The sequence below is a fragment of the Chrysemys picta genome, chromosome 2 (genome assembly GCF_011386835.1).
Source record: "Chrysemys picta bellii isolate R12L10 chromosome 2, ASM1138683v2, whole genome shotgun sequence".
Lineage (NCBI taxonomy): Eukaryota > Metazoa > Chordata > Testudines > Emydidae > Chrysemys > Chrysemys picta.
In genome coordinates this window covers 109,931,374-110,003,462 of record NC_088792.1, presented here as the reverse complement: position 1 = coordinate 110,003,462, position 72,089 = coordinate 109,931,374, and the positions used below count along the sequence as shown (strand labels likewise).

At 42.5% G+C, this 72,089-nt stretch overlaps 1 protein-coding gene and 1 long non-coding RNA gene across 3 annotated transcripts; both read left to right on the top strand.

The window, feature by feature from the left end:
* The first annotated feature begins 11,476 nt into the window (after positions 1 to 11,476).
* LOC135981112 (uncharacterized) lies at positions 11,477 to 35,181 on the top strand. 2 transcript variants are annotated; one of them, XR_010598075.1, is made up of 3 exons: positions 11,477 to 11,560; positions 24,552 to 24,624; positions 35,042 to 35,181. It is a non-coding gene; the product is annotated as an uncharacterized LOC135981112 (long non-coding RNA). The 2 variants fall into 2 exon arrangements; XR_010598076.1 differs by lacking the exon at positions 35,042 to 35,181 and adding an exon at positions 25,229 to 25,824.
* Positions 35,182 to 54,699: 19,518 nt separating this feature from the next.
* LOC135981434 (uncharacterized) lies at positions 54,700 to 57,242 on the top strand. The gene is made up of 2 exons (XM_065583973.1): positions 54,700 to 55,678; positions 56,673 to 57,242. The coding sequence occupies exons 1-2, from the start codon at positions 55,102 to 55,104 to the stop codon at positions 57,146 to 57,148; spliced, it is 1,053 nt and encodes a 350-aa protein (XP_065440045.1). The 5' UTR covers positions 54,700 to 55,101; the 3' UTR covers positions 57,149 to 57,242.
* The last annotated feature ends 14,847 nt before the right edge of the window (positions 57,243 to 72,089 follow it).

Below are 72,089 nucleotides of genomic sequence, written 5' to 3'. Positions count from 1 at the left end.
GTCTGCTGTGCTTACAACTGTCATGATTTTATTGACTCTTGTGGTATTTGGTGTTTTCTGAAGGCCCCAGTTTGTGCAGTCAAACTGATTATGAGAAAATCTCATCTTTCATTTACCCCATTCTTCCTCCTTCTCTCCCCCCCTCCCGAAAAAATAAATTAAGGTTTTTAAGCCCTCATGATTGAAGATGAAAGCTTAAAAATGTGATCTGCGTGTACTGTTGAGGCTGAAAAACCAGCAGGCAAATAAAAAGAACCCAATATATATTATTTTAAAAAATATTTTTAAGCCAATCTCACAATTTTTGAACACTTGGGCTTTGCAATGCTGGGTCTGATAATGGCAAAATCTTTCTTAAAATGCTGTTAAAAGGCTGGAATATCAGACTGTTACTCTCTGAAAACAGTTAGTCTACCTAATGATGCCTTGCAGTAATAGTCTAGTATGAAAGAACTTAAGCCTTGATAAACTGGGCTGACTGGTGTGCAAAGCCATGGAGAGGGAGTGTTCCACTGAAGTTTCCATGCCATGTTATCTGATTTCAAGAGGCCCCATTAAGTACACACACACAAAGTTTCTTATGGGCCAGACAGCTTTCTTGATAGCATTGCATAGAGACCTATTTGAAGGCTTTTTGTGGCTATATATTCTGGAAAACAATGAACCCTATGTTTCCTCAACAGAATACTAAGGGTCCATTCCTGCTTTCTGACATGGGGTTTTGATTGTCATAAGAAATCAGACTACGTGTTTTCCTGTGCAAGTGTGGTAGCTTGTGAAGACACCATGTTTTGAGGACACGATGTGCCCTAAGGGGCTGATTCAAAGGCCAATGAAGTCGTTGAGAAGTCTCCCTTAATTTTAATGATCTTCGGATCTAGCTCTTTATAACACTTTATTTATAACCATTATTTATTTGCTAATTGCAAACTATTCATACATTAAACAGTGAAGAATTCTAGGGAGGTAAAGTTACTGATGGCATTTGCTTGTTGTTGCCCTGCCCCTCATGTTAATAAGTCAGTGAAGGCTTATAAACCTATCACACCAGGAGGAACTGATGTTACTGCTGATCAGATATGTCATCCCCTCACACTTTAGCACTGATTTGTAGAAAGTTCCTAAAGTCCCCTGATCACCAGGGTGGGGCTGTTGTTTGGACTTTTTAATTCCTAACTTTTCTGGGGAAGTGAGAATTTAACCCTGCCTCATACTTCCCTAACTAGTGACATAAAGATTTTTATAGTTTTTACAGCTTACTTATTTGTATGTATAATTTTGTAGTTCTGACACTTTACAAGGTATGCAATTGATAAATATTGTTCATTATTTTGGACTGCTGATAGTTTTAGATTTATTTTTAAGTTCCCTATTTTTTTATTAGGATGTATCTGAATGAGGACTTTTTATTCTACTTTACTTCATCAATATCCTCCAAGGGGAATTTGAAGTAGGACAAAGGATAAAGAAAAGATATTAGTGTGATGAAGTGGGACTGTTCTTAATGTGTTCTTTGAATACTGAGTGGGGAGTATTGGCCTGGGAAGGTTGCAGGGGAGTTTTGCTGGGGCTGTCTGCATGGGGGATGGGAGACTTTCACTGAGGGAGGATACCTGAACATGTAACATGAGAACCCAGGAAGGGGGTTGGAGGTCAGGTGACACCTCTGCCCAGGAAACTGGACAAAGGCTGGGGGGAGGAGCCGGGGGGAAGCTAAGTAAGACGGCTGGAGGGAGTTGCAGTTTGGAGCTGGCTGGGGAAATGGAGAGGAGCCCAGATGGGCTCTGGTCTCCCAATGGGGCTCTGGCCTCCTGTCCCTCCCCCCCTCCCCCCGATGGACCTAACTGAGGGGGTCCTGTTGTCTGTACCTGCAAGACTTGTCTTGGACTGTGTTCCTGTCGTCTAAATAAACCTTCTGTTTTACTGGCTGGCTGAGAGTCATGGTGAATTGCAGGAAGCCGGGGGTGTAGGGCCTTGTCCTCCGCGACACTCCGTGACAATTAGTTCTTGATACCTGAAGGTGACGGAGTTAAATAAAAAAGATTTCCCTCATAAGCTAATCATTACCACAATTCCCTTTATTCACTGCTACCTTGTCATCTGTTCATAATATACACAGGTTGTTCTATGATCAGTTTAGTCCCTCATCTTCCAATGTAGTGTTAGGTTTAATTTTATCAGATGCTTGGGATTTCTATTCTCTCTTTGATCTTTAAAACAACTTATTTTTGAAGACGGTGATAAAATTAATGAATTGCAAATCACCTTTGATAGTTTTAATATTCTCTTTGCTATATTAGCAAAGGATAACACAATATTCCACAAGACGTTAGAGGTTTTTGAAAACTGCTGTAAAGCTTCTTACATCAGAATAATAGGTTTACAGAAGATTTGTCTCTCGTCCATTACTTTTGGGAATAGTATTGGGAGAGACATTTCTGACATTGTTGCATTTCAAGTACCTTGAGTTCATCTTTGATTTTTAAATTCATCATTATGTCAAACATTTAGATTAACACCTGGTAAGGATAATGTGAAAAATATGGGATCACTGAAAGTTTGCAAATGACACAAATTGTAGGAGCGGTACATAATGAAGACAACAGGTCACTGATTCCATATGATCTGGATCCCTTGGTAAACTGGGAGCAAGCAAACTACATGTTTTCCTATGGCTAAACAAAAAAATATACGTCATGCTGTCTAGTATGTCTCATGACCCTGAGCGCTAATCTGAAGGCAGACTGCCAAGAAGCAGGGCAGAGACCCCGAACTGGTGGTGCATTCTAGAATTAGATTTCACCAACCCAATAACAAGTGTGAACTCCTAAAGACTATAATGGTCTTACTATGGAGTCACAGACAGTCCCCTCGGGTATCCTAGTATATCTTGTCCCCAAGCAAGCTGCACTTGGTTATAGAGGTTGCTATACATCAAAGATCTAAAAATATTCAGGTTGCCCCCAGTCTGAAGAGACCAGTCACGTACCCCAGTGTGTACCTTAGACCAGTGGTTCTCAAAGCTGGTCCGCGGCTTGTTCAGGGAAAGCCCCAGGTGTGCTGGGCCAGTTTGTTTACCTGACACGTCTACAGGTTCAGCCGATCACGGCTCCCACTGGTCACGGTTCGCTGCTCCAGGCCAATGGGGGCTGCCAGCACATCCCTCGGCCCACGCCGCTTCCCACAACCCCCATTGGCCTGAAGCGGCGAACCGTGGCCAGTGGGAGTCGCGATCGGCTGAACCTGCGGATGCGGCAGGTAAACAAACCGGCCCGGCCCGGCAGGGGCTTTTCCTGAACAAGCAGCAGACTGGCTTTGAGAACCACTGCCTTAGATCGCATACCTCAGTCTTGCATCTGAAGAAGTGAGGTTCTTACCCACAAAAGCTTATGCTCCCAATACACCACAGGAGGGCAGACTAGATGATCACAATGGTGCTGTCAGGGCTTGGAATCTATGAATCACAAAGGTAGCCTGTCCAATTTAGGAGATTTTATTTTATTTTGAAACATGTTACTAAAGCTACATAGAATCAGAGGGGAAAAATGTTGACATTACAGAATGAGGCTGCAGTCCCAAAATAAGTCCCATATTGGTGAGGACCCTAGAAGTCAGTGGGGCTCTGGGACACTTTTCAGGGTGGCCCAAGGTGTCCAGGATGAATCACTACCACCTGCTCATAGTGGGAGAGGTGTCCACAAGCAAAAACCTTTCCCAACTACTGGCTGCAGGTAAGGCAAGTGCACCACTCTGGATGTTGTAGTAATCTGTCCCCATTTTCTCTCTCTGAAGGCTAACAATTCACACACCCCACTATGTTACACATAGGTGCCAGTCCCTTATCTTCTGTATACTCACAATGTACACTGATTTGCTGCCTCCGTAGAATCACTGTACCCCAGTTCATTGACTCTACCTCAGTTCAACACTCTCCTTAGCGCAAGACATGTAGGCAGATTTATAGTAAAACCAAACTGAAGTTTATTTAACAGAGCTTGATATAAAGATTCAAATAAAAGTAAGTATAAGATTTGGAAACATAAAGTGACAGGTAAAAGAAAAACTTGAGATGTAAACTGTAGCCTAGGCTTATTATTAAGTTAAATTTGTCTAATCTCTCTCTCACCCAAAGGTCAGTCCTTGCAGCATTGGTCTAGTTCAAAGAGCTGGTATCCACCTTTCATGAGACACCCATGATGGCAGAGTTTCTCCTCTGTGTTGGATTAAATCTTGTGGCTGTTCCTCTTCACTTATAGAGTTGCAGACTATTGTCTCTTACCATAGGGGGTCCCCTATTCAGAGACTTTTCTTGAAGTTCTTATGTTTTTGTAAATTCTCTAGCTTGCATCTGGTCTGGACAGTAAACATAGACTGTCTCAATGGATGTTGATTGTTCCCAGTGTTGACTTAGATACCTCTGAGACCCTGCCTCACCACAGGTGACAGGTTTCACTTCAACAATTTTGAAACCCAATATTCAACATTTTACATAAATTATTTTCTGTGCAAACATCTCACAGTAACCATCAGCTAATTCTTAGCCTTCAACAGAGACCCTACACAACCTTTTTGAGTGAAACAATGAGAAGATTGTCAGGCACATGGGTAATACACATGTCTCGGCATGTCTGTTCTGCCCTCAAGTATGAGATGGCAGGATAAGGAACTTGAGTGTCCATCTATTGCTCTGGTTTGTCCTAGTGAGACTTAACGTGGTTCCAGGCAGAAAGATTTATTTTTCTTATGATTATGTGAAAATATTTTTCATATTTGACCAGAATCCTGAAGCAGATAAGTATAACGATGATCCTCTACTCTAGGTAGACCAGAGGACAAAGCTAAGATAGATTCTATACTTCCAGATTTCAAAGAGTACACTTGACTTTTCTGAACTATTTCACTTTATATTAACTAAACAATTTTGTCCTCTTATGTTTTTTGTTCATAAAATCCTTTAACTGTAGTATATTTTAAGTGTTCTAGAGTAGCCCAAAGTATTGTTAAGATTTGTCTGGACAAATGGGTGTATAATTTGCTATATTTTTCTTTTTTATATTTTGTTAATTGATGCCTTGATTCAGAAATGTTCTTAAGCATGTTCATAAATTTGGGCACATGAGTAGTCCCACAGGATCTGCTTTAAAGCCCACTGAAGTCAATAGGAAGACAGCCATTGACTTCAATAGGCTTTGAACCAGACCCAAAATGCTTAAAGTTGCGATTAAATAGCTTCATAAAGGCCTTTGCCTTTGTTATTTGGATGTTAAATCAATACATTAATTTTGATGGATTGTTCTGATAATTCTAAATGAAATATCTAGAAATGTTAAGAGCTCATTGAATCAGAGTGCATCTAATACATTGATTCAATTAAATATCTGATTTATCTTTAACTGCTAGTTGTATTTTCATTAGATCCTCATGATATATTTTCAAATTGGGAAACAATCTGCTGCTGATAAAAGGCATATCACACTTATCTAAATCAGGATTCTTTAATAAATGGTGATTTTACTCCAAGTTCTGGGTTCTACTCTGCAATCTCTCCACATGTGAAAAAAAAAATTATGTCCCGGAAAGTCCTTCATTTAGTACTAATGCAAGTTCTCCGAGTATAAGATCTAGCAAAACTGTTTTCTTAGTTAGTTTCATAGTGCTGATGTTAAAAGAAAATCTTGAATAGCAATGGACAATTAGACTTGAGATAGTGTTAGCTACTGGATGAATTTTGGTTCTTTCTCATTTCCTCTACATTTCTTTAGCTGAACTAAATTGGTTGAATAATTTTACTGAATGATATTGTCTTAACACTGAACCTTTATGTAGTGTTTCTGATAAATGACTTTACACTATGAAATTCACCAGAGGTCAGTGGTACAACCATTTAAATGCAGCCTTTATGCATGTTCAACAACTACTGCCAGCTTTTCACATCCGCAAAATCACAGAGCGAGTTGAATTTCCTTTGTTTTTTGCAGCCCAAATAATTTGTCAGTGTTCTATTTATTTTAAGATTTGACTCTGCGTTTTGCAGACTTTCACATAGTGAGAAAGATATTGCCACGGGCATTCTGCACTTGCACCTAGGACTGTTGACTGTTAGTGGTTGCAGCATTTTTCAAGACTCGGTATGCTATGAGGCTGAGACCATGAGCAATGCATCTCACCCATTTAATTAGAACCTGAAAGAGCTCGTGTTACTTTGCTGTTTGCAAGCAAAGCTGCCTGTAACTATGGAACTGTCAAACCCTATAAAGTGCCCAAACCCTCTCCAGTGCCTATTAAATTTAGGCTGTTCTTTATATATGTGAGAAATGGCTTATCTGCAAGCATAGTCTGTACCTAAAATTTTGACCCATGCAGACAGAGAAAATGCTATCTAGAGGGAGGAATAAAAGTGGCAGTGTACTTTTCACAACTGCTTTAGCTTCATACATTTAAACAACCTGATCTTATTTAGACTTTCAGAACCAATATTGAAAAATGCAAGTCCTAATTTAAAACACAATCAGTAAAAAAACTACAAAGAATATTAGTGTGAATCTATATATAGAGGTGAAGAGTAAAATCGGAGAACTGGGACTTGCAGGACAAGAACAAAAAGGTCAGAGAGGAACAAAATGCCCTAAACATCTGATCTCCCCCCGCCATCTGTGTGAGAGGAAATTCAGGCCGCTATTTTTAAATATTTAATGTTCTATTAATATAAAATGTAAATTTTCATCCCTCATACATAAAAAACAAAAAACAAACAACACAACCATATAAAATCATTAGATACCTCCTAAGATTTTTTTTGTATCTTTAATGATATCTTATATAAAAGGGCTCCTGGTACAATACAGTTGTGTTGCTGGGCAAGGGTATTTCTGCACAGAAGCTGGGAGGTATAATTCTAATCTTGGGTGGACACACATGTTAGCCTGTGAAGAGCTAGTTTGCTAAAAGTAACAGCATGGCTATGGTAGTACAACAAGTTAACCTCTTACCAGTCTGCCAGTCACTGAGAGATGCTCTGTAGGTCAGTGTTTCCTAAACTTTTGAAAGCTGAGGCCTTTTTCAGGAATATGAACCCAATCAGACACTAACTGCAACCCCACAATGTGTGTTGAAAGCCTTTGTATTTTAATTGATACTTCCATCTCACTGCCCTCAACTAATCCTTTGAGTCCTTCTCTCCCACATGAGCTTTGGGATGCACTGGTTGTTAATCTTCATTATATGATCGTTCCTCTCCTGTCTTACATGCTTTGATGAGCAATGAAATATTTAAGAATGTTGACATTTAAAGTATAACCACTGACATCTGAATTAGCACCCATTGAGCTATTAATTGGGCTGTCTGCAAACTCAGGCAAATATTTCTGCATCAAATATTTCTATGCTTCAAACGTGTTCTTTGCAACTATAAGAGCTAGAGACTCACTTTTAAAAAGGAAGGATGTTTGAGAACAACTGAAATGTTTTTCCTTGTCTCCTTCCCAGCTAGCCCTTCACATTCCTGCCCACCATGGTCACCCTGAAGGGACACACCCCACACATAGGGAAACACTGCTCTCGGTGATTGCTACTGTATTAAGTACATATTCCTTTCACCAATAGTCCTCATGGATATGGAATGAGTTTCTTTGGTAACAACACTTAATCACAGTCTTGTCTTAAAAAAAACTGCAATTTTGGGGAAAAATATATAATGGCTTTAGGCTTTTATTTAAATATATCTCCATTAGGTTATATTATCTGAGGCACACTTAAATCTACTCCTCTACTGTGGTTACCTGTTCTCTACAATATTGCTCTGCCCAGTGTTTGCAGAGAGGAAAGCATAGCAAAGCTCATAACAAAATTGCATGATATGCCACATTTACTGTTAAATACTTGTTTAATCCACCACATGGTCGACTGCCCTCATGTCACTCACTGTGGAAAAGTTTACCGGGTGAAAAATTTCAGTAGAGGATATGTGGCAAGCTTTGTGGTCTGCAGAGAAAGTGACAAATTATTTTGTCTTGAATCCCACTCAACATCTACCCGGGTTTGATTTACCATGAAGGCAATGAAGCCTACTGAACTGGTGTCATACTGGACATGAAATTAGTGTTGCAACAGACTTTGGCGGCATTTTAGAGACAGTCCACTATGTCAGTGTGGACAACAACAAATCGTGACACATATTGTTGAGGCCTGCAAAATGACTCAACTTCCTGGAGGCCTTTGTGCCTTGAACATCATTGCTAAGAACAATGTGGCTTGGCTTGACCAGATTGCACATGCCAAATAAATATTTTATTAGTCATATTATTTATATAGACAAACTTGTACCAAGTCCTGCTTCTCAACATGAGGAAGTGGAACTTAACTCTGCTATGAAGAGTCAAAAATCAGATCCCACTTGGATGTGAATTTTTCAAGTAGATCCCACATATAGTTATTTATTAAATTAGAAAATGGGTTGTAGTATTTCAAGAGTGTTGACTAGTGAAGCTTAAAATCTTGAATGCTGCTATGTCTTATGCTGCATACACCCAAACATACAGTACTCCTACCGTTTTCTGATATTCCATAATAAAACACTGTGCTTTCGGAGGAGCTTTAAAAAAATCACATTGCAAAAATATATAACCAGTGCAGTGACATTGAAGGCTATCACCCAACTTCAAAGGCAAGTCTGACTGGAGGTTATATTTGCTTGTACAGTCAGGAAGAACAGATATGGTAAAATAAACAAGCCTTGTCACATTATATTTTCTACAAATAAATCACAATATTGAAGGCTTGTCTTTCCTTTTCTCTGACCCAGAAAAAGGTTTATGGGGAGATCTGGTCATCACAGCAAATGTCAAGTTAAACATTAAATATTTTGTTTGGGGGAAGGGGAACTGCATAATTTCAAGAAGGATTTTCCATACCCACAGCAGCCAATTTTACTGTTAATAGCATACTCTATCTCAGTGTTGTGGTGGAAAGTTCAAGTGTGCTAGACATGATTTCAACCAATAAGCTTAGCAAATGTTCTGTGTTTCTGATAAAAGAGAGCTTGAAAGCACCACTCATTTTTTACTTACAAAATATTAGGTGTGCTCCTGGAAGGTCACTCAGATATCTTTGCTCTAAGCTGTCAGATGTGAGTTTCACAGTGACATACTAAAACCTTGCCCTCTCTTTTCAAGAAATGTTCTGCAGTACAGCCTTGATTTCACTTGCTGCCGGTTCATTATATTAAAACGTAAAAACATTGGCAATTTCTTCTAAGATGACTGCATTTCAGATGGCATCCTATTTTAGTCTTAAATGTATCATAATGGGCCTGATTCTGCTGTCACTTGCACCAGCATAAAACCAATATAAGTGAGAGAAGAATCTGGTCTACTATAATGCATTTTCACTGCTTGAGCTTAAATGTTATTTCCAAGACATGAAGAGCATAACATCTCATGACCCATGTTAATGTATTGAAGACTCCTGATCATCCACAAAGAGAAATCTTTATACATTACTTCCACCAATCCCAGCCTGGACAGGGGAGAACATCTTCCTCTTCCACTTACCCACTATTCTAGTTAAAAAAAATATATCAAGGAATGATGTGGGGAGACAAAAAACTATATCTGTGATTGGACAGCAAGAAAGTGGGACAGAGAAAGAAGGAACTAAAAGATTCACTCAGCTAGGAAGGAAGAAGGACAGACGGCCCAACTCAGGGAACATGGTAGAGCCAAGACCTAGAAGAGAACATGCACTGTAGCTGGAGAGAAGCTACATGGGAACCAGTCAGAGCAGAGGTAGGGGTACTATCTCTGAAGTTAAGTTGGATTCAGTTCTTGGTTTTCCAATTCCTAGAGAGGATGTTGAATTATGGACTTGATAAACAGGGGTATATCTGTGTAGGAGGTCATTCTCTAGCTTTCTGCATAATCACAGGTTATCATTTACCTCTGCTTGTACAACATAGTGTCAGAAGCAGCTGAATGCCTCTCTCCAGCTATGAATGAGACCACAGGGAAAGATGGAACATGAGCAGGTATGGTCAAAGGACACTCAGAAAGTTTGCAACGGATACCAAGCTGTGGGGAGGGAAGGGGGGTTGCAAGTGCTTTGGAGGATAGGATTAAAATTCAAAATGATCTGGACAAACTGGAGATACGGTCTGAAGTAAATAGGATGAAATTCAATAAGAACAACTGCAAAGTGCTCCACTTAGGAAGGAGCAATCAGTTGCACACATACAAAATGGGAAATGACTGCCTAGGAAGGCGTACTGTGGAAAGGGATCTCGGAGTCATAGAGGATCACAAGCTGAATATGAGTCAACAGTGTAACACTGTTGCAAAAAAAGCAAACATTATTCTGGGATGTATTAAGCAGGAATATTGTAAGCAAGACATGAGAAGTAATTATTCTGCTCTACTCCATGCTGATAAGGCCTAAACTGGAGTATTGTGTCCAGTTCTGGGCACCACATTTCAGGAAAGATGTGGATAAATTGGAGAAAGTCCAGAGAAGAGCAACAAAAATGATTAAAGGTTTAGAAAACATGATCTATGACAGAAGATTGAAAAAAATTGGGTTTGTTTAGTCTGGAAAAGAGAAGACAGAGGGGACATGATCATAGTTTTTAAGTACATAAAAGGTTGTTACAAAGAGGAGGGAGAAATTTTTTTCTTCTTAACCTCTGAGGATAGGACAAGAAACAATGGGCGGTTTAGGTTGAACATTAGGAAAAACTTCCTAATTGTCAGAGTAGTTAAACACTGGAATAAATTGCCTAGGCAGGTTGTGGAATCTCCATCATTGTGGATTTTTAAGAGCAGGTTGAACAAACACCTGACAGAGATGGTCTAGATAATACTGAGTCCTGCCTTAAGTACAGGGGACTGGACTAGATGACCTCTAAAGGTCCCTTCCAGTCCTATGATTCTATGATAGGGGAGCTATGTTGGACAAACATCACAATGATTTCAATGGGACTGTACTACAAATAAGGCACTCCCTCCCCCCATGCATAAGGATATCACAATCTGCCTTTTTTTTTTTTTTTTTTTTTTTTTTTTTTAAGTTTTAGGGACCCGTTTTGCTCTAAAGAACTGTGTCAGCAGGTTGGGTTTCTCTCCAGTTTCAAAACATGTATTGCCTCACCCAGTGTTTTGGGAGGAGGTTTATTTCTATTACAGAGGTTAGCACACAAACAATAAAACAGTTTTAACTCATTCCTTGGCTTTAAGGCCACCTCTCTCAGGGATCTCTTGCACTTCTACTCCTAGCAGCATCTCAGTTTCAGTCAGCTCTGCTCTCTTCTGGGTGCAACAGCCTTGGCTTCTCTAAGTCTGTAGCCCCTTCTTCAAGGGATCCACAACAGAAGCGAATTCTGCTCAGCTGTGGCTGTGACTATGCCTCCCCAGACTGCAGCCTACCTCAATTCCTCCACTAGCAACCCTTTATAGGTCCAGGTGTAGCCCCTCCTTCTTTAATTGGCTGGATTGGGCTCACCTGCTGTGTTCTAGGGCACTGGGCTTAGTCTATCCATAGGGACCATCTACCCTGTGACAAACTGCTATACATGGTAAGTGGTGGATTTATTTCTTGGAGACATTTTTCCCACTTGGACTAGTCAGGGTGAGAAAGAGAATTCTAGACTTTATTTGTGAAGACTGGTATTGAAGAGCACAATGATGGAACTTATAGGGCTATACATATTTGGAGTTGTTGAAAACACTTGACATTTATCATTCTGTACATCTCTTTTCCTGTATTTTATTTTTAGCTGTTTTGAGAATGCCTGTTTGCTTTTTGATGATGGTTAAGGGAAAGATATTGAAGTTGACTTCTTCAGTCAGTAGGCAAAGCCCACCCTTGGTAACTCAGAAGCTAATATGTTCCACTCTTCCTAGCTGTGCTTTTACCATCTGCCTGGAAACTCTTAGCATGACAATGCTTTGTGAGTTCCTTTCTAGCATATCTGTATTAGCAGTCAACATGTCAGATGAGATGTAATTATTTCAAACTTCTAAGAACCTTTTCAGTCTGTGCAGAGTCGGATGTGGCTAGGATTTAAAGCAGTAACCCTTAAATCTAAATGGAAGTAATCTACTGAACCATAGGAACTAAAGGAATGTTTCCAGAATGTAGCAGTATGTTGAAATGTAGGAAGACCATTACAATTCAGTGCTACAGTAGGTAATATGTTCAATCTGAACAGCACAATTGTATTCCTATGGATGTCTTAGAAGTTCTCTCCTTTCTTACATGCTTTGATGAGCAATGAAATATTTAAGAATGTTGACATTTAAAGTATAACCACTGGCATCTGAATTAGCACCCATTGAGCTATTGATTTGGGCTGTCTGCAAACTCAAGCAAATATTTCTGCATCAAATATTTCTATGCTTCAAACGTGTTCTTTGCAACTATAAGAGCTAGAGACTCACTTTTAAAAAGGAAGGATTTTGGAGAACAACTGAAATGTTTTTCCTTGTCTCCTTCCCAGCTAGCCCTTCACATTCCTGCCCACCATGGTCACCCCGAAGGGACACACCCCACACATAGGGAAACACTGCTCTAGGCGATTGCTACTGTATTAGGTACATATTCCTTTCACCAATAGTTTTCATGGATATGGAAGTCCTTTTTCAGAAATGTTTTATTGTTGTCATTCACACCAGAATCACATTAAGAGTGCTGGGACTGTCAATATAGCTTGGATGTCCCAGGATTGTGTCTATGGCATTTCTGCAGTACCAGAGAAGTTTTCATGATTACAAAATAAACCCATTTAAATTCCTTAGGTGTGCCCAAGTAGCATGGTAGTCCATTACCTCAAGTACTCCTTTTGGCTAATGCATTTCAATGTGTGTGTTAATTCCACTGATCTACCAATAGATGTAATGGGGTAAAGGGATTTAGAAGTAAAAGAAACAACAATATTGTGAAAGAAAATAGTATCAATGTTGAAAGTCCACAATTTATATCTTCCTTGTTATAGAAAATAGGAACAAGTTTATCTCATATTAATAAAACTTAAACAAGTCCCTAATCTCTTTGCATCTCTGACTACAAAAATGAGGCTAATGATACTTATCTATGTTTCTAAAGTGTTTTGAGATCCACAGTGTAAAGCAGTGTTGGAATGGTATTATTATTACGTTATTAATTATTATTTATTTATTATTCTAATCTATGGGGTTAGCAAACACTCCATGCCAGGAGATATAGATAGATAACAAATACAGTTTAATGAAAAATTATTGTACTGCTACCTCAGTAAGATTTTTCTCTAATTTGAACATAAGTGGCCATTGAGCAAGAGCATTACAAAATGGTAAATTAGTGAACATATCTTGTGTTATGTACTGGTGGATTATTTTTCCAATAATGATGACAGTAATAAACATCTTTCATGAAAAGATATGTGCAGCTATTCTAATAGTGGCCTGTGGAACCGTTAGTCAAAACCACGAACAAGCTACTAAGGCAAGCAGAAAGTCTCTAGATGGCAATGATCTTATCTTTCACAAGCTAGGAGACCAGTTTTTATTTACTTATGCAGTTGGACATTTACAATGCACTGGTGAACACTCTAAGTACATGAACAGTAATTAAATAAAAGCAAGTACAAATTGGTTAAGTGCCAACAAAGGACTCTTCTGACTATCAGCTCCAAAGTCCCATAAAACACTCATGTCTCCCATAGTACTGATGTATCCTGAAAGTCATCAGATTTGGATTCTAGCAGAGCAAAGATGGAAATGAATTTCTGAGCCAAGAACTCAGTTCCTGTTGCTTACCGGTATTACAACGAGAGGCAAAACTGTAAGTAGGCCTTATTTTCGGAGGACGTCTTATTTTCGGGGAAACAGGGTAGATCAAGAGATTACAAGTTCAGGGACCCCAGTTGATCACAACTGCCGTGGAATCACAGGAGAAGACAGTGACCATTTAAGATTTATAGGTTAAAATCAACATTTTAAACTTCGTTCAGAAATCAAGTGGATGCCAAAGCATATTGCACATCACAGGTGGATGCTTCTTGTGGGAAACTGCTTAATAGGTGAGCAATTATGCAGAGCTGCAATTTTTGAAATGTCTTAATGTGCAAACTCATGTAGAATGCATTTCAGCAATGCAAACTTAAGGTGATAGATACAGTTGACTGTGGTGAATTCTACATCTGAAGGAGGAGGAGGCAACCATTTTGCCAAGCTCAGTTAATGTAAAGTATTTTTGGCAACTGTTGGTTCCTGAATATGCAGCAGTAACTGGGTTTCTAAGATCCCTATATGGCAGAACTGTGCAATAAATGGTGAGTATTAACTCTCATGTGGGGAGTGCTGGTATAATCTGATCCGCTTCTTCAGGTTGCTTACCCTTCCCTGTAATCTTCCCCTTTGTCTTATCTGAGTTGAACCGCAAGGATCTAGCCCTCATCTACACCCTACTCGCTCTTAGACAATAGGTAAGTGACTCAACCACACCAGACAGGTTGGAAGATAGGGGGGGGAGGGATAGCTCAGTGGTTTGAGCATTGGCCTGCTAAACTCAGGGTTGTGAGTTCAATCCCGGAGGGGGCCATTTAAGGGACTGGGGCAAAAATCTGTTAGGGGGTTGGACTAGATGATCTCCTGAGGTCCCTTCCAACCCTGATATTCTATGGAAATATAAAGCTATAAATATACCCGCTCTGGTGGTGAACAGGAGGAGGAGGAGTAGTAGAATAGAACATCATGAAAGCTCATATGTGAGAGTCCTCTGAGTTGATGAGAAATTGGTCCGTATACCCTCTGGATTCTCTTTGGAAATAAAGGGATGGAGACATTTAGTAGCCTGGGATGGGAGGAAAGTGGGAGGGAGGAGAGAGAACCATTGGGAGTGGCTAAGTGAGAGTCACTGCTCTACATCCCATTCTGGCCCAGTGGTATCTGGAAGAATCAGAATGGAGCAAGTAGGGAGCAAGCAATGTTACTTACACTGCTGAGAAGAAGGCTGTGGAGATGCTACTTTTGCAGCTGCTGAGCTGTGCTATTGTTGGCCAATGCTCTCTGTGGCTCAGTATACAAACAGCAAGAGCCTCTTGACAATATGTCCTATGGCTGAGTTAAAACCAGGGATTACTTTGGCTTTAGTTAATACAACCAGGAACTCAGGATTATCCCCCCAATACAGGATATTCCTGGTAAATCAGAATATATAGCCACATTATTCTTGCATGTGGCAGGAATGCATGTCGGAGGTTTATGTACCTTTTTAGAGTAATATTGACAGATGTCGTCTGAATGTGGTTTTATATAAATTTACTGAACACTAAATAAGAATGATCCTAACACTTGAAACATATAACTTGTGTATATTAGCAAGGTGAAACAAAAGATGAAAAGGTAAAAGAGCTAAAAAGTAAAACTTGTGAGTATGTAGACCAAACAGATCCTTCAACAAAGTGCAGCTTAGTTTGTAGTATTTATATGATATGTTTGAAGTTGCAATTGATAAAAGATCCAGGATTAACTTTAACTAAAGCAGCAGATGTATGCTGAGCTCCAGAAGTTAGTACATCATAAATAGGAATCCTTATAAACCAGAGAGAACATAAAGATATATTTGGTGTGTATGCCACTAAAAACACCTTTTACAAAGACTGCATTTGAAAATAATTAGCAAAACCAGAAAAGTAAAAGCTTGGCTCTGGGAGATGTGGTACTGGACAGCCTATGAACAAATTTCCTGTATATGGGCATGTTTGCAAAATTCCAACAGAACAATTTTGCAATAATGTAAAAGTAAGGATTCACATGGAATAACAGAAATTGATGAAGTGAATGCAGCTTTAGATGAATTATTTATTGGTACAGTGTCCCATGTCAGTTCTGCAGAAAATAGAAATTGCAAAGTAACTATGGAATTGAATGGATGGGTTGTAACCATGAACTTGATACAGGAAATCAAGCCAAAGTATTACCAGAAAAGTCATAATAGAGAATCGGGAATAAAAAGATGATGATTTTACTTTAAAAAAAATAGCATCCACTGGACAGAGATTGTTTGCACTGTAAATCACACATAAAGTGTGGGAAAATATATATAAAGGCAATGTGAAGTCACTTGTTTTTGTGGAAGTTCAGTTTATATTAAATACTTTACTTTGTAAAAATTAAGCCTAATTAAATATACAATTAATGTCATATTGCCTAAATGAAAACAAGGAATTAGAATAATTATATGTTTGATTAAATTGGTTGTACTAAAGACTCATATCTCTCTTTAAAATGTGTTTAACATTGCATTTGTTTAAAGCCTGAAGTTCCTGTAGCAAAATTCATCTTCACTGAGACTAGGTTTTACTGTAACTAAAACACATTATAACTAACATGGCTGCTCAGTGCTGTGATGCCTGAAGCTGGTTGGAACATTTTTGACAAAATTTATTTTAGTCAAAGCTTGAAATGTTTCACCAGACATGCATTGATTTTTATAAATTTTTTGTTGATAAGGTTTCTGAGGTTCAGAGCTCACTTCTGACTAGAAAGAGAGATCTGAATTGAAAAACTTGACTTTTTTGAACTAAAAATGGACCTTTCAACACAATTCCAATTTGTAAAAATATTTGAAAGGTTTTTGAGGTTTCAAAACTTTTAAAGTTGTTATGAAAGTTGTCATTATCTGGACAGCTCTAGTGGGAACCGAATCTCTTAAGGGACCTACTAGGGTGCCAGGTAGTTCATGACTCAGAGGCAAGTGCTGAAGACACTTTAGCTTCTAGATCCCATATGTGCTAGCTGGGGAGGGTCCCAATAACCACATGTCTAATGTAAAGGAATATTTTACTAAGCATGGCAGGAAAGTGGAATATTACAAATGCCCTAGGTGTGTTGGCTTAACCAGTTATATTTCAAAGTATTAACAATTATTAGCTTAGCCCCTAAAGGCAGTCCAATAGTGTGTTAGGGGTCCTCAGCCATAGTGCCTCACCAGTCTAATCTTCAGTTAAAAGCATGTTGGTAATTAACAGGTTTTCTGGCCAGGATCAGTCTGTGGTGTGTTTCATTGAGGGACCTTCTGCACTGTACACCTGATGCTGTGGTAACACTTCTTGTTCAGCCCCTGATAGGAGGATGCCCCAACAGCAGTAGTAGCTTGGCTACAAGTCCCTGCTCCGCCCTGCATGCACCACCACATTCAATCTCTCTATACTTATCCTTTACATGGACAGTAGCCCCTTCTTGTGGGTCCAACAGCTGTTCAAAGAAAACTGACCACTTCCAAAACTAGTCCCCTGTGTCAAGGACATTTTGTCTGCAAAAGCATTATTCTGGCTCCTGTCCCTTTAAGAGCCTGAATTAGTCACTGGCTCTGTGGCCCTAGAGTTCTGTTCAGGCCCCTGTCTCCTCAGCCTTCCAGCTGCAGGGCCCCACCCAGTCTCTGCTGTTTCACCACAAGTTCTCCACAAGTTCTGAGGAAATAACTGGGTCTGTAGATGAGGGGAAAGCAGTGGATGTCTTATTCCTTGACTTTAGCAAAGCTTTTGATACAATCTCCCACAGTATTCTTGCCAGTAAGTTAAAGCTGGATGAATGGACTATAAAGTGGATAGAAAGCTGGCTAGATCGTCGGGCTCAACGGGCAGTGATCAATGGCTCCATGTCTAGTTGGCAGCTGGTTTCAAGTAGAGTGCCCCAGGGGTCGGTCCTGGGACTGGTTTTGTTCAATATCTTCATTAATGATCTGGAGGATGGCATGGACTGCACTCTCAGCAAGTTTGCAGATGACACTAAACTGGGAGGAGTGGTAGATATGCTGGAGGGTAGGGACAGGATACAGAGGGACCTAGACAAATTAGAGGATTGGGCCAAAAGAAACCTGATGAGGTTCAACAAGGACAAGTGCAGAGTCCTGCACTTAGGACGGAAGAATCCCATGCACTGTTACAGACTAGGGACCGAATGGCTAGGAAGCAGTTCTGCAGAAAAGGACCTAGGGTTACAGTGGACGAGAAGCTGGATATGAGTCAACAGTGTGCCCCTGTTGCCAAGAAGGTTAATGGCATTTTAGGCTGTATAAGTAGGAGCATTGCCAGCAGATCGAGGGACGTGATCGTTCCCCTCTATTCAACATCAGTGAGGCCTCATCTTGAGTACTGTGTCCAGTTTTGGGCCCCACACTACAAGAAAGATGTGGAAACATTGGAAAGAGTCCAGCAGAGGGCAACAAAACTGATTAGGGGGCTGGAACACATGACTTATGAGGAGAGGTTGAGGGAACTGGGATTGTTTAGTCTGCAGAAGAGAAGAATGAGGGGGGATTTGATAGCTGCTTTCAACTACCTGAAAGGGTGTTCCAAAGAGGATGGATCTAGACTGTTCTCAGTGGTAACTGATGACAGAACAATGAGTAATGGTCTCAAGTTGCAGTTGGGGAGGTTTAGGTTGGATATTAGGAAAAACTTTTTCACTAGGAGAATGGCGAAGCACTGGAATGGGTTACCTAGGGAGGTGGTGGAATCTCCTTCCTTAGAGGTTTTTAAGGTCAGGCTTGACAAAGCCCTGGCTGGGATGATTTAATTGGGAATTGGTCCTACTTTGAGCAGGGGGTTGGACTAGATGACCTCCTGAGGTCCCTTCCAACCCTGATATTCTATGACCTCAATCTGGCTGCAATGCCTGTCTCCCCCCAGAAAAAGAGTTTCTACTGAGTGAGAGTCTTGCATAGATTTTATGTCCCTTGTCTCTATTGGCTGGGTGAGAGGGGTGCGCTCTTCTGTCCATCCTGGAGCATTTTAGATCAGTGGTAATGGGGGTTGAAGGGAATGGTAGTTTCTTGCTTAGCAAATTAATTGCCTCATGTTGAATTTTAAAGTTAAAAAAAAGAAGCCAGTGAATTAAATGAGTGGGCACATCCAATGGCAATAATAAGATAAGATAATAATAACATAAAATGGTCAGGAATTTTTGCATGAAATGTTTTGGTTTTTTTCCCCATTGGAAAATGCCAATGTGGTTCCTTCAGAAGTTCTTTAGTGACCTGAAAATCAAAAAGGAATCCTACAAAATGTGGACATATGGACCAATTGCTGAGGAGGAGTACAAAAGAATAGCACAAGGATATAAACACAAAATCAGAAAGGCTAAGGAACAAAATGTGTTACACCAGGGGTCGGCAACGTTCGGCACACTCCAGCACATCACTCGCCCGCGCCGAACCTGCTGCGTAGCAGGCAAATAAAACTGGCCCAGCCCGCCAGGGTGCTTACCCTGGCGAGCCGCGTGTCGAACGTTGCCGACCCCTGAGTTACACCTAGCAAGGGACATAAAAGGCAAGAAGAAGAGTTTCTTTAAATACATGAGGAGAAAGATGAAGGAAAGTGTAGATAGTCTGCTTAGTAGGGAAGGAGAGCTACTAACTGATGACATCAAGAAGGCGTAGATATTTAATGCTTATTTTGCTTCAGTCATCACTAAAACGATTAATGGTGACCAGATATTCATACAATTAATATTAACAACAAGGGGGAAGGAACACTAGCCAAAATAGGGAGAGAACAATTAAAATATTTAGATAAATAAGACATATTCAAGCTTTCAGTGCCTGATGAAATTCATCTTAGGACAGTCAGGGAACTAGCTAAAGCATTTTCAGAATTGTCAGCAATTATCTTTGAGAGCTCATGGACTTTGGGTAAATTCCATGAAGGGGAAACATAGTACCTGTCGTTAGAAAGGAGAATAAAAATTTTGTGTGTGTGTGTGTGTGTGTGTGTGTGTGTGCGCGCACGTGTGTGGGGGGGAGGGGGCAAATTACAGACCAATCAGCCTAACTTTGATGCCTGGAAAGATACTGGAACTAATTATTTAAAAATCAGTTTGTAAGCACCTACAGTATGATAGGATTATACAGAATAACCTGCATGGATTTGTCAAGAACAAATCATGCCAAACCAACCTAATTTCCTTCTTTGATATATTTACGGGCCCAGTGGATAAGGGGGGAAGCAGTAGGTGTGATATGTAAGGCCAAGATTTTGTCATGGATATTTTTAGTAAAAGTCACGGACAGGTCATGAGCAATAAAGAAAAAAACTTTGGAAGCCCTGATCTATCTATGACTTTTACTAAAAATATCTATGACAAAATGGGGATCTATGGGTCCGCAAACAGCCTGCAGCTGGGCAGTGGCTAGGAGTTCTGGGGGCCCCGCACCACAGGTTGGATGTTGGAGCTCCCGGGTCGCCCACAGCTGTGAGCTGCAGAGTCCTCCACCACCTGCAGTATCTGGGGGGGTCCCCTTGCAGAGACCAGGAGCTGTGGCTTTTCCCCACTGCCCACAGCTCTGGGGGTCCGTGGTCACTGGGAGCTCAGGGGTTCCCCCACTGCGCATAGCTGTGAGGTACTCCCACCGCCCATGGTGGCTGGGAGCTGAAGAAGTATCCCCACCACCCACAAGTCTGGGGGGCCTCACTGCCTGTGGTGGCCGGAACCTTGATGCTTTCCCCACCGCCCACAGCTCAGGGGTTCTCCTGCAGCTTGGGGGTTCCCATGGCAGCCAGGCATTTGGGGGTTCCCCCATGGTGGCTTGGAGCTCTGGGGGCTGCCAAAGGCAGCAGGGGAACCCCACAGCTCCTGGCCCCAGTGAGTGGCAAGGGACTCTGCAGCTCCCCAGCACCACAGGCTGAAGTCACAGAGGTCACTGGAAGTCACGGATTCCATGACTTCTGTGACTAAATCATAGCATTAGTGATCTGTTTTGATTTTAGTATGGCTTTTGAAACAGTCGTATATGTCATGCTCATAATGAAACTAGGGAATTGTGGTCTAAATGAAATTACTATAAGGTGGGTGCAAAACTGGTTGAAAGTCTCAAAGAATAGTTTATCAGTGTTTCACTGTTAAACTGGGAGGGCATATCTAGTGGGGGGTCCCACAGGGGTTAGTCCCAGGTCCAATACTATTCAATACTTTCATTAATGACTTGGATAATGGAATGGAGAGCATGCTTATAAAACTTGCAGATGGGAGGAGTTACAGGCATTTTGGAGTTCAGAATTAGAATTCAAAAAGACCGTGACAAACTGGAGAATTGGTCTGAAATAAAAAAGATGAAATTAAATAAAGACAAGTGCAAAGTATTACAGGAAAAATGAAATGTGCCTCTACAAAATGAGGTGGTGGTACTGCTGAAAAGTATCTAGTGCTTATAATGGACTACAAACTGAATATGATCCAACAATGTGATACAATTGTGAAAAAGGCTAATATCATCAGGGATGTACTAACAAGAGTGTTGTATGTAAGACACAGAGGGTAACTGTCCCACTCTACTTGGCATTGGTGAGACCTCAGCTACAGGACTGTGTCCAGTTCTGGGTGCCACATTTTAGGAAAAATGTAAATAAACTAGAGAGAGTCCAGAGGAGAGCAACAAAAATGATAAAAGGTTTAGAAAACCTGACTCATAATATATATATATATATTTGAAAGGGCATGTTTAGTCTTGAAATGAGAAGACTGAGGGTGAACCTGATAACTGTCTTCAAATAAGTTAATGGTTGTTATAAAGAGGAACATGATCAATTGTTCACCATGTCTGCTGAAGTAAGGACAAGAAATGATGGACTTAATCTTCAGCAAAGGAGATTTAGTTTAGATATTAGGAAAAAAACATTTTTTCTAATTAAAAGGGTAGTTAAGCTCTGAAATAGGCTTGCAAGGGAGGTTGTGGAATCCCCATCATTAGAATTTTTCAGGAACAGATTAGACAAACCCTCATCAGTGATGGTCTAGGGTTACTTGATCCTGCCTCAGTGCCGGGGCTGGACTTGATGACCATCACAACATAGCTATGATTCTATGAAACAGAATGTTTTATTGACATGATCTGATTTTCAGGTATGTATTTGTTTATTGGAAAAAAAGAGATTTCAATTCTTTTTTGTCATAAATTGGATTGGGAAAAATCTTTTAAATCTCAAATATTCTCACGGGATGGGAAGACAGTTTCCTGGCCAGCTCTACTGATAAGTTAAAATAACCAAACAGCTCTGAGACCATGGCTATATCCAAAGAAACATAAAAACCATAACAGCAGAGCACATTCAGCTGCTAGCGGTGGGAGAAATAAGTACCATAGTGATTGGAACTAACTTCTTCTCTACTTTCGGAGCATTCAAAGGATTTTAGCAAATATAGCTGCATAAAAAAAGTTTGAAATACAGTCCATTTGCCTGGCTGTTGGACAGAATGTATTTTTCCCCTTAAGTTATCTTTTGGCGAGCCTGTCTAAAGAATTGTGGGTATATCATGGTAGCTGTGACCCACCCCTTCCCACTTTATTTACACACGTTACAGATATTTTGGGGACTCCTTTAATCTCTGGGGTCCAGTACAATTGTACCCTCTACACCCCCCACCGCCATCAGCCCTGCCCTTTCGTATATCTAGGGCACCAGAATTGTCTGCAGTATAGAAGCTGAGCTGTTGAAGAAACAAGATAGTGCTATTACTTAAACTGATGATGTCTAGATTGTTGACTGAACCCTCCACAAAAACATAGGACTGGAAGAAACCTCCTGGGTCCATCTAACCCTATATTAACATACCATTAGTCTGAGAACATTGAGTGCTTGAAATGTAATATAAGAGAATGTCACACAAATACACTAGAGGTAAAATATTTATTAAATATATTAAGCAAAAAAGAGATGAAACAGGATGACACAAAAGTGGAGGCTATGGTAAATATCCCACGACCTCAGAGTAAACAGGAATTGTGGAGATTTCTAGGAAATATTGTTTTGTGCCACAAATGTCCTCACTTAGAGAAATGGTGTCATTCTACAGGGTGCTGAATGACTCTTGGTACAGATAAGAACCTTTTATTCCCATTGAAGGCAAATGGGAGTGGAGTGTATTCAGCACCTTCTGGAAGGTGCTCAGAATCTTGCAGGATTGGGTCATCTATTGTTTGTTTGTTTGTTTGTTTATTACCAAAACAAACTTTAAAAGCAGAAGAGAAAGAATAACAGCAAACGTGTGATATACATTGTCATGATGCTGCTAGAGTTTCTCTGTAATGGAGTCTGCCTTCCAACCCACTCACGTTTTGAAAAAGGAATGTGACATGGATGACCAGATCTCAAGAGTGACACACATGCTGCTGAAGTATCTAGAACACAAGCTACCCATAAGCAGCCAGTTTTGGAGGTGGTGACAGAAGGAGAGGAGATATGTGCTAGCTTCACTGCGTAAATCTACACTGCATTTAAAAACCTGCAACTGGACCGTGACTGCTTCCTCAGGCTCATGGGTCTTGGGAAGGGCATGTTTAATTGTAGTAGGGCATGTTTAATTGTAGATGTTTGGGATCGGGTTTGAAGTCCGGGCTCTAGGACCCTGCGGGGTGGTTTACATGACAATTAAACAGTCCTTTAGCCCAAGCCCTGCAAGCTCGAGTCAGTTGGCATGGGCCAGCCACAGGGTTTTTAATTGCAGTGTAGATACACCAACTGAGTCCCGGTCAGGTCAGTGTTTATAACTACTTCTGCCATTCCTATCACCCTCCTTCTGTGATCACTAGGAGAATCTCCATGCTGCTCTGCTTCTGGAATGGAATATACATTTTGAATTTGATGGCGTCATATACCTTACAAGTGACAAATAAAAGATCAGGCAGTGGGTTCTTTTGCTCCTGCCAAAAGGCATCTTTTACATGTCATTGTTCACTTATCCGCATTTTTCCTAATATATTGGGATGATTTCCACAGAAGCAATGGGAAACAATTTGAAGTGCTTGAATTCACAAGCTAGTGATGAAGGTTGTTTTCTGGTACTCAGATAAACAGTGACTCACACATTGTTTGGTTTTGCTTTTCAGTGTGTATAATAGAAATTATCCCTGAATAATGCCTACGGGCTTTTATATTCCTGGCACAGGGTTTGTCCAGTCAGGCTTCCCCTTGTATTACAGCAATATTAATATTTCACTCGTTATCAAAAGATCAATTGCTAATTACTAAAGATTATACTATAATCTGCCTTAATTTCTATATTGGTTATATGAAAGGTACTTAATAAGAAATATAAATGTATAGGTTACCTAAATAATAGCATTCACACTCCCCAAAATGCCAGTGATTCCCAATTGCTAGTTTGTAATAATTGCAAATATTAATCTACATTGCCAATGGAATTGCCACTGTAATAAGATTTATTTTAGCTGTCTCAGAGAAGATAGAGTCAACGCAACAGTAAGCACAAATTCATTTCCAACTGTGATGTGTCAGAGGATTTTTATTTTTAGTTCTTCAGAATATATTAGCCCTTACTGACTGGTCTTTTCAGTGTAGTGTGTCTGAGATGCTCTGGATTAGAAAGGATTGAGAGGATTGGGAAAATGCCTAAATTCTTCAAAAAAGTTTGTTTTGTTTATTACATGCAGATTAGGGTTGCTCAACCTAACTGGCACAATCTGTTTTCAAATACAGACTTTAAACCAAAACATTTAAATACAATGTAATCTGAGGACATCACAGAACAAAAACTTTGATAATTGCATTTCTCCTCCCTTCTCCCCAGGAAGACAAGACCTTCATGTGAACGCACCCCATTAGCTTGAACTCAAAGGGAAAGGAGATAAAAATCCCTAACAGTAAGAAACTATATTTCTATGCTACTTGGATTTTGGGAGATCAAGATTTCTAAGCATAAGCAAGGGATCCACAGCTACTTAGCCTGGGTTAGACCTAAAAGATGTATCTTTTTTTTACTTAATCTTTAGTTAGTTTCTTATAGGATTCACAAGCATTGTCTTTGGTGTAAACTCTAAAGTGCAACTGGCCTGTGGTAAGTAACTAGCCCCTTAGGACTGGAAGTAATCTGAATATTGTTTTGATTTTTGGTGTAAGGTACCGTCTATCACAAAGGCAATCTTCCTGGGTGGCAAGATAGACTGGAGTACCCAAGGGGATTGTCTGTGACTCCATGTTAAGGCTGTTATAGTGCTTGAGGAGTTAACAGCTGATACTTGGCTAGTGAAATCCAAGTGTAGAATTCACAACCAATTTGGGGGTTTTGCCCTGCTTCTTAACTGTCTTGCCCTGAGGTTGGTACTTTTTAAGCCAATGCAGGATTACTTGACAGTGGCCATATCTTCCTGTGTGTGTGTGTGTGTGTGTGTGCACAGTGTGCAGTGAAGTCCATATCCTGATAGGGGCCTCTGGGTGCTATTATTCCAATAATCTCTGCCCTTCCAGAGTACAGATTGCAATTATGATGGTGCTGTACCAGATCCTATGAAAAAATAGTGCCTGATGTTTGCACCAAGGAAAAGAGTGACCTGAACCTTCATAAACCAATCATCACAGTAGGAATATGGACTGTGAGGGGTATGTATGAAGGGAAGTGTGCCATTGTGACCAAGGAATTGGAAAGACACAAAATAGATACATGTGGAATCTCAGAGCTGTGATGGAATGGTAAGGTCACTTCTGATGATTGATGGCTATGCAATGTACTACTCAGGCTCAGAGAAAATGGAGTTCCATTGATCCTGTTCAAGGAGACATGAAAGTGTGTATTGGATACAACCCAATCAGCAATAAATCATTACAATTTGCCTTTGAGATAAGCCAATAAAAATGACAATCATACAGGACTATGCTTTTGTGATAGCTAGTGGCGTAGCCAGGGTTGCAGCAGAGGAGGAGCGGTAGAGAAAAAAGGCTCTGGTCCTTCGGTGGCACTTTGGCAGCCCTGTGCATGCTTCCCCATCGGAGCGCTGTCCGGGGCACCGAGACCCCCAGCCATGCTCTCAGGGCCAGAGTCCCGGCCGGAGTGCCGGGAGCCCGCGACCCCGTTCTGCCGGCCACCCGGAGCACCGTGAGCTGCAGGCCAGCCCGCGGCCCCATTTGCGGCTGCCTGGAGCGGTAGGAGCCAGCCCATGGCCCCATTCTGCTGGCTGCCCAAAGTGCTGGGAGCCAGCAAGCCAGCCCGCGGCCCCGTTCCACTGGCCGCCCGGAGCGCCGGGAGGCGGGAGCCAGCAGGCCAGCCCATGAAAAAAAGAAAAGGAAAAACCCGGAAGCAGCCGAGGAGGAGGGGGGGTGCCCAGGTAGGCGGGGGGGGGGGGGGGGTCAGTGCACTGCTGCTGTTGCTACTCACTTCATCAACAATAAAAGAAGTCTCCTTCCACGACTGGAACTCGTCCATCTTTCCTCCAGCTTGGACTGTAGCCGCTCACGCTACCAGCCTGTAGCGAATGCCCCATCCCCGTCCCCTGATAACACCTCCGCCATTATCAGGGGACAGGGACAGGGCGTTCGCTACAGGCTGGCTGCGTGAGCGGCTGCGGTCCGAGCCGGAGGAAAGATGGACGATTTCCAGTCGTGGGAGGAGACTTCTTTTGTTGTTGATGAAGTGAGTAGCAAGAGGGAGGAGACAGCGGAAGGACCCGGAAGTGGTACTGATTGAGGCCCGGAAGCGAAAGGACCCAGAAGTGGCGCCGAGTAAGTATGAAAATTAAAAGGGTGCCACTTTTGGGGAATGTGGTCAGGGGAAGCAGCTGCTTCCCCTGAACCCCCCTAGCTACGCTACTGGTGATAGCAGCTGATGATGTCGTGATTGATGAGTTTTATGAACAGCTTGCGGAGATATTCATTAGAATACTAAGCAAAGGTATCACACTTGTAGCTGGGCACCTGGATGCTAAAGTGGGGTGTGTAAGATCTCATAAAGAAGTAATGGGAAACAATGGTCTAGACATACAAAACGAGAAAGGAAGGTTTCCATTTGAATTCTGCAGCTCTAATCACCAGGTCAATACAAACACTAGTTTCACCCAACATCATAGGCATTTATACACATAGAGGTGACAAAGAACCAAATCAACTATGTAATGAAATAGCAGTGCTGGAGATTGAACGTACAATAGAGAAAGACTTTTGACCATCAACTGTTTGCTTCAAACAAAATTAAACCTTAAAAAAGAAGATGTGCGGACTTCTCCAGAATCAACCAAGACTACAAGGTTTCTATTCAGAAGGTGTTTGAGGCATTGTCAGAGGCGAAAGAGGAGAACAACGCAAATTAATTTTGGAATAAAAATGAAAATGATCATGCTCAAAGCCACCAAAGCACATATTCGTTACAGTCAACATCAGACTGCACCATGGTAACTGAGAAGGTGTTTGAATTGGCAAAAAAAAATGCAGAATGAAAAAAAAATGTCCTGGAGATCAAAGAACATAGGAGAGAATATAAGGAATTGAGCCTGCAGACGGATCCAGAGGCAGACTAGACAAGATAAAAGTGAATACATAAGGGCAAAATGTGCAGAATTTGAGAATTACAAATACCATAATAATACAAAAGGTATGTCTATAGTGGTCAGACTTCTTACCAAAAAGTTTTCTGTATAATCGAACATAATGAAAGATCATGATTGCAGAATCCTCAATGAAGGTGATGATATCAAATGTCAGTGTAGAGATTACTGTGTGCCTCATTAGAACGACTTACAATACAGAATAACAGAAAGGAGAGTACAGAGTTGGAGCCATCAATCCTACAAGAGGAAGTGGTATGCGCTATTATGAAAATGAAGTCAAGAAAGCACCAGATGTAGATAACATACCAGCAGGGCCAGCTTTAGGACCTGCAGGGCTTGATTTGAATACCCGGCGGCAGTCCGGGTCTTCGGCAGCACTTCGGCGGCAGGGGGTCCGCTCCGCGTCTTCCGCGGCACTGAAGGACTCCCGGCGGCCAAAATGCCGCCGAAGACCCCGGAGCGGCCCCACACACACACCGCCGCCGAAATGCCGCCGCCGCGGTGAGCCTTAGGCGCGGGGCTCTCTTCGGCATGGGGCCCTCTTACCCGTGGGGCCCGATTCCGGGGAATCGGCCTAAACCTGGCCCTGCATACCAGCAGAATTGTTATAAGCAATTGGTAACCACAGTATTGATTTCACATGGAAAATTTGTAACAATGTATGGGTAACTAGAAATTGGTTGGATGACTGCAGAAAGGGAATCTTTCTGCCCTTACCAAGAAAGGAGACATAACAGAGTTTATTAACAATCATCTCCATGATATTGGACATAAGCAAAATTCTGCTTTACATTATTCAGGGTCACATTAATTGAATGACAGAAGTATAACAAGCTGATTTCAGAGAGGGCAAGGCACAAGATTAAATTGCAGACATCTGTCACATCATTGAAAAATGCAGGGATTATAATCACCCATTGATCATGTGTTTCATTGACTACTCAAAAGCATTTGACACCATCTGACATGACATCTTTGGCAGATACCGGTAGACCTAGGGATTACAAAATACCCCATTGAACTCATTCAAGACTCGTCTGCTGCTGTTTGCACCATTGACAGTAAACAGCGAGTGGTTATCCACTGGGCAGGGTGTGAAATAGATGCATTCTGTCACCAAATTTTTTCAACATGTTTCATAATAAATTCTGCATACAAGCCCTGAAAGGTTTTGACAGAGGGGAAGGAGCTAGGATTTCCACACTGATGACACAATGCTTTTAACTACAATAACTGATGCAATGCAAAACATTTTTGGAATCTATTTAAAAAAAAAGGTGAAGAATATGGACTATCCCTGAATGTGGTAAAAAATTAAATGCATGCACGCTGACACAATTAACAAAAACAAAATGCAAGTGGACATCACCATTAAAGGTTGATTTGTAGAGGCAGTAGATAGATGTGATTATCTGGGCTCATACATATCCAAACAAGGGGGCTGTTCCATGGAAATCAGACAATGACGAGAAATGGTTCATGCAACCATGGCCTCCTTTACAAAGGTTTGGAAAAAACTATAGCACCTCAAAATGTACGAAGTTTGGATTAGTGAAAAGTTTAATTTTGTCCATAGTGACTTACGGATGTGAACTGTGAAAAGTTCTGTGAAAAGTTTTCTGAGGATACTTATTATTTTTTGCAAAAAAATTCATTTAGTCCACAATCTAATTTTCTGCCTAAAAACACTTCAAATGGAAAAGATTAAATCAGCTGTAATAAATGCGTACAGGTGAAATACCCATCTCATGGAATACTTGACTGAGAACCACTTTGAGTACAGAAGGAGGGTTAATTTGATTAAATATATGTAAAGCAACTTGATTTTAACTTCCCATAAATAAACTCTCCACAGCATGCAAAAACTGAGAGCTAAAAGAGACTAGTAAACATAAACTCAGCTGTGATTGCTACACTAACAAATAATGTATCGCTGGGTATTTCTATAGCAGTCACAGAATTTGAGAATAATCTTGAAAAACAGGATGCTTTAGAAACAGAAAACTCCCTTATGAATCATTCAAATGGACAGGTATAGGAAATAACAATAAGAACGGTAATGAAAACAAAGAAAAGACTCCAGTTTGATCGTTTCCAAATGATTCTACTGTTACCTTAGTTTAGGTAAGGTGATTCTGCTGTAAGAATTATAGCTCAGATAAAGATAAAACCTTCAGCCTGTATGTCAGAGATAACATAACAGAAAGGTAAAGATTCCATTAGCTGAACAAATCTTAAAATCAGCTTCTAATGCGACACTATAAAAGTGGAGAAAACTTGTTCCTGATAGAATGATGTATTCTACAGAGGGCACATTATATAGAGGATCCAAGATATTAAATGAAATTTTTGCTACCGATTTTGAGCCATACATTTTATATATGAAAAGTTTCAGAGTAGCAGCCGTGTTAGTCTGTATCCGCAAAAAGAAGAACAGGAGGACTTGTGGCACCTTAGAGACTAACAAATTTATTAGAGCATAAGCTTTCGTGGACTACAGCCCACTTCTTCGGATGCATATGCATATATATATATATATAATATATATATATATATAAGTAAAATTCATAGCCTATTGTCCCACTGTCAGATGCATTCCTTCTGTGACTACAGTATTTTCTGTAGGAAGGCCTGTGTCTGAGGAAAATACTGATCAGAAATAAACCAACCACAATCTTGTTTGGTTTGTTGATACTAAGATGTGATCTGATGCCAAAGTCACATCTAGTATTTCTGATTCCTGATAATTTTAAATGAGCTATAAGACCTCCCTTAGTCACAGTGCTCAGTATCTCCTGTGATATGGAGAGCTCCCTCAGTTCCCACAGAAGTCCATGGGAGTTGATGCTACCCAGCACCCCATAGGAGATGTTCTGCATCTTGCAGGATCAGATCCTACACTGGTGTTTTGCTTTAACAGGGACCAATCCTACTTCCATCTAAATCAATAGCGGTTTTGTTAATGATTCCAAGAGGGATCGGACTCTTACACTGAAGTACCCAACCGTCAAGCTCTTTCTTCTGCAGGTGGTTCTTGGTTGCTTGGCTTAGAGGGTTTGCGCTTATATCAGAGAGATTTGTTTGACATGCTTGCTTTTTCAGAAAATTGGATGTCAGTTCAATCAGCTAAAAGGCTGACTCTTCTGTTCTGTAGCGAGCCCAAAAATGATGTTCAAATAACAGTAAGAGCTAAGGGTAACATTCAGACATGTCTCATATGGGTGTGGACAAGGCAAAAAGGGGTGCAGGCTGACTCATTTTCTGCTCCTCTAATGGCAGGAGACTGATCTAGCCATTCAGGAATTGTTTAGCTAGGGGCCTGGCTAAAACACTCATCAGCACTTTGCAGCCCCAGGGATCAGCTGGCTTGGGAGCATGCTGCTGTTGGCAACAGATGGTATGGAGGGACATGCCATGCTTCTTTTGAAAGAAGGATTTGATACAATGGTGGAAGTTGCCTTATAAATGAGTCAGATGAAAGGCAGGGAACAGCCAGATTCAATTTCCTCCAAAGTATGTTCCCTGAGTCACCCTAAAATATCCTCCACTGATGTCTAGTTGGCTGCTACTTTTCCATGCCTCTTTCAGCCACTCTACATCCCTATCAGAGGGGTAGCCATGTTAGTCTGAATCTGTAAAAAGCAACAGAGGGTCCTGTGGCACCTTTAAGACTAACAGAAGTATTGGGAGCATAAGCTTTCGTGGGTAAGAATGCAAGAAGAAGTGAGGTTCTTACCCACGAAAGCTTATGCTCCCAATACTTCTGTTAGTCTTAACGGTGCCACAGGATCCTCTGTTGCTTTCTACATCCCTAATATGCCTCACACTCCAAAAGGCAAAATTTGCCCTACATCTTTTAGAATGCATGCTTAAACTGTACATACAAAGCCTTCAGTCACACACACAAAACAAGTAATTGAAAATTAAACAATGGGAAATTGTAAATTGCACAGATGTTTGCCTGTCAGTACATACAATTGAGTTATCCTTAGCTGTCTGATTTAACTGTGCACAAGCACAGAAAAAAGGCTGATAGCATGCCCTTAACTCATTCTAACAGGTGCAGGTATTTCAAAACACAAAAGGCCCCTGAAATTACGAGGCAGCACTGGGTAAACTAAGAAGGATTTTTCATTTTATCTTTGAATTTCTTTCCTTTTGTATGATTAAGTTAGACTCTTGGGAGTAAGTGTTCTACACAATGCATCAAGAATTAGATAAACAACTGCTGTTATACTCAATGAGAGCTGTGTAGCTCATCCCCTGTGTTCAAACTGAAAATATAACCTGTAACAAGAACTAAAATGAAGCACTGATTCCAGGTAGCAGCTGCACAGCAAGGTTCCACAATTCTCCCATAATTGCAGTCTGATTGGGTCAGTGTAGATTCAACACAAGCCAAGGAGGATTTGGTCAGCCCTACCTTCTCATTGGACTCTGAGGAACAGACAAAGAACTAGTAGTTACAGCTCACCTAGCATATGTCCAGAAGACAAGAATCAATTTCAAATGCTGATCCCAGGCAGACGTGGCGCTCAAGAAGCACCAAAGATTGACATAAAAATGGTCTTAAAAAAAAATCCTTCAAGTGGCATTGTTTTTAGACAATATGTATATTCCCAAAGCTCAGTGAGTAACTTGATCATTATTACTGTTATATACCATAATATATTATAGGTATTCTAGCAGTGCTTGCCACAATCAGGAATCAGAATCCTGTTGTGCTAGGCTCGGTATACATAGAACGAAAAGACAGTGTCTGAGCCAAAGAGCTTACAATTTTAGTTTGTGTGAGGCATTGCTGTCTGCTTTGTTAGGCCTTGACATGGAATGTCATTACAATCATAGCTTTTATTACATGTTATTTTATTTTTAGTGCATGGGGCTGACATAGCTTATCACAGAAACTTGTTTATATTCAGCAAAGAACTTTAAATATGCTTATTTATCAATTTCTAATACATGATTTGAAGCTGTTGCCGTATATCATATAAAAACATTGGAGCTAAACCTGCAAAGTAGGGAGCATTCTCAAATGCTCTTTGATGCTCAGCATCTGGGTTCCCACCCTTAGTCAGATGATATTTTAAACTGAGGACTGGAGAACCAGTTCAAGAAAAATAAAATCCAACAAAGACCTTGCCCAAAGTATGAACTGAACTGGAATTATTTTGACAATTAGAAAAATGCATATATATATATAATTTTTTTAATTTTTGTGAATGTCTGCACTTTCCTCACAACCTCTCCAGAGATAGCTAAGTCCTGCACAGCACTGTGTAGTGTGTAGAGAGGTTTAGAGATGCTTGGTTACTCAGCACCAGGGGTGCAAGTAGGGTGGTACCCTCCAGTATGCAGTACCGGCAAGAGATTTTTAGTGGGTACAGGGTACTGGAAAAACTTAGGGTTACGGGGAGGATTCACTCTGCTCCTTAAAGAAGCAGAACAGGGCTAGGGAGGACATTCATTCTTTATATGGCTTTATGCACGATACATATGCTAACAAACTTAAACAAAGGCTTCGTTTAAATTTGTTAGCATATGTATTATGCTGTTGCATTGGTCAGGAGTCCTCAAGAGATGGGGGTGAGGGCAACAGAAGGTGTTTAAACGGTGTTTTGGATTCTGTTTCTTCCCATTGAGCTGAATTATCCATGACATCCATACTGCATCACATCAAGTCCAAATCATTAGAGGAATGCCTCTGCTTGCACGGACCAGAGCATGTTTGGATTCTGATGTTCTGCAGCCTGATGGGAATCAGGTGTTGTCCCCAATGTATCTAGAATTCTTTTTTGCAGCCAAACTAGTCTAACATGCATTTTGTTGACTGAAACTGGAGCAGCAAAACAAGGAAAACAAATGCCTCATTTTCCAATGTTGTGGGTCAGAACTATAAGTGACTATTATAATGCCGGACACTGACAGCCTTAAACCAGCCAGCTGCCTCAGGAACCTGCCAAGAATTTTGCTGAAAATATGTTCCTCATCTTAGCAACGGAGCTAAGACTCATCCCACAGCTGCCCACCTTTATTCGAATGAAGCTCCTTCTGACCTGACAGCTCAGGCATTGTCAGTTTCATCCAGAACAATTCACAAACTTGGAACCTAATCGTGTAAACCCTTATCATTTGATCAATCCCACTGAAAACAATGGGGCTATTTGTATGACTATGGACCACTTTTGTGAGCTGGTAAGCGTTTCAGGAGTCTGTTCCTATAAAGGAAGTTGAATCTCCCATTGAAATGCAATGTTTGGGTACAATACGATAAATGCAGTTTAGGATACAGTTCTACTTACAATTTTTGTCTTTTAATAAGCCATACATATGCTGAAATGGCTCCTCACCCAATTTCCATATTCCATATAAACAGACTGAAATACTACATATTTGGGGGGGAAAGTGAATAGTTAAGCATGTTGATGTTTGTATATACAAACAGGGGTATCTGAGGGGACAGGAAGAGCGTAGGGACCCTGGGCTGGGGTGGGGTGGGGAGGAGTCACATGGGGAGGTCATGTTACCCCCCCCCCTTGTGTACCTCCCATGAGTGCAGTACCGGCAAGAAATGATTTCTACTTGCACCACTCAGCACGGAATCACCAGGAAGTGTTCTCAGCAGGCTTCTAGCTACACCAAGGCTGTCCCAAAATCTAGAGGGGTACTAAAGACCAAAATTGGTGCATCAGTACCTGAAATTGGTATGAAGTTAGAACCCTAATCCTTAAGTGAACTCGCATATTTAAACTAGGTGTATTTAAAGTAGCAGTCATATTGATCCATAAAAGTAATTACAGGTAAGCCCTGTAATAATCCTCTGAAAGTGTGTTAAATAGTGGCAGGACATTGAAGTTCTGCAAAGCACAGTGAAGAACCCAACACAGTGTGGACAGACTGGGCCATAAGCAAACATCAGTCTAGCCCATGTTGATAAAGAAAACCAGTGTGGCTTCTTTCATAATGTGCATACGTTTTGCATCAAAATTGACAATTACCATCTTTTAAGGTGCAATTTGTTTTCTTCAGTAACCACAGTCAGAGTGAATGTGCCCAGAATGTTTTGGAAGAAATATGTTGGCGTGCAACCAGGGGTATTAGTGACTGAACAACTCTTGTGCTGGTGAGCATGGGATACAGAGGGCCCAAACTTATACATGAGCCGCTAGTCTTCCAGCAACATTGGTGATACTGACATAAGTCGCAGGTCCATAAACATGCTAAGGAACATGGATGATTGTTATTCTAGCTTCTTGGATCAAAAGCCTGTAGGCACTGCACTCAGCATACTCGACAGCTGCTTGACTTGCTCTATCCACTGCTTTGAGTCTGTTGGGTTCTGTTGTTAGTATCAATCCCTAACACTTTCGGGGTAAAATGTTACTCGTTACCACACAATTGCTCTTTTGCCCAATAATCTGCATTATTTATACGGAATACCCACTATCTCAGGATTCTGAGAATGTACGGAGAAATGAAGGTCATAAGAGTCCTGAAACCAAAATGGAAACAAAACAGAGTTCATACTATAACAATGAGTTCAGACAGTATGAACACCAAAACAAATTAAGAACCTCCAGTACCATGGAAAGTGAAACCTGTCAATAACAACTTGAAGCACTTCATAATTAAAAATATTTTCCAATATAGGATACTGTAATTCAGCTATTAATTCAGGATAATTAGACATATAATAAACTTCTGGTACAATAACTGATTCTGTTTTTCTTTTTGTTTTATATAGAGATGGATTCTAAAGTTACCCTCCTGAAAAGTTATTCAGATTCAAGTCACTTATGTGCTCTGTAGCTGACACTGTGAAAATGAAAGCATGTGTACTTTGTCCTACATTTTGATGTGATGTCTACAATAATAATAATTCTGTATTACTAACATGTTTTCTGGCCATTTTACCTGTTTTATCTGATTTGATGAAGCATTTTTGAATTCATTTAAGGCTATTGTTGGGTGTGAATTAATGATCTTGATCATGTGAAACTTATTTGGACATACAGTTGAATAGGTATTTAAAGTTAATCTTCCTTGAATAATTTTCTAAGGCAAGTTTTAGATGATGTAAAATATCAGATGTCATAGCTAGCAAGCATGTTCCTTTTTTCCTTTTATCGTATAGGCAAACTAGAACTGAGTCAAATGACTTGCAAGAAAACAGAGTTCATTTCAAAATGAGGTAGTTTAAGGACACACAAGTAATGAGATTTTTCATGTCCTTATTTAGTGATATTATTTATCAGAAGAGGCTTTAAAGAATTTGAGAATTTTTTAACTGCATCTCACACTGAGATTTTCAAAAGAACCAAAGAGGGTTAGATGCACAACTGCCATTGGATCCTAGTGGGATTTGGGCACCTAAATCCCTTAGGCTTCCACTGTGACACTGTGGCCAAAAGAGCTAATGTAATCCTGGAATGCTTAAACAAGGGAATATTCTGGTGGAACACTGGTGGAATATTGTGTCCAGTTCTGGTGCGCAAAGTTCAAGAAGGATATTGATAAATTAGGATGATTCAGAAAAGAGCCAAAAGAATGATTTGAAGGATTATAAAACATACGTTAGAGTGTTAGATTGAGCTCCTTGAGTCTATTTAGTTTAACAAAACTCATGTTAAGGGGTGATTTGATTAGTCTGTTAATACGTACCTGGGGAACAAATATCTAATAATGGGCTCTTCAGTCTAGCAGAGAAAGATATAACATGACCCAAAGGCTGGAAGTTGAAGCCAGATAAATTCAGACTGGAAATAAGATGTAAATTCTAAATGGTGAGAGTAATTGACCATTGGAACAACTTACCTAGGGTTCTAGTGGATCTTCATCACTGACAATGTTTTAAATTAGGATTGCATATTTTTCCAAAAAATGTTATAGGAATTATTTTGTGGGAAGTTCTATAGCCTGTGCTGTACAGGAAGCCAGACTAGATGATCACAGTTGTTCCTTCTGGCCTTGGAATCTATGAATCTATTAAAATTCCAATTTTAATTTTTCAGACGTTCCCTATATGACACAGTCAGTTGCAATATCAGGGGTATCACTGCATGTTATCCGACATAACCTTGTGATCGTTTACTCATGTGAATAAGGTCTGTTTATTTAACATATTTACATAGGTCCCATCACTGCCTCAAAGTTGTTAATGTATTTTGTCTCACAACACTCCTGTCAGATATGGAAGTACTATAGTCCCATTTGACAGATGGGGAACTGAGGCACAGTGGTGCTAAGTGACTTGCCCAAATTTACTTGTGGAGCAAGGAACTGAGCTTAGGTCTTCCAAGTTGTAGGCTAGTGCACTAACCTCTGAACCATCCTTCCTCTCTCCCATCAGCCTTTCCTCTCCCTCCTTCATCTTACCTCTTCCTCACATGATTCAAATTTCAACGATCAAGAATTTATTTTATAATTCATTTAACATACAACTTTTAAAAAAAAGTATCCTTTCATCTGCTCATCAATGTATTGTATTTATTGAAAAGAGGGAGTAAAACAGTTCCCAAATGCTGCTTGCTTTTGGCATTGGCCACCCAGATATTATGGTAGAGGCCCTTTAATGATTATTATTATTTATTAGACTAGATTATGCTTGGCCCTTATGTGGGTTTAAGGTGGGGAAATAAGATGTCTTCCCCACTATCATTCCAAGTTCTGTGTAAGGCCCAAGGACATTTGCATTCCCTATGTTCTAAGGGGATTGTTCTCTTGTCCCCTTATACTTCCCTGAAACTGAGCAGTGCTTCAAGGGAACTGGAAAGCATCAGAACTGGAGTCCTATCCCTCCTACGCACTCACCAACAGGGCCGGCTCTAGGCATGAGTGCTCCAAGCATGTGCTTGGGGCAGCACTTTCCAAAGGGTGGCACTCCAGTTCCTTGGGGCGCAAAAAGCTGGGAGCCGGCCCTGAGCGGAGGTGAGCTGCGGCGGTGGGGGGCGTGGGGAGGGCCGCAGGAAGTAACCCTTGGGTTGGCAGAGGATCCATACACTGGGAAACTCAAAAGCAGGAATAACCGGTGTGTGTATTTGTTTGTTTCACTCTTTGTGAGCATTGCAGAAGAAGTGAGTCTTTAGGAGGAACATGAATAAGGGAGGGTAGTGTCATAGCAAACTGGTTTGTATGGAAGAGGGGTTGCATGTGAAGGGTTGGGGAGGACAATTGCACAGAGATAAGAGTGGGAGAAAGAAATAATAGGTCATCAAAGTTGGCATCATTGGCAGAGCAGAGAAGACTGTAGGATGCAAATGAGGGAGGAAGGATGGAACAATACGTGAAATCAGAGGTGTAGAACAGGGAGTCATGTTGTGTCTTGAGGGAAGGTCTGCATTTTAAATGTGATATTGTGGCCAAGAGGGAGCTAAAGGAGAGCTCCAAGAGAGGGTGGCATGGTTTGATGGACAGGCAAGGAAAATAATTTTAGTGGCTGCATTTTGGATAGACGGAGAGGGTGGGCAACCTGCAGCCCGTCAGGTTAATCCGCTGTCAGGCCACCAGACGGTATGTTTACATTTGCACGGCCACCTGCAGCTCCCAGTGCCTGCGGTTCACTGTTCTCGGCCAATAGGAGCTGTGGGAAGCGGTGGCCAGCATGTTTCTGTGGCCCACGCCGTTTCCCCGCAGCTCCCATTGGCTGGGAATGGCAAATCGCGGCCACTGGAAGCTGTGGGTGGCCGTGCAAATGTAAACAAACTGTCTGGCGGCCCGCCAGCAGATTACGCTGATGGGCCATGTGCAGCCCGCGGGCTGCAGGTTACCCACCACTGATCTAGATATTGTGGGTAGGCTGTGGCAGCCAAAATGAGGGACATATATAAAAAGTTTTAATACAACCATAAAAATATTTTTGTATGAGTGATAGCTATATGCTACTATCTGTCTCTTTAGTCTGCTTTTGTTTCCATGGGTGTATATGAACGGGTGATTCCATTGTAGTCAATGCAGTTACACCAATGTAACATATGTGAAGAATCATCACTATGGATTATAATTTTGTCTTAAATTTCTGAGCCTATTGATATAATTTCTTGGGGTAAGACTGCAGCTGGCCCTGAAAAGGCATGAGGAAGGAGGGAGCTGGAGAGAAAAGATGCTCTCAGCCACAGCCTTCAAGCCCTTTTTGATGTGGCTAATTTCACAGGCAGCGGGAGCAGTGTACAGACTGAAACTGCGCCTGACCCCTAGACAGGTGAGGTCCAAAGAAGGTGAAGCCTCCTTATAGCCTAGTCCTCCCTTGTATGCCTGCAGAGGGGACAGAAAAATCTGGCCCGAAATTCTTATTGAAACATCCTCTGAGTCATTCCAGAAATTGGCTTAGGGCGGGGAGAGTGGGAGAATTACTTGAAATTACTTGAAAACTCCAGGATGGGAACTGGCTACTGACTAGAATAAACACTGAGAAAGAAAGACACACCGCTGGACTGAGCTATGCAGTTCAGATGCAACCAGTTCATATACAGTCACCGAAAACCAAAACAAGTGCAGTTTTGGGCTGTCGCAAATCAAAAGGTGTTTGAAAAATTTTGGGCAAAAATCAAAACTGAAATTTCTCAATTTTTTTTTCAGCCACAGCAAACCAAAAACAATTTGGGTTGGTGGCTTCCATTTTCTTAACAACAAATTTAAAACATCTGAAGAAAAATGTAGACAATAACTGTTCATTTTCATCAAAAATTTCTGGGGGAACAAATCATATTGACCAGCTCTAAAAAAAAAAAAAAAAAAAAAAAAAAAAAAGGTATTTTCAATATACATTTCTTATTCCTGGTCAGTACGTTCAATGCTACAAGCCTTGTATGTATTTTTCTATAAAATCAAGGTGACTTTTGATGTCAGACCTACCCCATTTCTACAATATACCCAAACTATCTTTTACGTAAGTTAAACCAGACATACTGTTCTGCCTTGTAACAACGAACAGGGATGTAATATTGTATGGTTAAGAAAGCTGCTGTCATTTATTTCTTTTTCATTTGTTTCCTGCAGTTTCACAGCTCATTTCTAACATGTGTCTACAAGAGCCTAGAAAACTTCTGTTTAAAACATGTTAAAACCCCCACAGGGATACATTTGAAAAGAAATATTTCTAGCTTATATTTGGCTCTAGCATCCTATCTCCATAGATAAACAGGGCAGAACAAGGTTAACAACAATAATACATTATAAATAAAAAGCTTGAATCTGACATTTAGACTAATGTGACAATTTGTGGATAGTGGCATCATTCCATTGGACCTGGGATGACCAAAAAGAGGATAAAATGCTACCTGTTCTAAGCTGAAAATGTCCTCAGTAGGAAGTAAAATCTAAAGAGGAGACTCGAGCCACAAGTCAGAATGAAGCTAGCATCAGAAGTTACAACACAATCTTTGCATCACGTCAGTCTCTGTCCTGACAGTCTCTTGTCATTCATGTCAGTAAATGGTATTTCATATTAAATTGGGGCACTAGGATTTTAAATACAAAGTTGCTTCATTTAGAGAGCAAGGAATGGAGAGGGAACATTTTCCAACTTTGCTGGGTTATCAATGGGGCTAAACCATCTCTTGCAGTTTGCTCAGAATGCAGCTGCATGCTTGTTCATGGGTTTGAGCTATGGTGATCAAATTCAGCACGCTTTGCACACTTCACGTTAGCTGCCCATTAAGTGTCTGATTCAGTTTAGATTCACTTTAATGGTTTACAAAGCTCTGAATGTGACTGGCCCTGGGTATATCTGAGACTTCGTTCTTGAGCTCCATCTTTTTGCACTCACATATCATCCAGGGTGTAGGGGTTCCTTCCACAATCACAAGTCAGCAGGCGAGCAAGCTGTCTCTGTGGCTCCTTGAAAGTGTAGAACTTGCTCCCTCCTGAAATGTGGTTTATTTAATCTCTTCACAGTTTTAAAAAAGTGCCTGAAAACAAACATACCCTCCACACCGATGTTTTTTAAATTGCTGCCACTTCTGCTGTTTTGTTTTTGTTGACCTACTTGTTGGTAATTTTGTTGAAGTGGGGGTATTCTTTTTATTTAATGAGAAATTGTTTTATGATTGCTGTTCAACACCCCAAGCACTTGGGGGAGGGGAGTTTTATCAGTAAAAGTTATCCATATTAACTTCTAGAATGTGTCAGAAGAGATGTTGCAAAATTCAGAGGCACAGATTCTAACACCCTTAGTAACGTTGAGTGGTACCTTATTCCACAAACAGCTTCACCAAATTCAGTGGCACTGCTTGTTGAGTAAGGCACTATTCAGCATGAGAAAAATATACGATGGTATACTATTATATGAAGGTTTTATTTGAATACATATGGAAGACACTGAAGCACAGGCTTAACTATCATTTACTTCAAAGGGGCTTAAAATCATGTTTTAGGTTAAACATGCTTTGCTGAATCAGGGCTTAGGAACTTGTGCTACCACTTTAGGGCCAGATCATGGCACTCTTACTCACACTGAATGGTGCATTACTTGTATACAGCACCACTGAAATAAACTGTATACTCATTCCATTCTGAGTTACAGCAATAAAAAAAATCACTCTGGTATAATGAATCATAAAAACGACTCCTGGAATAGCTGCATCCCAAGTGTGATTCAGCACTTGGCTTTGGGAATGATTTTCTTTTGGGTGAAATTGGAATTCTCAGTTCTATAAGAGACAACAGTGAATTCTGTAGGCATAGATCATGCTGGGCATGAGTAAATTTTCATGTATCTTGATCTGAGCGCAAGGTTGAATGTTAAACAAGGGTATGGCAGGCATGTGTTGGAGATGGAGTGTTTGGGCTATTTGAGAACACCCTGAACTGCTAAACTTGAAATGTAGGTAAGGTGACACCATAAGTGATTGGTCCTTACATGATCTCCAAAGTGATTGAACCTTACAAGATCTGTAAAGTATTTAGTCCTTACATGATCAGTACAATGTCCAAACATCCATTTTCATCCTTTTTGTCCTTTTCACAGTAGTTGACATGATCAACCATGAGATACTGCTCTCCTTTCTGAGAAAAGTTTCAATGGACCAGGGGAACAAACTAAAATGGTTTAAGTCCTTTGTAGAGGAATGCAGCCAAAGAATATTGAAGGGAAAGTAGCAGTGTTCCTGGATTCCTCATTGATGCAATGGAATTGCAAGGATAAAATCCATTAATTGATTGTGGGGCTCTCAGATACTATGATAATGAGTCCTTAAGTTTTCATTGAGCAGCACCTCTAAATAATACTATTATCTCCAATTGTTTAAAGGATTGCATCCTATACTCCCAGAGGATAAACTTGCCTTGGCTTTACATGCCTTTGTCACCTCCTGTCAGGTCTACAGCAATGTCATAGCTAAGCATGAAGCCACCAGCCCTTTGGAAACAGACTGCAGCACATCTACTCAGAAACATGGGCTATTGCAAGCATATCAGACCTGTATCCCTTGCTCTACCATAGAATATCAAGTTCAAGGCCTTAGTTATTATCTTCAAGGCCCACAATGGCCCAGGGCCAGATCGCCTAAAGCTCTAAAATAAGGATCATGCTTGAGAATGCCAATTTTTAGGCACAATGGAACTTTATACAGCAAGGATAAAACTCATCTGTGCAGGAGATAGAGCTTTCTTAGAGGTCAGTCTGAGACTATGGAACAAATTCCCTCCGGAACTAAGGACTCATGCTCCACTGCAAGCACAAGGCATGCTTCTTCAACCTGCCTTCTAATATAAAGACATAGCAGTGTGTACATATTTATATAAAAACAAAAACCCTCCCATAACAAAACACTCTATGGTACACACAAAGGGAATCATGTGTGATGAATGTTAGTCGTATTGCTTACTGGAATGAAGCCCAATTTTGAAATCTCACAGTCCTTCATGAAATAGAACTTCCATCTTCCGCACAGCTGTAGTATTCACATCTATAAATAACAGTTAGCCACTCAATGTCTGTATGCAGTGAAAAATTTCAATGGGGCTAAGAGGATATTTCCATAAAGAAAGTAAACTAAGCTGCTATGGAAGCCTGTTTGTTTCCTGCTGTAGTTTGTAGCTGTTTCCTTTAATAAAACACCTTCAGTTTAAGACAGACTGTGATTTCAGATAATCATGACACAAATCAAAAATCTAAAAGCTAACTGATTTTTCTGTATATTAAATAAGTGAACTTTAGGTACGTTTCAAGTTATGGGAAGAAACTGACTCTTATTTTTATCTAAACCACTTCACATACACTAAATCAGAGTACGAATATCAGTTGACTGGGTCACAAGTCAGAAATGGGGATTAGTTGGAGCCCTATGTGGGTGGGGTAGATTGGATTAATATTTTGGATGCTAATCTGAAACAAATTTAAACCCGGTTGTAGTTCTGCTGTTTGTGTACATATTTGTGATTTCTGAGTCAGTTTAATTCAGCTTTTACTTCAAAATGACAACAAAGCAGGCTAATCTCTAATTATTATCCTTCAATATTATGTCTGAAAAAAACCTGTATTTTAATTTGCTGTATTTTAATTAGAGGGTACTGACATTCTCTAATATTTAAGAAGGAGAGAAAGAAATAGTAGTTTACTTTAGATTAGCCTCTGCTTCTCTTACTAATGGTGAACTGTACCTTACTTTTCTAGTCCCATTGATTGCAGTGGAACTACTCATAGAAGGCTAGATTGTCCAGGGTATGGACTAGAGAATAGAGCTGAGCTGTAACTGGATTTTCCATGTTGCAGGAAAACCCACTATTTTGTTTTTTTTTTCCTGTTCCAAGATCGAATGAGAACAAAAAATTCCAAACTTCCTGTGAACTCAAAGGTTGATCAAAGAGCCATTCTTAAAATTCTGACCAACTTTACCAAAGAATTAATTGTGACTCAGACAGCTCTACCCTTTTTCTGGGATACAAGTACATTACCCCACCTTCTTTTATGGAACAGCTTACTCCCCATCTTCACCTGGCCAGTTATTCTGACTGATGAGTAGAAGAGTGGAGCCAGAGGTCCTTCCACTTCCTGCTCCTCTGTGTCCCCTCATAGCGGGGAATATTGAGTGTTTAGCCCCTTCTTCTCTTTAGGGCTAGGGTCACAGTCTGAGCAGGACCAAGCAGGGCTGCTATGGAGGCCGTGCTCCCACAAACAGCTGAGTATGGGATGTGAAATTCTAGCTCAGAATAAGGTACTACTCAGATTTAAGGGTGTCAGATTTTATGAGACACTGACTTTCCTCAAAAAGTAGTTCAAGTATACAATTAAAAAGGACTGCTAAATATAGTAATGTGTCAATAAATACCTGCAGATCAGAGCATAACAAAACCTGTGTCTGGTGGTAGGGCTATCAAGAGAAAAAAGAGTAAAATTGATACCATTTACAGCTACTGTATCTTAATTAGAATGGTAAACTCTCAAAGCAAACATGATAGGACACGCAAATGAAATTATATCAGGGTGGGATGTGTACATTTAAAAGAGAGCAGTTCTTTTCAGGCATGATGCCAGCTATTCATTCCTAAATAAGTGTCTGATCTCAATTGACTGGAGAAAGTCACAAACACTAGTTTTCAAAGCTTTCGCCAAGAAGCAAATGAAGACATTGCCTCCAGCTACTTCACTGAGATTACTTTAGTAGATACTGAAGTATGTTTAATTAGAATTAAAAAAAACAACAACAACAAGGAAGGCAAAGTAGTTCAGCAAGAGAGAGGAGGAGAGATGTGGGGATGTAGGGTCTGCTTCCGTTGAAGTATATGGTGTGATGATGTGTGTCCCGTTTCTTTCCATGTGTAGCAGGAACCAGAGGTGTGGGGAGGGGTCTAGAAATGGTCTTAAGCAAAAGATCCACAATGAAGCAGAGAGAGAGAAAGAGAAAGTAACTTTATGAATAATACGGTTTTTTCTATCTTAATAAAGTCTCCTGTTCAGTGGTAAAAGAGAGACTATTTCTGTGATTCGTTGCCACTGTTGCATGCCAAAACTCTGTCATTTCCTTACTTGGAACTGGATTGAGATCACAGTGTTGGCATGACTTAATAAAAGAAATTGCAGTAGGATTTTTTTGTTTTTTTTTTGTTTTTTTTTTTAAGATTTGAAATGGAGATAAGCCTCAGCCACAATGTTTGGATGCAGATCCAGATTTGGATCGAGACTTTCCCAAAGTTCAGGTTGATGCAGATCCAGGCTTTGGTTTGGCCCCTAATAGAGTCATAGGTGCAAAGTTTAGATGAATCTCTAGACCTGGATCTGAATTTTCCCAAAGTTTGGGTGTGTTTGGATCTAGGTGTTGCCGGCCCAGAGGACCCCGAGGGGGCAACAGGGTTCGTTACCCGGTGTGCGTCGCACCAATAGACACACCAGGGTGGAGAAGCAAACCAAATTTATTCGAGAGCTCTGAATAGGCACTAGGAGACCAGCATGTCTCAAATCAAGCGCAGCAAATACAAGCAAGTCTCCCATTTTATATTCCAAGCTGTTTGTATACAAGCCTTTGTTCTCTTCCACCCTTACCCCTCCCTGCCCAACAGCGGTTACAGCAGGCATTACATTGTGGCGTGTGAGAAAAGCTCTCGTCCGCATGCTTATCTTCGACCTTGCAAACTCTACTTAGTAGGCCTTTCCCTCCTCCTTTTCCCCTCGTTATCACTAAAAGTTCTGCTAGTGTGAGCGAAACTGCAGCTGTCTGCTAAAAAGCTGACCATTACATATTCTGCTTTTAGGCTGTCAGCATGTAGGTAGGTTAAAGTTCACAAGATGGAGTTACTGTGGCTCACTTAGACCCAGAGCAGGGAGGTTTCATTGGCACTTATGGCCTTCCACCCTCCCCCCCCCCCCCCCCGAGTTACCTGGTAGCTATGCCTAGTGACATCAACATAGGCTTTGAGCTTTGTCTAATTCTGTAATTTCAACTAATAAATAAATATTTCCATAAGTGAGCATTTGGAGGAAAGGGGGAGATTAATTATAATTCCTTTAATGACAATTATCAAATTTCAATATTTGTGAAAAAATATTATACATACTTTAGTGTAAATATATGCTGTATATTTGGTTGTCGTGGTAATAGAACCTTGTTGTTGCTATGGCAACTGAGTTAGATTATTAGGGGTTAGCCCAGCCAGTTTTGGCTGGTTTGGTTAGTTCAGTGTGTGGCAATAAATGGCTGCTTTCAAGATTTACAGCTCTCTGTTTCTCAAATGATTTCTTCCTAAAACTGCTACCCCCAAGGATACAACAAAGTGGCGACAAGGATGGAATTCCTGTGCTCCCCCAGCAACAGAAGGAAGTAGAAGTCAAGGTACAAAACAAAACAAAACCTTTTAGCTGTTGGAAGGGGGTGAGAACTGGCTTGTTTTCACTGACTATGCAATCTGGAACTAAAACTATGGCTACACTTACGGGGCTGCTGGAACCTTTTGAGGAGACTACAGTGCAATGGCACATATATACTGAGCGTTTTGAGCTTTTTGTTATTGCAAACGACATTACAGAAGAGAAGAAGGTGCCAGTATTCTTAAGTGTTGTAGGGGCTAAGACCTACTCCCTGCTACGCAGCTTACCACACCCTGTTAAGCCAGAGACCATATCTTACAGTGACATTGTGGAAATCCTGGGATCCCATTTTTCTCCAAAACCATTGGTAATTGCTGAAAGATATAGGTTCCACAAAAGAGACCAAAAAGAAGATGAAACAGTTGTACAATTTGTACCAACTTTGAAAAAACTTGTGGAACACCATGAATTTAAGGAGATATTAAATGCCCTACATGACAGGTTAGAGTGTGGCCTGCACAGTGAAGCTATATGGAAGCACCTATTGTCAGAGGCTCAGCTTACCTTACAGAAGGCTGTTGATATTGCAGTCTCCATGGAACTGGCTACAAAGGAGGCGCAATACATCGGTGCATCCTGTAGGGTGCATAAGGTGTCACAAGAACCTACCCACAAAACTGTGCGGAGTCAGGAGTGTTACCACTGTGGTAAACCAGCTCACCATGCATCAGAATGATGGTGTAGGGACCTGGTGTGTCAACACTGTGGCAAAAAGGGACACATGGAGTGTGCCTGCAAACAAAAGAAAAAGAGGCCTGTGGTCTGGCCGACAAAAAAGGGAAACCTGCATACCCTAGAGAAGACTTATGATGACACCTCCTCACAAGAGGAAGTGCCACTCCACGCTTTGTCTTTGGCAGTGGGCTCACATGAATACTGGGTAACCCTGTTGTTGGACAGCAAACCTTTTCACATGGAACTGGATACCAGTGCAGCTGTCTCGCTGGTCTCTGAGACTGGGTATAAAGAAAAGCTACAGCATCTTCCACTTAAGGCAACAAAAACTGTTCTGAAGGCATATATGGGAGAAGCTATGCCCATGTTGGGCACTACTGATGTTAAGCTGGAGCTCAATGGACAGGCTGCTAAATTGCCACTGTTTGTGGTGAGAGGTAATTACCCAGCCTTAATGAGTAGGTCTTGGCTTAGGAAGATTCAGTTGAACTGGGCAGAAGTGTACGGAATAATGAAAGAAGACACCAGTCTGACCGCTATACTAAGGAAACATGCTGCTGTTTTTGGACAGGATCTGGGAAGTATGAAGGGAATCACTGTGACATTGAACATTAAACCTGATAGTCAACCAAAATATCTGAAAGCCAGAACTGTGCCATATCCCATCAGGCCACAGGGCTGTGTCTGTGGACGGTCAACGTAAACAAAATGTCTCACAGCCCGACAGTGAGAGAGGCCACGTGCCAAAGGTTGCTGACCCCTGATCCATCCCTTTCTTAATGATTCCTAACTTCTGTTAGCTTTTTTGACTGCTGCTACACATTGAGCGGATGTTTTCAGAGAACTATCCACAATGACTCCAAGATCTCTTTCTTGAGTGGTAACAGCTAATTTAGACCCCATCATTTTATATGTATAGTTGGGATTATGTTTCCCAATTTGTATTACTTTGCATTGATCAACATTCATACTGCAGAGATCAACATTTGGCAGAAGTGCTTTCCACTTACATTCTGCTCAATATTTCATGTATCTTTCTGTAAAGTCCATTAGGCTAAAGGAACAAATTCTTCAATAGGAAGAAGAATCTGCTCGCCCTGCTGGAGACTAAACCCTCAGAAGTGAAAATACATACACGAAAATACATCAAGAACTTGGGAGAATGGGATCCCCTCTGGGAAGGCAAAGGTAGCTTTGGACCATCTTTATACCCTGCTGATTCTGGGTTGCTCCAGCAGCAGGGGAAGGGGCTCTGGGAGGCAGCACTGCCCAGAAAACTCATAATGCTTCATGCTAGAAGCACTGTACCAGGGCTTGCAAAGTGAACTGCTCAGGGCAGTCTGTCTTTTACCATTCCTTTAATAGGGGAATTCCTCCCAGCTCTTCTCTGGAGCTTTTATGGCACATTTGCTGCCACAGTGGCACACTAGGGGGTAAAAAACTCACCCCTTCAGTTAGGGTAATCCCATTAGGACTCTGGTCTGATCTGTAGGCATGTGTCTTGTATCAAGGAGAGTTATGGCGGAGAAAAGAAGAGAAGAATGTAAAAGAAAGGCGACCCAGATTTACCTTCATTGAGTGAGTCAGCAACCCTTTTTCTTCTAAGCACATGTATTTTCTTTCACTTTTTCCCACTGCTGCTCTCAGTGGTCTGTTATGCAGGCTCAGCGTGAGAGAGGCCAAGACCAGACCAATCTGACTACAGTCAATGGCTTATCCCAACCTGTGTCCTGCACTGGCATTACAACCTGAGAGAGACTAATCACTGAGTCACATCCTCAGCCTCAAGCTTTTCTCTAGGTAATCCGTGACAAACTTGCAGAAAGCTTGAAATTCACATTGCTCAAGACTAAGGCTATGTTTTAGTCATGGGTATTTTTAGTAAAAATCATGGATCGGTCATGGGCAGTAAAGAAAAATTAACGGCCCATGACCTGTACTATATACCCCTAACTAAAACCTGGGCTGGGGGTGCTCTGGGGGCATCGGGGGGCACCGCAGCCAAGGACCTCCACCTGTGCTGCGGGAGGCAAACCATGCAGCAGTGCGTGGCCTGGGACCCCTGCTGGTGCTGTGGTGGGGAGGGTTGGCAATGCTGGCAGCCTCCCTCCTGAGCTCTGCGCAGCTCCCCGGAAGTGGCCGGCATGTTCTTGCAGCTCCTAAGGGGAGGGAAGGCCAGAGGGGCTCCACACGCTGCCCCCGCCACGAGCTCCTGCTCTGCAGCTCCCATTGGCCAGGAACTGCAGCCAATGTGAGCTGCAGGGGTGGTGACTCAAGACAGGGCAGCATGCAGAGCCCCTTGACCCCTCTGCCTGGGAGCTACAGGGACATACTGGATGCTTCTGGGGAGCCCTCCACCCCACACAGGTAAGCACTGCCCCACACCCCAACCCTAGCCCTGAGCCCCCTCCCATACCCAAACTGTCCCAGCAGCGGCTGGCGCGACTGGCCCAGGGGCTGCCTGATCTGCTCGGGGAGCCCCAGAACCAGCTGCACCGGCTGCTGCAGCAGTTATGGAAAGTCACGGAATCCATGACTTCCGTGACCTCCATGACAGACATGGACCCTTACTCAAGAATTAAGGGTTCTCACAGCAAAACACCAATTTAACTCTTTTCATGAAGTCTGTGACAAGCATGAAAACAATCCAGCATTGCCCATGCAAATCTCTAACTTGAAGGAGGATAAGTAATATACTTCTATTGACTGCTTCTTGCAACACTCTAGATTTATTTTGGTAGAGAAACATTGATAACTTTCAAAGCTGCTGATGATTTACACAAAACAGAAAATTTCAGATATCCTAGAGGATGAGTTTGGTATATGCTATAACAATCTACTAACCAATATATATGTATATCAATTTATGCTGCTAAACAGCAAAACAGTTTCTGGTTAAATTCTGTGGAGCTCACTCAAGTAAAACTCACATATATTGTTATTGGGAATTTCATCTAAGGCAGGACTTCAGGTTTAGATTCTATGTATCTAAGTACAGGGGATGCATTACCATAGTATCTGACAGTTTTCAGAGTAACAGCCGTGTTAGTCTGTATCCGCAAAAAGAAGAACAGGAGTACTTGTGCCACAAGTACTCCTGTTCTTTTTTCATAGTATCTGAAAGTCTCCCAATGAATGGATTTTATATTTGCAACTCCTCTGTGAGATAGGGAAGTATAATCCCCATTATACAGATGGGGAAGTGATACACAGGCTAGATTAAGGCTATATCTGCGGTGCAGTTCCAATAGCCATGCCTGCACTAGATTTAATGTAGCTGGCATGGCTCAAAAATGACAGTGAAGACTCAGCAGCACATGCTGTACAATCCTACCCAGAGCCCTGGGTAAATACTTGTATTGCTAACCCACTTCAGGGTCTGTGCTGAAGCATCTTCTGGCTATTTTTAGAAATGTCAGCTATTATTAAAGCTAGCGTGCCTACCCGAGTTGCAATCACCCCTCGGATTGCAGTGCAGATATAACCTAAGGGTCTGTGACACAGGAAGTCTGGGGCTGAATTGGATGGTGTACGCAGGCTTCCTGAGTCCCACCCAGTCCAGTGTTCTGTCCACTAGACCATCCAATGTACAAATGTTCAGCAGTGGGGTCCAGCTGCAGTGTCTGAAAGTAGTATAATTGGGTAGGAGTGCTACTCCAATAGCCAGGTATTCTTTTTATAAGAAAATTTCAGACAGCTGGCATAGGGGTGACCTTGAATGTTCAGGGATTCAAAATACAGTTCTTTTCAAAGAAAATAAACACATTATCCAATTCTTTGCACATTTAGACATGCTGCTACTCGCTAGGAGCAGCGTTGGATCCCAGAGAAGCCACACATCAAATACACTCCCCACTAAGTCGTAAACTCCTGTGCTAGATCTGGGATATCCAAGAGCAGGAGCAGATGAGCTAAAAGAAAGAATAGTTCTTTTGGGAGCATTGTTTGCATTTGCTGAGCTCAGTTTTGGGCACAGTATTGTAGAGTTGTGGTGTAGTAAACCTTATCTGGACTCAAAAACATGTTCTGTGTGTTAACCCTCAGCATGTTCAAGATGCATATTCTCACCCTCAGTAAATGATTCTGAGATAATGAGGATGAATGTAATTGCTGCTCATGGGCACCCGGAAGGCCTTTCTGTCACCAACATCCCATTAATTTTCTCTCTCCTTCCCCTCTGGCAATGAGGTGTCTCTGCTGATCTGCTGAAGCTCAGGAGCTTGGTCAGAGTATTTGGAGGTTTTAGGAGATCTCAGTCTTTTGGAACTGCCTATAAAACCTCAGGACTTCTCGTGAGGGGGGACTCAGCCATCTGTGCCACAAGTGCCATGAAAGCAGGAGTCACAACCATGAAAGCAGCATCAAATTGATTAGAGAGAGAACAGAGAATTGCATTCTGCAAAGATAGGCTGCAAGAAGGAAGCTTATGAATCCTTGAAAAAGTCACAGCAAAGAAAAGACCTTTACCCATCTCTTCCCACCAGCAGCCACGGATCCCACCTCTCCCTGAGCATAGTGCCCCTAGAATCCTAGAAATTAGCTAGAGTCCAGGTAACCAACCACTTGTGAACTAAAAAATATTCCTAACGGTTAAATTATTGTTAAATATAAACACATGTGTGGTGTTAGAGGGCTGTCCCTTCACTTCCTCGCCTGGTTCTTGTCATGCGGACAGAAAGCAGAATACCAGAAGTCCAAAGTGCAGGCAATGCACTGTTTATCTGGGTTAGTTTCTAGCAAGCATATCCATAACTCTGACACCACAGAGACTTGTGTCCCACCCACACCCTTCCGTAGCAGGCATAATTATATCTGAAATGCACACCCTCGGTCCCACCCATTAAAATGTATGGTCATGTATTCTGTTTTGGGGAGTCATGAGTCTGGGGCATTTGTATCCCATGGGAGGGGTAAGAAGTGAGGTTGTGCTATGGTCAAGTACAGGCATTTCTTTGGCCTTTTACTGTTTTATACCTTCCCTCCTTGTCCCTCCTGACTGGTTGCTTGACCTTGCCTGGAGATAGGAATTGAGGCACTTTTCAAGTGTGCACTCATATATTATACTTCCACCATGCCCAATAGCACTTTAACTGTTCTAATCTGTTCCCATTATACTAGCAAATCCATCTGGCTAGACAGAATCAACATGACATATCAATGTCCTTTGTTAACACATATTAGTCCGAATATAAGTATATCAAGAATCAAATGGGCAAACAAGACCCATAATTCTATCTCAAGCAGGGCCGGCTGTAGGCATCAGCAAAGCAAGCAGGTGCTTGGGGTGGCACATTTGCAGGGGCGGCAGGGATCCAGCATGGGAGCTGAGAACCAACAGGGGGCCCTGGGAGCTGTAGTTCCTTGGTTAGCTCTCTGCCTATAGAGCCAGCCCTGGAGCAGGGAAAGAACTACATTTCCCAGCATTCCCTTGGCAGCTATCAACAGGAAAGGGAGGTGGAGGGAATGAGGTAGCTGGGACCTCATGCTGCAGCTTGCTGTGAATGGAGAGCTCACTGCTAGAACGGGGTGGCACTGGAAACGGTAGGGAGACCATATTTTAACATTCAAAAAAGAGGACACTCCATGGGTGGGTAGCCCCGCCCTGCCCCCATCCACTCCCTTGCCCCCTGACTTCCCCCACAGAACCCCCAACCCATCCACCACCTGTCCCTGACTGCCCTCTCCTGAAACCCCCCCACCCTAACTGCCCCCCTAGGACTCTACCCCCTACCTGTCCCCTGACTGCCCCAACCCCTATCCACATCCCTGCCCCCTGACAGACCACCGGGACGCCCACGCCTATCCAATTGCTCCCCGCCCCCTGATTGTCCCCCCGAACCTCCGCCACATCTAACCCCCCGCTCCCTGTCCCCTGACCTCTCTCCACACCCCGCCCCTTGACAGCCCCCCCAAACTCCTAACTCATCCAACCCCCCCTTCTCCCTGTCCCTTAACTGCCCCCTGGGATCCCATGCCCCTTCTCCAACCCCTCCCCCCCCAGCTCCCTTACCGTGCCGCTCAGACCAGTGTGCCTGGCTCTATGTGGAGCCAGACACGCTGCTTTGCTCCCCCGCGGAGCGTGCAGCCCCGTCCCTCCAGAGTGCTGCTGGCGCTGCGTTATGAGGCTGCAGGGGAGGAGAGGAGGGGAGCAGGGGAGGGGATCTTGCTGCTGGAAGCCCCGATGCGAGTGGCTCAATCTGGCCGGGCCGCCCTGTTAGCCGCGCCGCGCTCTGCATTGGGAGGGAAATCCTCTGGGATTTTTGAGAGTTTTACAAATTCCTCCCGGATGGCTATTTAAAACCTCAAAAGCCGGACATGTCCATGAAAATACGGACTTATGGCACCCTAGAATGGGGAACAAGTATGCACAAGGAGTAGAAGTCTGTGGCCCAGATATCCCCTTCAGAAGACATCCCCAGACTGAATTAGGGATACAGGTGTGACCTCACCTTGCAGTCCCCAAAGAAAGAATTGGGTGGACTAAATGGACAGTGCACCTCTCTATCTGAAGCCTAGCAAGGGAAGCACATGGATCCCACTAGAATTTAAAATGAAAAGTAAGGGAGGGGAGGCTGTACTAGAGGACCTGGGCAGCTTTAGATACAGTACCAGGCACGTAGGAGGATTTCCGTTTCTGAACCATGGAAGCAAAAATTGACTTTTTCTTTCCAGATTTAGCTAATATTCAGAAAGGAATCTAGCACCTGCCTTCTAGATTTGAACACCCTCAAAATTCGGGAATGCTCAAGCTCAATTTGGACAGCTGTTACTTCATTTCTCCCAAATCAAATATAGTGATCCACTGTAACTTGCTGTAGAAAAAGTAGGATAAAATTGAGCAAGAAATGCTTCCCAGTGGTTATTAGGACTGGAATTGCTATTTTCAACAGCCATTGCCTTTTTTTTTTTAAGTTTGATTTGTTTAAAAGGAAGACAATGATATTGCACAGGCAAATTCCCCATAGAAACAAAGAGTGGAACCAAAGAATAATAAAGGGACCTCAGCTTTTCCTCATTTATGTAGGACAGTCTTATAATATGCATCCAGATATCCTTCAATCACACAAGCTGAAAATTGTTCCACTTTATTGCAGTTCTGTAACCATATGGGAACCAATCCTGTCTGTGTTCTGTGCACATCCAAAATTCCTGCTGAATGACCTGGGAGCAAGTTACCAGTGACCCAGGGCTGGGGCGGCAGGAGGGTGCAGTTGGGGTGGGGGAGAGCTCAGAGCTGGGGCGCAGGAAGGTGTGGGGGGCAGCCAATTTTTTTTTGCTTGGGGCGGCAAAAAACCTAGAGCCGGCTCTGATCTCAAGTGAAAATACAGGCTTGCATCCAACATTATCACTAGCACTCCTAACATGCAGCACTCAGGGCAAGTGACTATTCCTTCAAAACAAGATGGTGGTCTGTGCATGTTTTCCAGACTGAATTTGATTTATGGCTGAAGTCTGAATAGATCCATGCTTTTCACAGCCTGATACAGGGGTCAAATTGCAAAACAAAAAGTTTTGGTACTCGTGCAAACTCCTCCTTGCAAAACATGTTCTGTCCACGAGCAAAGTCTTGCCCATTTCAGACCTGAAATCTGATGGGACTTGCACTAGATTTTGTAGATCTTTATATGACCACATTATAAAGATATGCAACATCTAGTATGTCAAAACACATTTCATTCTTTCATGCCCTGATCTTGTGACATCAGCTGATTGCCATCCTGCTTCCTTCTTGTATGTTGCTCAGTAAACAATGTTGACATGTGAATTATCATTGAGGTTCAGAATCAACACCCTGCTGAGATCCATAGGGACTGTTCATGCTTCCCTTAATTATATAGTCTGAGGCTATCTACAGCCGTAGGTGCTAATCATTTCATCATCTTACGCTCTGATTCACATTTAAAATATTATCTTTGAACAAAATGGTAATCTCTGGGGGGGGGAAAAGTACTGACTCACCAAGATGCTGCATGCTGAACCAGTTTGACAACTAGTATGATAGCATACTGACATAAAACCTTTCCATAGATCCCTAACTGTCACAGGGATGACAAAGAGCTTATGGACATGGAATTGTTTGTTAACAAACACATGCCACCTTGTCCCTTCCAAAGGGCTTGGAGGATGTTCTACAGAACTATTTTTATTACAGCTAATTTATTCTAATTTCTGTGGGCCTGGGATGGGGTGTACAAACCCCCCAACAACAAGGGGTTAAGAAGCTGCTATGGGCTCAGCCGGCTCAGTCACACCACACCTACAAGCCGTGCACAGGCTGGAGGAGGAGCATAAAAGGGGGAGCAGAATAGCCTACCAGTTGGCAGAGCAGAGAAGAGAACAGACCTTTAACCTGCAGTGCCTGAGGAAAGGGCTGAGGGAAGGCAGGATCTTTCCAGACAACCACTGCCTGATAGTACCTCCTGGATACACACTGAGGCCTGGTCTACACTAGGCGTTTATGTCGAAGTTAGCGCCGTTAAATCGAATTAACCCTGCACCCGTCCACACTGCGATGCTATTTAGTTCGACATAGAGGTCTCTTTAATTCGACTTCTGTACTCCTCCCCGACGAGGGGAGTAGCGCTAAATTCGACATGGCCATGTCGAATTAGGCTAGGTGTGGATGGAAATCGACGCTAATAGCTCCGGGAGCTATCCCACAGTGCACCACTCTGTTGACGCTCTGGACAGCAGTGCGAGCTCGGATGCTCTGACCAGCCACACAGGAAAAGCCCCGGGAAAATTTGAATTTGAATTCCTTTTCCTGTCTGGCCAGTTTGAATCTCATTTCCTGTCTGGACATCGTGGCGAGCACAGCAGCACTGGCAACGATGCAGAGCTCTCCAGCAGTGATGGCCGTGCAGTCTGGGAATAGAAAGAGAGCCCCAGCATGGACTGATCGTGAAGTCTTGGATCTCATCGCTGTGTGGGGCGATGAGTCCGTGCTTTCCGAGCTGCGATCCAAAAGAAGGAATGCAAAGATCTACGAGAAGATCTCTAAAGACATGGCAGAGAGAGGATACAGCCGGGATGCAACGCAGTGCCGCGTGAAAATCAAGGAGCTGAGACAAGGCTACCAGAAGACCAAAGAGGCAAACGGACGCTCCGGATCCCATCCCCAGACATCCCGTTTCTACGAGGCACTGCATTCCATCCTCGGTGCTGCCGCCACCACTACCCCACCAGTGACCGTGGACTCTGAGGATGGGATACTGTCCACGGCCGGTTCCTCGGACATGTTAGGGGACGGGGAAGATGAGGAAGGAGATGAGGAGGGCGAGGCAGTCGGCAGCTCTCACAACGCTGATTTCCCCGACAGCCAGGATCTCTTCATCACCCTTACAGAGATCCCCTACGAAGCGTCCCCAGCCGTTACCCCGGACACAGAATCTGGTGAAGGATCAGCCAGTAAGTGTTGTAAACATCTAAACATTTATTTTTAACAAAACAGGAATATTAACAATTAAAAGAATGGGTTGTTCATGATTAGTGTGCCCTAGGCGCTTAACGGTTTAGTAAGGGGCAGTGCAAGTTTTGAAAAGAAATCTAGCAATGTCCGGTTTTCAGTGATTGTCCTGCACAAGCCGCTCTACTGTTTATTCCCTGCTACTGCAGCTACAGTAAAATGCGGTCTATGTGTCCGGGGATAGAGCAGTAATCCTCCTGGGACATCTCGATGAAGCTCTCCTGGAGGTAACTTGAAAGCCGTTGCATGAGGTTCTTGGGGAGAGCGGCCTTATTGGGTCCTCCGAAGTACGACACGTTGCCGCGCCACGAGATTATCAAGTACTCGGGGATCATTGCTCTGCACAGCAGGGCGGCATACGGCCCTGGTCTTTGGAGGCTTTCCCGGAGCATTCTCTCTTTGTCGCTCTCGGAGATCCTCATCAGGGTGATGTCGGCCATGGTGACCTGCTTTTAATTAGGTAGGGGAATGTTAGTGTTGGGACTGCTTTCCCGTTCCTTTACAGAACTGTAACCGCTGGTTTGCAGCCACGCGGTGGAGGCGGGAGAGGGGCAGCCGAAAGGGATCGTTCCCGGGGACAGCCGCGAGGGGGTGGGACAGGGGCAGAGTTCCCGCTTGCCGGATTGCTGGCAGCAGGGACTGACATTGATTTAAATGTGAAATGAGGCCAGTGGTAATATAAAAGTTTTAAACTGCCACAAGTGTACGGCTTACCATGTCTGCCTGCAACAGAAATTCCGTTGTGCTGCCTCGCTTCTCAAATGTGCTGTTCAAGACCCCAGGCACTGAATGCGAAGGCCGAGAATTCGACCTTGTGCTGAGTGCGCATGTGAAAGGTGCTGTGCATGGTCTTGTTCACAGAGAAAGACTATGTTCTTTGTTCACAACTACATTTATCTTTCTGAGGAATTCACTCCCTTTTTCCCATTTCCACAGCCCCGTCTGCGACTGTCTCACAACCTAGCCTGGAATCACACTCCCAGAGGCTAGCGCGGATTAGGCGTAGGAAGAAGAGGACACGGGAGGACATGTTCTCTGAGCTTATGGCCTCTTCCCAAGCCCAGGCAGCACAGCAGACCCAGTGGCGGGAGAACTTGACCCGAATGCACCAAGCCAACATGGATCGGGAGGAGAGGTGGCGGCAGGAAGACCAGCAGGCGACTCAAACGCTGCTTGGACTACTGAGGGAGCAAACGGACACGCTCCGGCGCCTTGTGGATGTTCTGCAGGAACGGAGGCAGGAGGACAGAGCCCCGCTGCAGTCCATCTCTAACCGCCCTCCCCCGCCACCAAGTCCCATACCCACCTCACCCAAAGTGCAAAGAAGGAGAGGCGGCAGAGTCCCTGCTAAGTCTCACTCCACCCCTGCAGAGAGCTCTAGTAGCAGAAGGCTCTCATTTCCCAAAATTTGAAAAGTTCTTTCCTTCCCGCCTGACACAAGCCCCCGTCCAAGTTTCACCTCCCAATGCCATGTGTAGTTGATAATAAAAAATTCGTTTCTGTTAACTACTGTTTCAATCATGTTCTTTTGGAGGAGGAGGGGAAAGGGGGTTGGTAATTGGACAGGACAGTCTCCTTTGGCAGGGTACATAGTCGGGGGCAGGCACAGCAGCAGGGCACATACACAGTGCAGTGATGCAGTGACTAGTTGCCCCGGTTAGTCTGGGAGGTTGTTTTGATGTAATGTTGGGGGGGGGTGGGTTGCTCTGTGACTTTGTGGCGGGGGAGGGCAGTTACAGATCTTAAGCGCCGGTCCTTAGGCAGGATCACAGAGCCACACAGCATGGGATCTGTAACCGTCCTCCCCCTGCCACAAAGTCAAATAGACCCCCCCATACACACAGTCCCGATCAGGAGGGTTGACAGGCTCCGTTGAAACAAGCATCCCACCGCAGCAGAGCCTGTCAATCCTTGAGTTTAGAAGCTGCATTCGCGTCACAACACTACACCCGCCCCGCACCACAGTCTGCGTCCCAGTTTTAAAAAATTCCCGCGAAAACAGTATTAAAGAAAACGGTGTGCTTTAACAAAGTAGAACTATTTTTATTTCGACACGTGTGTTGGAGGGGGGGTGAAGGGGGTATGTAACTGGATAGGATAGTCAACATTACCTGGGTAAAGAAACGGGGGCAGGTTTAGCTTCTCAGTACACAAACTATAAAGTCACAGGTTACCCTGCTCACTCAGGAACTTTGCTTTCAAAGCCTCCCGGATGCACAGCGCTTCCCGCTGGTCTCTTCTAATCGCCCGGCTGTCTGGCTGTGAGTAATCACCAGCCAGGCTATTTTCCTCAACCTCCCACCCCGCCATAAAGGTCTCCCCCTTGCTCTCACAGAGATTGTGGAGCACACAGCAAGCTGCTATAACAATGGGGATATTGGTTTCGCTGAGATCACAGCGAGTCAGTAAGCTTCTCCATCTCCCCTTGAGACGGCCAAAAGCACACTCCACCACCATTCTGCACTTGCTCAGCCGGTAGTTGAAGAGTTCTTTTTCAGTGTCCAGGGCACCAGTATAGGGCTTCATGAGCCAGGGCATTAGCGGGTAGGCTGGGTCCCCGAGGATGACTATAGGCATCTCCACATCCCCAACAGTTATTTTGTGGTCCGGGAAGTAAATACCTTGTTGCAGCCGTCTAAACAGACCAGAGTTCCTGAAAACACGAGCGTCATGAACCTTGCCCGGCCATCCCACGTAGATGTTGGTAAAACGTCCCCTGTGGTCCACCAGTGCTTGCAGCACCATGGAAAAGTATCCCTTTCGGTTAATGTACTGGGTGGCCTGGTGGTCCGGTGCCAGGATAGGGATGTGAGTTCCATCTATGGCCCCACCGCAGTTTGGGAATCCCATCGCTGCGAAGCCATCTATGATCGCCTCCACGTTTCCCAGGGTCACTACCTTTGGCAGCAGTACATCAACGATTGCCTTCATTACTTGCATCACAACAACCCCCACGGTAGATTTGCCCACCCCAAACTGGTTCGCGACTGACCAGTAGCTGTCTGGCGTTGCAAGCTTCCAGAGGGCTATGGCCACTCGCTTCTGTACACTCAGTGCAGCTCGCAAGCGGGTGTCACTGCGCTTCAGGGCAGGGGACAGCAACTCACAAAGTTCCAGGAAAGTTCCCTTCCGCATGCGAAAGTTTCGCAGCCACTGGGATTCATCCCAGACCTGCAGCACTATGCGGTCCCACCACTCAGTGCTTGTTTCCCGTGCCCAGAATCGCCGTTCCACGGCATCAACATGACCCATTGCCACTGTGATGTCCTCGGCGCTGGGTCGCCTGCTTTCTGACAGGTCTGTGCTACTCTCAGACTTCAGGACATCACCGCGGTGCCGTAGCCTCCTCGCCTGACTTTTCTGCATCTGCCTCAGGGAAACCTTTATGATAAGCTGCGAGACGTTGAGAGCGGCCACAACTGCAGCGATGGTCGCAGCGGGCTCCATGCTCGGAGTACAGTGGCGTCCGCGCTGTCAATGACTGGAAAAGCGCGCGAACTGTTTTCCCGCCGGCGCTTTCAGGGAGGGAGGGCGGGAGTGATGGACGGATGACGACAGTTTCCCAAAAGCACCCTCGACTCATTTTGTTACCCAGAAGGCATTGCCGGCTACACCCAGAATTCCAATGGGCAGAGGGGACTGCGGGAACTGTGGGATAGCTGACCACAGTGCACCGCTTCGAATGTCGACGCTATCACCGTTAGTGTGGACGCACAAAGTCGAATTACTGTCCTTAGTGTGGACACACACGTTCGACTTTGCAATATCGATTACAAAAATTCGATGCAAGTAAAATCGAACTACTCTCGTAGTGTAGACAAGGCCTTAGTGGGAAGTGTCCTTCTCTCTCATACTAATTCAGTTTGCTTGTGTTAATTCAATTTGCTTTTTGTTTATGGGTTACCCCAGAAGGGGAGAGACTTGGAAGTGTCCTGGCTGAGGGCCCCTCCCAGAAAGAGACTGGCTGCTGCATAGGTGGAGCTGCTGGTATCTGCAGACCCCAGGAGAGAGAGAGAGAGATGCCATGCCATGCCACATATGGCCATGAGGAGGCTCCAAATAGTGAGCTGACCCCTTCACAAGGCCTTACTCCCTAAGAATTTCTGCTACAGATGAAAAAATGGGAGAAAAAACTCTCATAGTCCTTGTTCCCCAAGGAGTGTTTTAACTGGTTCTGTATGTTACTAGATCTTGATAAAAATTAAGAATGGGATTGCCAGGGATAGCAGGAGACTGGAGTCAAGAACCTAGGTGCGTGTTCCCTTCCTGTCCTATGTTCCTATATGACATGTATACAGCACTACCTATTTCTTTCATTTCATCCAGTGCAAACTTAACAACAAAGTAGAAGAGAGGGCAAACCAACACACTAAGCAAGCTATTCTTAAACTCTGATGTATTCACAATGAGATTGAACACCATGCATTATGCTACTGGAGAATGAACAAACAGATAAGAGGAGAGAGTTTGTTTAGACATTTACGTGTACTACTCTGGTCACTTGTTTCGCAAACAAAATCTACCATTCTCCAGACATCAGGACTTTCGGCTGCTTTCCTTCCCGAGGCACAGTAAGTGTTTAGATTAATCTCTTTTATGGTTGTCCCTATTCTTTTAAAATATACATCTAAGCACCAAGGAACCACTTTAAAGAAAGACCTATTCTGCATGGTGCTAAGCACCTGCAATGAAGTGTGGAGAGCCCCCAGCTCAAAGGACACCTTAGCATTAATGCAGGGGGGAGGGATAGCTCAGTGGTTTGAGCAGTGCCTTACTAAACCCAGGGTTGTGAGTTCAATCCTTGAGGGAATCGTTTAGGGATCTGAGGCAAAAATCTGTCAGGGCTGGTACTTGGTCCTGCTGTGAAGGTAGGGAACTGGACTTGATGACCTTTCAAGGTCCCTTCCAGCTCTGTGAGATAGGTATATCTCCATATAAAGTCCAGAGCACAAGGTGTTCAGCACCTTGCAGTAGATACTCTGTAGTTTGCAGGATCTGTATTCAGCTCAGTGACAGACAATTAAATAACAATATCTTCATAATGTAATCAGACCTCTACTTAGCTCACATCTCACTAGCACACCTTTCCTCTGTGATATCCCAGCTGTTCAACTTGGGTCTCTAAACCTAGTAAATGATACAACATTCATTTTTGTGACGTATTTATCAATATTCCAGTGCTCGCAGCACACAAAGCAGGATTTGCCTCTCTCTGTCTCCAGGGGCCGGTCAGACTCTTCATGCTAATTTGAGTCATACTGCAGATGGGGTTTACTAAAATCAAGAAATGGGCAACCATTCCCCATAGTATATGATCCCTGACTCTGTCAGAATCAGTTTATAGCCTGACATCAGGCTGAAATTTTCATTTATTTCAGCAGCTTGGGAATTGATTGCCTGGGTTGTGTGACAAAGACCAAGAGCTCGTTCCAATACTTTTTATGCAATGAGGTTATATATTCTTTTTTAGCAACTTAATTCAAACTTCACTACATTAACAAATTGCCATCACCTGTTTTCTCCCTCTTAATTCTCTGTATAGGAAAAAGGAACAGCCAAGGTGCATTAAAATCAGGTGAAATAAATACATATTCAAACAAGCCACAAATAAGAAAAAAATAGAGCTATCTGATATATAGAAAGATTTTCCTCAATGCAAATGGCCTTTGAAACAAAATGTGAATGCTTTGCTTGTGAATCCACAAGAGGCTGTTATTTGAGTACAACTTAGCACCTGTCCGCCTGCATACGTGTTCTTTTAGTCTCTTGGCTGCCTAACTGCAGGAGAACTCATTTGATGCTGGAGTTCTGTCTTTGATTTGAGCTGTCCTTGATACACAAATCCATAGGAGGAGCTATTTAGAAACGTACTGCAAGAGATCTAATATCTGAAGGAGAATTTCTCAACCTATGGGATCCCTGATGAGTCATACTCCATGGACTGAGAAACAAAACAAGTAAAAAATGAGGAAAATTCCTCATGTACTAGGATGCAGAAGGAGTGAGGGAGAAACTTCCTGCCTCACCTTCCCCTTTGCTTCTACTCTGTCTCCTTCTACCTCTCCTACAGCACTTTCCCCTTCTACCTGTCAGTACCAGCATCAGTTCTTGGCTCTGCCTCACTGCAGCAGGGAATAGAGTGAAGTGGGAACCAGGAGATGGTAAGGGCAAAGAGGATGACCTCATTTGTCCAGTGACCATATCAACTGCTACACCATCTCCCTCTTTTCAGCCCTCTCACCCACTGCCTTGGTCAATCCCTACCTTCTCCGCCTTGCTCAGCCTGCCCTGCCACACATTGTCTCCACCAGGTCACATCACCAATGCACCTAGCCCATTTTCCAATGTCCCCAGCTCTCCCCATGAGCACCAGACACCATAAACCATTACCCCCAGAACAGCCTGCCCAGAGCCCCCCAATAACCTCCACACCAAGTTCAGCCATCACCCTCAACTATCCTTCCCTTTGCCACCACCCACAACAGTCCCTAGCATCTCTTCCCAGAACACCCAAAAGCAGCTATGGTTTCTTGCTCTGTCCTCAGTCCCACAATTCTCTCAGTAGACTACAGCAAGAAACCAACACAACATTTTCAGGATTCTTAATGGGGAAACTACATTGAGAAACCCAGTGTAAAGAGTGTGAATTTCTGACTTGTAAGGTGTATAGAAAGCGTAAGTCAGAACTTTCAGTCTTTTTTATCATTAATAAATGGAGAGGAGCTGCAAACACCACTGAGGAAAGAAAAATAAAACAAAGGGACCTAGCAATATTAAAAATAGTCCTAACATAAGAACATGAATATCCATTGGGTAAAATGACAGCTAATACATCCAAGGAAAAGAAATCCAAAGAGTAGATATTTAATGGTAGGGAACAACATGGAAAGCAATGATATTGAAAAAAGACTTAGATGTGACTGTGACACTGCACCCCATATTCTTCACAGAGATATTATTATGATATGAGTATGGCATAATTATAATGTTTTTTATGCAAGATAAGTCATGTGAGGTGTCATTGGAAAAGTTATGATTTGCTGAATATGATTATCCTATTTCTATGTATGTATCTTTTTTTGTATCTGAAGTTATGAATATTGACTAAGCATCTGTATTTCAAATATAGTTACACCTGGGTAACTCCCAAGATGCTTTCAGTCTAGATACAGGGTGGGGAAGGGCCTATTCAGGGCAATGGGCCATTAGGGAAAAACAATCGGCCTTAGGAGAAGCTTATCTCCCACCTGGGGAGTCTTCCTGAGAATGCTACAGGCAGCATTTGAGTAATGGCTTCTATGACTCTACAAGGACATGTGATGAGACCATATTTCTCTGCACTCCATTTTGGGATGTCAGTATTTTTCCAGAGACTGGTCTGGGAACCAGGCTTTGGGAGCAAAGAGTTCCCGCCCTATGCAAAAGCTATATAAGGGAGGGAATGACATCATCTGTGGTTCTTCAGTCCCCACCCAAGAAGACGTCTGGAAATACCTGAGGCTACATCTACACTACGGGGGGGGGTCGATTTAAGATACGCAAGATATTCGACATATCGCAGCCGACTTACCCCGCTGTGAGGACGACGGCAAAATCGACCTCTGCGGCTTCCCGTCGACGGCGCTTACTCCCACCTCCGCTGGTGGAGTAAGAGCGTCGATTCGGGGATCGATTGTCGCGTCCCGACGGGACGCGATAAATCGATCCCCGAGAGGTCGATTTCTACCCGCCGATTCAGGCGGGTAGTGGAGACCCAGCCTGAGGAAAAAAGACTGAACTGGGAGAAGTGTTGGACCCAGGCTAAAGGGATTTTTAGCCTGTGAATGAAACCCCTGGGTATTCCAAGCTGTAAAGCAAGTGCAGCTTGCTCCTTAATAATCTTCAGCCTGCTTGTATCATCTCTTAGGGTGAGATTCTGATATTCATATCTAATCTATTTAGTATATTAAGCTTAATTTGTGTTTTTTGTTTATTTGCTAGCAGATAGATCAAAGCAGATTACCTATCACTTAAAATCTACCTTTTGTGATTAATAAACTTGTTTTTTGCATTATCTAAACTAGTGAATTGGAGTGAAGTGTGTGGGAATCATAACTCAGGGGAAAAGGCTGTTGCATATTCCTCCCCACTTTGAGAGAGGGGGCGGATTTTATGAGCTTACGCTGTACAGTTCCCTGTGCAGCACAAGACTGCATAATTTTGGGTTTATACTCCAGAGGGGGTACACACTTGGGGAGATGGGAGTTGCCTTAACTGTAGCCTTCCTATGTAAGGGCTGGTCAGAAAGCCTGCATGTAACTGCAGCTGGGTGTGTCCCTACCTGTATATATGCTGTTGAAAGTGAAGGCTGGAGTGCAGTACAGTGTGATAGGGAGCCCAGGCTGGTGGGTCAGGGGTACCCCAGTTCCAATTGGTACCCCGGAGGGGAACCTGTCACAGTGACAATAAGCAATAAATTAAACATGAGTTTGCAATGAGTTATGCTAGCCAAAGGCCAATTAAATTTGGGGTTATGGTAAAAGATTTTCATTATGAAGTGGGGAAGCAATAGTTGCTCCCAGTATGACGCTGGGGCAACTGCATCTGGTACACTGCAATCAGTTCTATGCCCTTCATTGCCAGAAAATTTAATTGGGTCCCACAAAGTTTCACAAAGGCTATGAAATAGCCTTTTCATATTGTTGGTGTTATCCAAAAGAATAAAAAACTGCCTATTCGCTAATGTTATTATTCCAGTGTACTTTCTGGTACAGTTGCAATGGTGTATTCTGGAGCACTGCCGCAACTTGGTTGGTGAGATTTTTCAGGGCCTACAAAGAAAGAGGAAGGAAGAAATATGGACTAAATGCTGTTCATTCCTAAATTTCTTAATTTTGAGAATTTGCCACATACACGTAGCATTAATCAATTTTCCAAAATCACATATAAATCACCTTCCAAGAAATTTGAAAACTAGTGACCTGGGTACTTTCACAGAAACAAACAGTGAAAGGCAGCAGAAGTGTATAAACCAACATCATATAACAATCTAACCATTAAATGGTTAACGTTATTAAGTCCTTCTTAGCTTAGTGATGCATGTCATGATAATAATAGCAATGAAACTGTATGTAAATGAGGCAATGGCGGGAGGAAGTTGCTAGGCAACTGGGAAGGATTGGAAAAGCACATGATGTTAGGTCGGGGTGGCAATTGGTCTGAGGAGAGGCAGTTTTGAAAACAGGTTTTGTGGTATGTTGGTAATGTGCAGAAAAAAAAGACTCTGTTTTAACCCAGAATAAATAGACTGAAAAGGATCAGCACATTTCTCAGCTGTTGTTAATTCACCCAGTTAGGCTTCCTATACCACTAAGCCCCATTTAAGGGGACATATATTTCAATCTCACTCCTTTAAATTATACTGTAATTAATAGAGATTTTGCAAATAGGCAATTTCCAGCTTTTCTAGCTATGGTATGTATCATGTACTACAGACAGATCAACAGTGCTACACATAAAGCTGACATAGAGGCTCTTTGGCAAAGGGTCCCCTGTGCTTTGCAAACAACTCTCACCTAAGACCTGACAACAAACTCCCTACATCAAACTTGCCTTGCAGGATATTTATTCTTAAAGAATAACATGCAAGATACCTACAGAAACCTTGTAACTTGTCAAGATTTATAATCATTGAGAGATGTGTGTCAGCAATTGCCTATTCAGGCAGATGGGAGTTGCCCCTCAATCTGATTGACTGGTGATGTGATGCAAGGCTTACATCTAGCTTTTCTCCATCCCAAGACTTTCAAAGTAAAACCACTAGAGATAACTTCAAACAATCAAAACTGCTTTACAAGAGACAGAGAATCATCCCACCTATGAATATAGACCAGTGGTGGGCAACCTGTGGCCTGTGGGCTGCATGCGGCCCATCAGGATAAACTGCTTGCAGGCCGTGAGACATTTTGCAGATGTTGACTGTCCACAGGCACGGCCCCCCGCAGCTCCCAGTGGCCACAGTTCACCATTCCCAGCCAATGGGAGCTTCGGTCAGCACCACTGATATAAATTGTTTTGGTATACCACAGAATGGAGAAAGGCACACTAGATCCATTCACCAAAAAAGTGTTTTGTGTAGTATGGGTGTTTAATGAAAAATTGGATCTTGGTTCCTGTGAAACCAGCCAGCCCTTCAATGTACTGAACTTTGGTGGGAAACCTACCTTATTAGATAGGAAAGGCAACTGTTAATAAGTGTAGGCCCTAATTTGCATTTTATGATTTTGTTTTGTATTGTAACCATTCGATTCCATCACTCACTCTTGTTTCTAGTGGAACCCCTATTTTTTCTTTTAAAACAACTTATGTTTTATTATAAGTGCTCACAAATGTTATGTGTTGCACTGGAGCGATGATTTAAGGTAAAACTTGTAAACTGGGGTACACTGTTCATTTGGGGGCAGAGGTTCTGGGATTTTTGGAGTAGCTAAGTCAGGGGCTGGGTATCACAGGGGAATGTTTCAAGGCGACTCAGGGATTGGGGTGTACTAATTGTTACTCTGCAAGGTGAAAACAAGGATGGGATAGCTCAGAGCAAAGTGCTTCAGTGGCTAACAGTCTGAGTGGTGTTAGGGAGCTAACATCCAGCTTATTAGAGGGCCGTGGGGTAACAAACACACAAAGCCCTGTTGTACTGGGGAAAGTGGTTGCCAAGGGATATATAGTGAAGTAATGGTATGGGGCCTGATTCATCTCTGCTCTACTCTAGTTGTACATCACTGTACCTCCATTAAAAGCAAGTAGTGGATTTACACCATAAACACTTGATAACCCAGTGAAGAATCAGGTTGTTTATATCAATGAAACTTAATCACAAAATTCAAGGATTTCCCCTCCTCCTCCTCTCCAAAAAACATAGGGCAAAATTTTCAAGAGTTGGGTGGATAAAATTAGGCCCCCGACTCCATATTTAGGCAACTAAATAAATGGCCTGATTTTAAAAGTGACAAACAGGCATCAGCTTCCAGTGAAGTCCTCCATTAGCTCAAGTGCCAGAAGTCTGTGTGGTGATTCTAGAGGGTCCAGCCCTGTTGATTAGCCATGTGGATGTCACCTGATAGAATCTGGGGAGGGGGGGGCAGTTTGTTTTCTGAAAAACCTAGTGTGACTGGTTGGATCACAGAAACCCCCCTGGGAGCTGCCAACTGATGTGCCAAGACTACTTCTGTTCCTGTTTTCCCTGCCAGCTCAGGACTCCAGCACCCTGTCTTGCTGAGCTGGACACTCCCATCTGCTCCAACACAGACCCAGGGTCTGAATTACTTGCCCCAAAGCTGCAGGTTTACCTGAAAACAGCTCACAGAAGTGTGCTTGTCTTTAACACTCAGATACCCAACTCCCAATGGGGTCTAAACCCAAATAAATCCGTTATACCCTGTATAGAGCTTGTACAGGGTAAACTCATAAATTGTTCGCCCTCTATAATACTGATAGAGAGATATGCACAGTTGTTTGCTCTCCCAGGTATTAATACATACTCTGCGTTAATTAACAAGTAAAAAGTGATTTTATTAAATACAGAAAGTAGGATTTAAGTGGTTCCCAATAGTAACAGACAAAACAAAGTAAGCCGCCACCAAGCAAAATAAAATAAAATGTGCAAATCTATGTCTAATTAAACACTGAATACAGATAAGATCCTCACCAGTTCCAGAATGCTCCCTTCTACAGACTAATCTTTTACCACTTTGTTCCAGTTTCTTCCAAGTATCCTGGGGGGTGGGGAGGCTCTCTCTTTAGCCAGCTGAAGACCAAAATGGAGAGGTCTCCCACAGGTTTAAATAGACTTTCTCTTGTCTTTCCCCCCTCCTCACTCCTATGCAAAGTCCAGCTCCAAGTTGGAGTTCTGGAGTCACCTGGGCAAGTCACATGTCCATGCATGACTCACAGTCTTTACAGGCAGAAGCCATTGTCCACATGGTATCTTGTATATCTCCAGGAAGACTTCTTATGTGGACTGGAGAATTCCAAGATATACTGTTCCCAAGTGCTTCCTGATTGGGTACTTAACTTGTGAATTCCTTCCTAAAGAAGCTGACCAAATGCCTTGCAAAGCTTACTTAGAAACTAAGCAAGTATACAGCCCATATTCTTAACCTCAAGTAGAAAATGATATATGTGTATAAATAGGATGAATAGATATGGTAGACCATAATTTTTACAGAGATATGTTACATGGCACTGGCAGCACAAAACATATTCCAGTTATGTCATATTCCCATAAAGCCTTATGGGAGGTACCATCACACCTAGGAAATTACAAACAGACAAAATAAACCTACATTGAAAGAACAGTATTAATGTTGCAATCTCAAGCACTAAAAAGTTAGGAAATGCCAGAAAAAAAGTTGCCTGTGCAACTTTAATCCAGTTCCCTTTTGCACAAGCATCATGATACAGACTCACTATGCTATCTTGGGGGTTAACTTACTTCCCCTCACTGCATGAGTCTTCTCCACTGGAAAAGAAGGACAGAAGACCCCACAGCCACCCCCTCTTCTGGGGGTGTCTGGCCCTGGGACCCTAAATTGGATGATCTGTCACATCACCTAAACTTCCCTGTCTTTCTCCTCCCCCCTGGACCTCTTCCTATGAGCTCAGCATGATACTTTCCAGGCTTTGTTCCTGACCTCTAAAGGACCCCTCCAAAGTCTACTATCCCTGTGGTCTCTCCTGACTGAGCACAAGCTGCCCTGATATCTCCTAGCAGGCCTGGTTCTTAGTCACATGCTCCCTGAGGGGGTGACTAACCCTGACATAGGTGCACCTGAGCCTCAGCTCCACTAAAGGGCCAGCTCATCATATGACAGTTTAAAGTTGCAAATCTTTAGTCTAACATACATTGTTTGGAGTTAAAAGTGCTCAGGGCACAGTGGAAGAAGAAATCTTTTTCACTATATTTAGGTCATTACAATGAAAAGTAAACAATAGAAAATATGTCCCGAGTTCTCTCAATAGGGTCAGAAAAAATAATAGATTCATACATATGCCAAAAAGGAGCATTATGATCAATTAGTCTGACCTTCTGTTTAACACAGGCCATGGGATGTCACCAATGGCTTGTCAACATGAACATCTAGTTTGCAGCAAGCAGAGTTGCAAATGAACTCCACACAAGCCTACTGCTCACTGTCCATGTGGTCCCTACTCCCAGGCACTAACAGTTCCCTAGTGTGCTTTGATCTACTCCCATAAGTTTTTTAGTTGCACAGTGCCTATCACGATGGGGTCCTGATCCATGACTAGGGTTCCCAATTGCTAGAGTTGCCAACTTTGGTTGGCCGTAGTCCTGGAGGGTTTTGTCACATGACAATCTTTAATTAAAGATTAATCTTTAATTCCTGAAAACTCCAGGATAATCCAAGAGGGTTGGCAACCCTACCAATTGCTACAGAGATGTAAATAAATAAAATAACAAAAACTGAATATTTCCTTGTGTTTGTGTGTGTGTGTTTGTTTTAAAATTTGAGTCAGGGGAAGAAGAATTCAAAGCACTATAGTTTATAGCACCTATGGCATGCGTGTTGAAGGCGGCAGGTGAGCTGATTTTCAGTGGCACTCACACTGCCCAGGTCCTGGCCACCGGTCCGGGGGGCTCTGCATTTTAATTTAATTTTAAATGAAGCTTCTTAAACATTTTGAAACCTTTTTTTACTTTACATACAACAATAGTTTAGTTATAAATTATAGACGTATAGAAAGAGACCTTCTAAAAACGTTAAAATGTATTACTGGCACACGAAACCATAAATCAGAGTGAATAAATTAAGTCTCAGCACACCACTTCTGAAAGGTTGCTGACCCCTGGTTTATAGCAAAAAAAGTTTTTTATGGCTATTTTACCTGGACTGTTTTGCATATCCTTGATATTTATAGTTGCATGGCCGATACTGGATGAAGGGGCCCAATTCTGCAACTGTTTTTCCATGTGAGTAGTCTTTATATTCCACAGCACAACTTACGTGAGTACCACTGGGCCCTGTGATTTGTTTTACCATATGCAGTAACTGGTTAGTCTTTAATTTCAGTTTCTGTTATTAGTCCTTCCTTGAACATTTCCTATTGTGGAGGTGTTTCCTGCGGTATTTCACTCTGACCCCAATCCAGTACACATTGAAGTCTATGGAAAGACTCTGACTTCAAAGGGAATTAGATCAGGACCTAGATCTATGTGATTTTCCGGAACATTGATTATTATTAATGTTACATACCATTTTAGTTTTAAAGAACAGTATTAAGGCCCTGATTCAGAAAGATACTTAATCATATGACAAAATGTAATGGGATTTCTCATGTGCTTAAAATGAGGTATGTGCTAAAGTGCCTTCCTGAATCAATGCCTCAGAATGGAATTAAGTAGTTTTATTAAATGTTTTATGTTTCAAAGGAGTCCGTGTTTTAACTACAGACTTTCAACCTCCCATATAAAGTACTTTGATTCCAGAATTTGAAGTTATTTACTCAGCTGGAACGTAAACATTTTTTAAAAAAATTAGCTGGTGGATTTGAGAGGGAAGAAAACATGTAGACCTAGGAAAGAACCCCAGTAATACTTCAAATCTCTCTTTATTGCCATAAATCATTTTGCCAGAACTTTCATCATGTTCTTTAATGAGTCTGCTTTCCCCTTTCTTTTAATGCCACCAAAAGGCTGTGTCTGTTTTTTTCAGGGTTCTGCACAAACAGGAACAGTAATATGCAAATATTTTGTGGGATTCTTTCTTACCTGTTTCGTTCAGAACAGCCTTTTTCAGTAACTTCACCACTTTAGCCATGGGAATGAACAATGTTATGTTGCATACTACATATCTTCCCAAGCACTGTTGGGGCTTAGCTATTTTACTTTCCTCCCCTTGACCATGAATCTGGGGCATATTTTGGCTCCATGAAGTCAACAAAAAAACTCTTATGGAGCTTGAGCCTGTGAGGCCCTGAGCATTCCGGCAAAGTTCTGGCTGGTCATCTGCTCCTACTGACTTCAGTAGAGTGCTAAGCACTTTGCAGGTGTGCTCAAAAGACATCCCAAGATGGAGTTCAGACACTTCTATGGGAGCAGGATTAGACCATATGGAGCAAAATCTCTGCTGGTATAAATGGATGCAGCTCCACTGAAGTCAATGAAGCTGCACTCGTTTATACCAGGAAGTTGCACACTTGGTTGTTTCTGTAGGCTGAGCTCATTGCACACACCAGGGTCTCCTTGCAATCCTCCACTTTCTCACATGCTCCCTATGTGCCACCCTCCCATCCCTGTCTATTGCAGGGACTCTCTGCAAAGATTCTTGACAATGGTATTGATCCATTTCTAGATGGAAATCTTAAAATGAAGAATAATATTTCCGAAAAGGCAGAAATGTTCAAGAAATATTTCTGTGTTGTGTTTGGGGGGAGAAAAACATGATGTAAGCTCATTTGATGACAACACACTTTCCATTCCACTGATATCTCAGGAGCATGTTAAATAACAGCTACTAAAGTTAGACTTTTTTTAAATCAGCAGATCAAATAACTTGCATCCAAGACTTAGGAAAGAGTTATCTTAGCTGCGGAGTTTGCTGGACCATTAATGTTGATTTTCAATAAATCTTTGGACACTGGGGTAGTTCCAGAAGACTGGAAGAAAGTTAATGTTGTACCAATATTTAAAAAGGGTAAGCTTGATCATCCAGGTAGTTACAGGCCTGTCAGTCTGAAATTGATCCCAGGCAGGATAATGGAGCAGCTGATACGGGATTCGACTAATAACAAATTAAAAGAGACTAATGTAATTAATGCCAGTCAACATGGGTTTATGGAAAATAGATCTTGTCAAACTAACTTGATATATTTTTTTATGATATTCCTAGTTTGGTTGATAAAGGTAATAGTGTTGATATAATATACATAGACTTCTGTAAGGTGTTTGACTTGGTACCATACACATTTTGATTATATAAATAGAATGATATAAATTAACATGACACACATTAAATTGATTTTTGGTAGTCCATCACTGATGATCATAACAATATTGTCACAATTCTCATCTATGGCTATGCATATGACTCTGGAGTCCAAATCCTGATGCACAGAGTTGGCCTCACTGAGGGCATGGGAAGTCCGTATCTATGATGTTTGATGATACAGCTCGGTGGAGCCTTTCACGTGCAGCCTGGAGACAATTTTGTCAATCCTGCTCAAACCTGTCGCATGCTGATCTTGTCAGAGACCACCAGTGAGCCCTGTTCTGAGCCATTTGCTCAACTTCTTTGAGATTGATGCCAGCCCACTGGAAACTGCTCTTCAGGTTATCTTTGAAGTGCTTATACAGACCAC

What these genes read in the sequence shown, in the direction of transcription:
- LOC135981434 (XM_065583973.1), top strand. Translation starts at nt 55,102, where the DNA reads ATGCAGAGCTCTCCAGCAGTGATGGCCGTGCAGTCTGGGAATAGAAAG. An exon ending in ATCTGGTGAAGGATCAGCCA is followed by an intron (nt 55,679 to 56,672) that starts GTAAGTGTTGTA and finishes CCATTTCCACAG; the next exon opens with CCCCGTCTGCGACTGTCTCA.